This window comes from Pinus tabuliformis, chromosome 8, assembly GCF_031772625.1.
Source record: "Pinus tabuliformis cultivar Carrire ecotype Pingquan chromosome 8, CPIR1, whole genome shotgun sequence".
NCBI lineage: Eukaryota > Viridiplantae > Streptophyta > Pinopsida > Pinales > Pinaceae > Pinus > Pinus tabuliformis.
Window position 1 is genome coordinate 1,713,695,831 of NC_142294.1, and position 72,089 is coordinate 1,713,767,919.

The following is a 72,089-nucleotide window of genomic DNA, read 5'->3' on the forward strand; positions in this document are numbered from 1 at the left end:
GAACTATCAAAATGTCACAATATTGCGTAGTAGACATTAGTAAGTAGGACACTGGCCACCAACAAGAAACCTTGATGTTGGTGATGAGTACCACTAGGCCAACCATTCAACTTAGAGGCTCTAGGAGGTGGTCTTGTATGATGTGCATAGTCTGTGATATCACTAAACCAACCAAAACCACTCGTAGGCCCTGGGATGATAATGGTGTTTCTCCTTAGAGGATGTCTAAGGCCCCAAACAAAGCCATCCTTGTGGGGCAAAATTATCCTCACATTAACACCCATACAACATCTATATACCAATGGTTTATAATGATGGAAAATAGTGCTCCCCATCACCTAATTGTGCAAAAAGGCCCAACTAACCTAGATTCCATGTCAAACATGTCCTCAATATTAGCATATCATCATACATTATCCATTAGCTGATGGAGATAGAGGGTTCAAGGACTCTCACTCCATGGTTGGGGACTATAGTCCATCGAGAGGTCAAATTTCGGGCTAACTGTATGAAGGACACCTCAAGGTCAACCAACACTAATTCAATGTATTAGTTGTTGGTACATCGACCTATCAAAATGTCACAATATTAGGTAGTAGACATTAGTAAGTAGGACACTAGCCACCAACAAGGAACCTTGATGTTGGCGATGAGCACCACTAGGCCAACCATTCACCTTAGATGCACTGGTAGGTGGTGTTGTACCATGTGCATAGTCTGTATTATTACTAAACCAACCAAAACCACTCATATTAGGACCTATGATGATAATGGTGTTTCTCCTTAGATGATGTCCAAGACCCCAAACAAATCCATCCTTGTGGGGCAAAATTATACTCACATTAACACCCATACAAAATCTATATACCTATGGTTTATAATGATGGAAAATAGTGCTCCCCATCACCTAATTGTGAAAAAATCCCCAACTAACCTAGATGCGATGTCAAACATGTCCATGATATTAGCATATCATTCTTCACTATCCACTAGCTCATGGAGATACATGGTTCAAGGACTCTCACTCCATGGTTGGGGACTATAGTTTATCGAGTGGTCAAATTTCAGGCTAACTGTATGAAGGACACCTTAAGATCAAGCAAAACTAATTCAATGTATTAGTTGTTGGTACATCGACATATCAAAATGTCACAATATTGGGTAGTAAACGTTAGTAAGTAGGACACTCACCACCAACAAGAAACCTTGATGTTGGCGATGAGCACCACTAGGCCAGCCAGTCACCTTAGAGGCACTGGAAGGTGGTCTTGTACCATGTAGATTGTCTGTATTATTACTAAACCAACCAAAACCACTCGTATTAGGACCAGGGATGATAATGGTGTTTCTCCTTAGATGATGTCCAAGGCCAGAAATAAAGCCATCCTTGTGGGGCAAAATTATCCTCACATTAACACCCATACAACATCTATATACCTATGGTTTCTAATGATGGCAAATAGCGCTCCCCGTCACCTAATTATGCTAAACGCCCCAACTAACCTAGATACCATGTCAAACATGTCCTCGATATTATCATATCATCCTACATTATCCATTAGCTCATGGAGATAAACGGTTCAAGGACTCTCACTCGATGGTTGGGGACTATAGTCCATCGAGATGTCAAATTTCAAGTTAATTGTATCAAGGACACCTCAAGGTCAACCAACACTAAGGTAATGTATTAGTTGTTGGTACATCGACCTATCAAAATGTGACAATATTGTGTAGTAGACATTAGTAATTAGGACACTAGCCACCAACAAAAAACCTTTATGTTGGTGATGAGCACCATTATGCCAACCATTCACCTTAGAGGCACTGGGAAGTGGTTTTGTACCATGTGCATAGTCTGTATTATTACTATTTCAACCAAAACCACTCGTAGGCCCTGGGATGATAATGGTGTTTCTCCTTAGATGATGTGCAAGGCCCCAAACAAAGCCATACTTGTGGGGAAAAATTATCCTCACATTAACACCCATACAACATCTATAGACGTATGGTTTATAATGATGGAAAATAGTGCTCCCCATCATCTAATTGTGAAAAAAGCCCCAACTAACGTAGATTCCATGGCAAACAAGGCCTCGATATTAGCATATCATCCTACATTATCGATTAGCTCATAGAGATAGAGGGTTCAAGGACTCTCACTCCATGGTTGGGGACTATAGTCCATCGAGAGGTAAAATTTTGAGCTAACTGTATGAAGGATACCTCAAGGTCAACCAACACTAATTCAATGTATTAGTTGTTGGTACGTCGATCTATCAAAATGTCACAATATTGGGTAGTAGACATTAGTAAGTAGGACACTAGCCACCAACAAGAAACCTTGATGTTGGCGATGAACACCACTAGGCCAGCCATTCACCTTAGAGGCACTGGGAGGTGGTTTTGTACCATGTGCATAGTCTGTATTATTACTAAACCAACCAAAACCACTCGTAGGGCCTGGGATGATAATGGTGTTTCTCGTTAGATGATGTCCAAGGCCACAAACAAAACCATCCTTATGGGGCAAAATTATCCTCATATTAACACCCATACAAGATCTTTATACCTACGGTTTATAATGAGGGCAAACAGTGCTCCCCATCACCTAATTGTGAAAAACGCCCAACTAACCTAGACTTCATGTCAAACATGTCCTCGATATTAGCATATTAACTAGATTTATTATTTTTTTCTGACTCAAGTTGAAAAGTGAAAATACAAAATATTTAATAAATGAGAGAAAATATTATTTCAAGGGTGTTACCAAGCCTATTGCTTGAGGTTTTATATGAGACAAGTATATATTGCTAGAAAAATAGAGATAGGGAATAATTAATAAATTCTTAAATTCCTTATTTGAAATAAAGGAAAAACTCTACTTTTAGTTTTTTTAATAATTACTAAATTCTTTATTTGAACTAATTCCTTATTTGAAATAAGGAAAAATCTCTATTTTTTTCTTTTAGTAATTACTAAATTCCTTATTTGACATTAATAAAAAAATAAAAAATTAGATTTTTTATGCATTCATATGGAACTTTTACTTACAATTCCATTCCAAATACCATTTTTTTGCAGAAATAGAAAGTATACATGATTTTTTAAAATTTCAGATTTTTCAATTGATATTATTTTACAAATTCACAAGCAGGATATCTACATGCACTATTTTGTCAGCAAATACATGAACAATTTTGTTAGTAAATATATGTTGGCATTATGGCATAGGTTTGGAGCTATGGAATAGGTGTTGTCCTTGATGGCAACTCTCTTTGGTGACAGATCTCAGTTCAGGCTTTCAGAATAAAGGAAAAGACTTACTTTTGGTCCATGGTAGTTAGTCCTTGGTATTTGAACCTATGTTTTTGGACCATGGTATCTCATCAGAAGTGTTGATCCCAAGTATTGGGTCCATGGTATTGGTTTATTATGGTTTTGGACCGTGTTATTGTGGAAGGCCTAAGACTATAAAAGAGGAAGGACATCATGTGGCAAAGCATCATCTGAATTATTATTGAATATCTGACAAAGTGCTAGATCTGGAATACTGGTAATTGGGTTATGGTGCAGATTTGGATCTGAATGAAGGAGGAACCTTAGTGCAAAATAAGGATAAGTTCTATTGATGGGTCATAATCTTTAAGCTTGAATGATGGTATCTTTGTATGATTTTGATCTGTTATATGGGGCGCTTGCTTGATCTATAAAACTGATAATCTGGGTTAATTAGTGTTTGAATATCTGAAAGAGTGAATTATTCTTTATAGATCTGTATGCAGGTTCAGTAAAGTGAAGGCTCGTATACACGTTGGTTCAGTGAATGAAAACAACGTGTATGCAGGTTGTTCCATACGCAGAAGCGTATGCACGTAGGTTTCAGGCTATTAAAGTAGCGTATATATTTTGAGTTATGATCTTGCTGCTTTTGTTTATTGCTGCAGTGTTCTGGATTTAGAATTTGGTGTGTAGTTTCTGTTACTGTGATTTGGGTACAACAGTCAGAAAAGTGTCTACTTGATTCAGTGCTAATTGGTGAAAAGGAGATTGTTTGATGCAGAAATTCTTGATGTTTGATTGATGTTCATGGATCCAGTCTGAAAATTTATGAAACGTGGTCCCTAGAAGAAAGAGAAGGTTGTAGCCTTCTGTAGGCCAGCACCTACGTACTAGTATCTTGGCTAGTGCAAGATCTAAGGGGGTTGTAGCTCCATTCTAGGAGAAGCTGGAGAACAAGAGAGGGTTGTAGCTCTCTGCAGGTTGTAGCCTGCGTACTGGTAAAGGATTGCACCAGTACTTTGTAAAAAGAAGTTTCTAATGAAAAGAAGATAGAGACGAATTGCAGCAGATGGTTTTCACCCACATTGGGTTTCCACCTTATATCTTGTGTTCTTGTGTGTGATTGTCTTCTACTCTGTTTTACTATTTCTGGTTACTGGTTATTTTATTATGATACATAGATTAACTATCAACATCTGAAAGATAAAGTAAATTATAAGTTTGCATAGTATACACGGGTTTCCTTCTACATAGTTGCGTATATACATGGTTTTAATTAACTGAAGTAGCGTATATCATTTGGATTTGAAAAAGGAATATTTTACTTGATAATATTGATTCACCCCCCTCTCAGTATTATTTCCAACAATTGGTATCAGAGGAGGTCCTTCAGAGGAAGCTTGATCACTTGAAGGAAGATCTTTCATCATGAGCAACGATGAGAGGGAAGCATCAATTAGGCCACCAATTTTTGATGGGACAAACTTTGTATATTGGAAGGTAAGAGTTACTGCCTATTTTCAATCTCTTGGTACAGAAGTATGGGATATCATACATATAGGGTATACTTTTCCATCAACAACTCCTACAGATCCGGCTGAGAAGAAGAAATATGAAACAAATCAAAAGGTGGTCAATACTCTATTAGGATGTTTATCTCAACCAGAATTTGTCAAGGTTATGTAGTATAAATCCGCAAAAGAAATATGGGACAAGATTGTTCTGAGCTATGAAGGAGATGATTAGGTAAAATGAGAAAAACTTCAAACCCTCAGAATTCAGTATGAAAATCTCAGAATGTGAAATGATGAAAGTGTGGCTAACTATTTTGTTCATGTAGATGATATTGTTAATTGTATGAAAAACTTGGGTGAAGAAATAAAAGAGGTTGTTGTGGTTGAAAAAGTTCTAGGATCTTTGTCCCCTAAGTTTGAATCTAAAGTTTCTGCAATAGAAGAAAAAGAGAATCTACGAAACCTTACAATGTCACAGCTGCATGGAATTCTAACTGCTTATGAAATGAGGTAAGGAGAACCATTAGACAGGAGAGAAGCTGCCTTCAAGGCTTCAGGCAAAGGAGACTACTATGAATCAGGACACATGTCAGAAAAAGAAGAAGAATCAAATTTTGTCAAGAACCTTCAACGGGGTGCTGGAAGATTCCGAGGTAAGTTACCTTTCAAATGCTTTGCTTGTGGAAGAGTAGGTCACTATGCTGCCAAATGTCCTCATAAGGATAAGATTGACAAGGGGAAGGAACTTGTTAGATGGAACAAGAAACAGAATAAGAAAAGCTATTACACTCATGAAGATAGTGATGGACTATCAAATAGTGATGAAGATGAACGAGGTAACAATTATAAACTTTTAATGGCATTTGAAGATGATGATTACATGGATGCTATAGATGAAGAAGGTTTTTATGAAGAAATTTCTAAACTCAAAGTCTATTTAGAAGAGAAAAATATGATCATTGATTGTCTGCAATGTCAACTGGCTGAAAGGGAAAAACTTCATGAAAAATTGGAATGTGAAATTGTTGGTCTTAGAAAAGAGATCGAGAAAATAAAAGCTCTTAATCTTAAATTCGTTAAAGGATCTGAAACTCTGGATGAGATTATCAATGCGCAGCGTTCTTCACTAATCAAGACAGGTCTGGGATATAATGGAGAAGCATCACAAGCATCCACTTCCAAAATTTATCTTGATGCAGCAAGGAGGAGCGAGCAAAGGCCTAATAGAAATCATCAGGTAAATCAAAGACAATTTTCCTCAAGAATGAACAAAGAATATCAGGAAAATTGGGGACAATCTACAACCAACCATAGGTAAAAACTTCTCAATTTGCTTCAAGAATGGATGACAATAGAAACTACAATCATTTGGCTGGTAGATTTGATAATCGAAAAAATTTCTACAATGGCCAATGTTTATCTTGCCATAACTTTGGTCACAAAGCCACTCAATGCGTTGCCTATAAGACAATCATGACTAGAGAAGCTCAAAAACAAAGAAGTATGACTGGGATTACGAAAAGGACCTATAACAACTTTTCGGCCCTTGAAAATGAAATTGAATGTTCTATTTGTAATAACTTCGGTCATGAAGATTCTGAATGCAGGAGCAGGTTTTGACAGACAAAGGAACAAGCGTCAAGCACCAGAACATGGAGAATAAAGGAACCACAACCAGAAAGATGTGGGATAAATTTTTATGCAGAAGGATAGGAAAATCTATGGTACATCGACAGTGGATGTTCGAAGCATATGACAGGTGATAAAGGAAAACTTCAATCATATAGTGTTTTAGAAAAGGGAAAGAAAGTTTCTTTTGGAAATGATACCCCTGCAGTCATAAAAGGAAGAGGCACTGCTCAGTTGAAAGAAAAGGTCAAAGCTGGAAATGTTTTGTATGTTGATGGCTTGAAGCATAATCTACTGAGTGTCAGTTAGATGTGCGATCAAGGAACCGAGGTAATATTTTGATCAAATGGATGTAGTGTTCGTGATCTTGATACAGGAAAAACAATGATCAGAGGTAGAAGAACTCCAAATAATTTATACATATTTGAAGAAGGACAACAACAATGCTATTTGAGCAAGGATGATGATCACTAGTTATGGCACCAGAGGTTGGGGTATCTAAGCTTTTCGCAAATAAGGAAACCATGCAAATACCAGGCAGTTCGTGGTCTTCCAGATATCAAAATTCCAGACAACACAATATGCAAATCATGCTAGTTTGGTAAACAAACCAGAACTAACTTCCCTGAGAAGGAAGGATCAGCTAGCAGGCCTCTTGAGCTAGTCCATACAGATGTATGTGGTCCATTTAGGACAAGGTCACCTTGAGGAGAAGAATACTTTATATTATTCATTGACAACTTCTCCAGGATGGTTTGGTTAGGACTTATGAAGCACAAAGACGAAGCATTCAAAAAATTCAAATCCTTCAAAGCCTTGGCTGAAAATGAATCAGATCAGAAAAATGAAGTGCCTCAGGTTTGAAAGAGGTGGGGAGTTTACCTCAAATGAATTTTTTGATTTCTGTGAAGAACATGGAATAAGAAGGGAATTCTCTACAGCTAGGACTCCTTAGCAAAATGGAGTGGTGGAAAGGATGAACAGAACGGTCCAACAAATGGCTGGTGCTATGCTTGATGAGTCTGGAACTCCCACAACCTTCTGGGGTGAAGCTGCATTTGTTCCGGTTGTTATTCTCAAAAAAACAAATGTCTGAGTGAAGAGCACCCAAAATCCTCATGAGCTCTGGTATGGTGAGATTCCTTCGGTAAAGCATTTCAAAATTTTTGGAAGCAAATGCTGTATTAAGAATAATTATGAACAGCTTGGCAAACTTGAACCTAGAGCAGATGAAGGCATTCTCCTTGGTTATTCTCTCCACAGCAAATCATATAAGTTTTACAATAAAAGACTTGGAAGAATTGTTGACAGCATTGATGTAGTGGTTGATGACGAAGGAAACATTCCTAGGCAACTAAATTATAAAAATATCGAAGAAGATGAAGACCATCCTTCATATCAGACTGATGATGAAGAAGAAGAACCTCAAGAGGCACCAGAGGAACAGATAAGGATAGAAGAGAAGACTCCATCTAGGTATGTTCAGAAGAATCATCCAGAATCTCAAATTTTGGGGCAGAAAGAGGCAGGTATACGAATAAGAAGAAAAATTGTAGAAGCCTCAAGCTATTTGGCATTGCTCTCCTCCACTGAACCACAAAATGTAAAATAGGCATGCAAATATGAATGTTGGGTCAAGGCAATGGATGAAGAACTTGAGCAGATCGAAAAGAACAACACTTGGGAGTTAGTCCCTAGACCAAAAGATAAGAATGTCATAGGAACAAAATGGATATTCAAGAGCAAGTTAAATGGAAATGGGGAAGTTATTAGAAACAAGGCCAGACTTGTTTGTAAAGGGTATGCTCAACAAGAAGGAGTAGACTTTGAAGAAACTTTTGGTCCCGTTGCTAGACTTGAGGCCATCTGAATGTTCCTTGCTCTCTTAAGCTTTCAGAAGTTCAAAGTATTTCAAATGGACGTGAAGTCAGCCTTTCTGAATAGAGACTTAGAAGAAGAAGTGTACATCGAGCAACCAGATGGTTTCATTCTTGGGAATGATCCAAATCTTGTATGCAGACTAAAAAACGCTCTCTATGGTCTTAAACAAGCTCCAAGGGCTTGGTACTACCGTTTGGACAAATATCTTCATCAACAAGGTTTTTCAAAAGGATCAGCAGATAGCAATCTTTATATAAAAATTGAAAATGACAAATTGCTAATACTTGTTGTGTATGTAGATGATATTATCTTTGGCAGCAATGAAGAAGCTATGAGTCAAAGCTTTGCCTTGGTGATGCAGAAAGAATTCAAAATGTCTTTGCTTGGAGAACTGACATATTTTCTTGGGTTGCAAATCCAACAAAATGAAGGCAGTATTTTCTTGTCTCAAACCAAGTACCTCAAGCAGATTCTGAAGAAGTATGTCATGGAAGATTCGGAACCAGTATGTACCCCTATGGTTACAGGATGCAGTCTCAGTGCAAATGATGAATCAACAGTAGTGCATCAACCAACCTATAGATCCATGATTGGAAGTCTACTTTATTTGAAAGGTACTCGACCGGGCATCATGCATGCAGTGGGAATAGTTGGAAGATTTCAGGCAAATCCTAAGGAACCCCATCTTCAGGCAGTAAAGAGAATCTTCAAGTATCTTCAAGGAACTCAAAACTATGGCTTATGGTATCCAAGAGATACAAATCTCACTCTTCATGCTTATATAGATGCATATTGGGCTGGAAGCATGGATGACAGAAAAAGCACAAGTGGTGGTGCATTCTTTATGGGTTCCAGATTAGTATCTTGGCTCAACAAGAAACAAAGTTGGATTGCTCTATCTATAGCTGAAGAAAAATATGTGGCTGCTGCATCTTGCTGCACACAGCTCCTTTGGATGTTGCAAACTTTGCAGGACTTTCAAATCACTTGTACTCCACCTATCTCCATCTTATGTGATAATACAAGTGCAATCAGCATTTCAAAGAACCCAGCCATGCATTCAAATACTAAGCACATACCGATCAAGTATCACTTTTTCCGAGAACGAGTGTTGGAAAAAAAGGTCAAATTAGAGTATGTTACCTCTAAGGAACAAGTTGCTGATATTCTCACCAAACCACTACCCAGGGAAACTTTTGAATATCTTAGACAGAAGCTCGGAGTAGTTGATGCATCATCTTGGTGTTAAACTTGTCTGTTTTAGAGAAGAAGTGGTGTACGCGAGTTTCTTGAGGAGTATCCGTGTACATACGCCGGTTTGTGTAGAGACAGTCACGTATATGCAGGTTTGATGGATATCTGGAGGGGCAAACTCTGGTTGAAGTTTGTCTAATTTGGGTCTGACAGAGACCATCTGGCACAGATTCAAGGGGAGCAGATAAAATTATAATGATGCATTGTTGGAATTACCTTAGAAGCTTCTGGTTCTAGTTCATAGCTGTTGCTGGCTTCAGGTGGAACAAATGCAGAGGCATAACATGAGGAAATCATGGTTGCTGATCTGAATGGTGATTGATAGATGCTGCTGCTATTAGTTATTGGTCTTGCCCTAGATATTTTGTCTCTATGTCATGTATCTCTTTTATTGTGTCAAGGTCATGTAATGGCCGATTTTGGTTTCCCCACTGTGCCTGGGATGAAAATGTATTGTACTTGGTTGTCATATGTAAATTTCTGATGTATCCCCACTTGGTTGGGTGATGGATATATGTATTGAGTCTTTTGGTGATAGGAAGGTCTTTCATGATGTATAAGTCATGGTTCTTCTTGAAGAACATTTTTTTTCAGATCCTGCCTACAATAAGGGGGAGCATGGTAAGCACAGCAGCGCAGAGATTTCAGCATGTACTCAGGGGGAGCAAAACCCTTTGCCCTTGATGACAAAGGGGGAGAATGACTTTGAGGATCTTGGGGTTGCCATCAAGTCCAAAGGGGGAGATTGTTGGAATTATGGCACAAGTTTGGAGCTATGGCACAGGTGTTGTCCTTGATGGCAACTCTCTCTGGTGACAGATCTTCGTTCAGGCTTTCAGAATGAAGGAAAAGACATATACGCAGGTTCATCTAGACTAAGGCGCGTATACACGAGGGTTAAACGTTACAAAGGCGTGTATGCATATACACACACTTTCACGCAAGGAAAAGCATGTATATGTTGGAGAACTTACTCTTGGTCCGTGGTAGTTAGTCCTTGGTATTTGAACCTATGGTTTTGGACCATGGTATCTCGTCAGAAGTGTTGATCCCAAGTATTGGGTCCATTGTATTGGTTTATTATGGTTTTGGACCGTGGTATTGTTGAAGGCCTAAGACTATAAAAGAGGAAGGAGATCATGTGGCAAAGCATCATCTGAATTATTTTTGAATATCTGACAAAGTGCTAGATCTGGAATACTGGTAATTGGGTTATGGTGAAGATCTGGATGTGAATGAAGGAGGAACCTTAGCACAAAAGAAGGATAAGTTCTATTGATGGGTCATAATCTTTAAGATTGAATGATAGTATCTTTATATGGTTTTGATCTGTTATATGTGGCACTTGCTTGATCTATAAAACTGATAATCTGGGTTAATTAGTGTTTGAATATTTGAAAGAGCGAATTATTCTTTATAGATCTGTATGCAGGTTTAGTAAAGCGAAGGCGCGTATACACGCTGGTTCAATGAATGCAAACAACGTATATGCAGGTTGTTCCATACGTAGAAGCATATGCACGCAGGTTTCAGGCTATTAAAATAGTGTATATATTTTGAGATATGATCTTGCTGTTGCTGTTTATTGCTGCAGTGCTATGGATTCAGAATTTGGTGTGTAGTTGATGTTACTGTGATTTTGGTATAGCTGTCAGAAAAGTGTCTACTTGATTCAGTGCTAATTGGCGAAAAGGAGATTGTTTGATGCAGAAATTCTTGATGTTTGATTGATGTTCATGGATCCAGTCTAAAAATTTATGAAACGTGGTCCCTGGAAGAAAGAGAAGGTTGTAGCCTTCTGTAGGCAAGCACCTACGTACTAGTATCTTGGCTAGTGCAAGAGCTAAGGGGGTTGTAGCTCCCTTCCAGGAGAAGCTGGAGAACGAGAGAGGGTTGTATCTCTCTGCAGGTTGTAGCCTGGGTATTGGTAAAGGACTCCACCAGTACTTTGTAAAAAGAAGTTTCTAATTAAAAGAAGATAGAGACGAATTGCAGCAAGTGGTTTTCACCCACATTGGGTTTCCACCTTATATCTTGCGTTCTTGTGTGTGATTGTCTTCTGATCTGTTTTACTATTTTTGATTACTGGTTATTCGATTCTGATACATAGATTAACTATCAACATCTGAAAGATAAAGTAAATTATAAGTTTGCATAGTATACACGGGTTTCCTTCTACATAGTTGCGTATATACACAGTTTTAATTAACTGAAGTAGCGTATATCATTTGGATTTGAAAAAGGAATATTTTAGTTGATAATACTGATTCACCCCCCTCTCAGTATTATTTCCAACAATATTGGTTGTTGAAGTAAGTGAAAGTATTTAGTAAGAATAAATTAGCTCATAGTAAACTAAGTGTTGATCCCTCCCCATCATCTGATATGATCTCATCAATCAGTATAAATAGAGTAGTTCTGATCCCAGCATTGATCCCAATACAAATGAGCTGTTAACCTTACTTCCATGCACGATTTTGTCTGATTTCAATAAATCTTCAAAATTTACAAGCAACACAAGTTTTTGGTTCAGATTTCTCTTTTGGAAGCGAGATTTCATGCAAAATACAAGTTTTTTCCCACTTCTCACTGTAATTTTGATTACTTTGTTCACTTTTTTAATCAAAGAACATTTGATATAGCTGATTGTACAATGAATGGCATTTTACAGACGTGATGTCTTAATTTTGGTTGATAAATACTCCTATTTTTGGTATATATATCATCAATTTTTGTAGTACATTTGACAATTTGATTGAAAATTCATTTCACATTGGTTGGTTAGCTGCAAATTTGTTTGCATACAATAAGTTTTTTTTTTAGGAGTGGATTGAAGCAGTCCAAATTTATTTTTTGTTTGACATATATTGATATAGATCATTAGTTCGGGTAGTATCTTTTATAGTTGCATTGAAAATGCATGATTTTCTCATTAATCATCTTGTAACAAGTTTGTTTCCCTACAAAGTAAAGTATTAATATCCATTGAATTCATCCCCTCTAATTCCATAGTGGTGGCATAAAGAATTTTAGTTACTGGCTGCTATTTGGGAATCCATTAAATTCGTATACCTCGGTTGATTACAGTGATGGATCAGACAAGTGGATAATGTGATTTCAAAGATACCTTAGCTCATTTGTAGTGAACAATGATTTAAACAAGTGGGTAATGAGATTTCATGTTGCTTACTCTCCAACTTCGTCTTCAAAGTTTAAACACAATGCTTTCCTTCCATTTTTACCACAACACCTCTAGCATGGCAGAGACTTACACATGTTTCAAGATCATTGGCTTCTTGGGTTGGTTTTACGGAATTCCAGCTATGGAGGCATGCATTCTTTCAGCATGAGGAAGAATGTAAGAATGAGGAAGAGCCTTTAATATAGCATGGTCAAAACATTGGGATATTTTAGCCCAGGGGTTTACAAGGAGCTCACAAAGCACAACCTCGTCTCCTTGAAGGAGAATTCTAGGATTAGAACAAAATAAATCCATCTACATTAAGGGTTAAGGAAGGTATGGTTTTCCTGATGCAAATCTCTCGATGAGATCATATAGCAAGTATGATAAGCATGAGGAATTAACTTCTTCCAAGCCATTGTAATAGATAGGACCTTTGCACAAACTGGCATTAATGGCTTTGTTGTGGTGAGAAGACACTCTAGTGGTTTCAACTGTCTGTTAGCAAACTGTCATGTGCCTTCTTATTTGGTGAGCCAAACTCCTTTTGTTTCCATGTATCACAATTTGGGTAGAGAGTGCCACCTTTCATGCTTCCTCTCCTTGGGACTTTGTATTGATGATGGTATTGAGGTGTAGAGGGATTTTCCTCCCCCTTGATACATACTCAGAGGGTTCCTTTGTCTTCTGAAACTGCTTGCTTATCCATCTGATTGACTTGGGAGTTGAATCTTTTTCTAACCTGAAAATAGTGGACTTATTTAAATGCATTGAGTAGTAGGACCATTTTATGATAGATGCATGCCAGGGCTTAGGAGGAGGGAGCTCTTTCCTACTTCAGTGATCTTGTGATTATGTTGGAGTCCTCAACAATAACCCAGGAGTATGGTTTGCCTAATGCAAATCTCTCGATGAGATCATATAGCAAGTATGATAAGCATGAGGAATTAACTTCTTCCAAGCCATTGTAATAGATAGGACCTTTGCACAAACTAGCATTAATGGCTTTGCTGTGGTGAGAAGACACTCTAGTGGTTTCAACTATCTATAAGCAAACTATCCATGTGCCTTCTTATTTGGTGAGCCAAACTCCTTTTGTTTCCATGTATCACAATTTGGGTAGAGAGTGCTAGCTTTCATTATTTCTCCCCTTCGGACTTTGTATTGATGATGGTATTGAGCTATAGAGGGATTTTCCTCCCCCTCGATACATACTCAGAGGGTTCCTTTGTCTTCTGAAACTACTTGCTTAGCCATCTGATTGAATTGGGAGTTGAATCTTTTTCTAACCTGAAAATAGTGTACTTATTTAAATGCATTGAGTAGCAGGACCATTTTATGATAGATTCATGCCAAGGCTTAGGAGGAGGGAGCTCTTTACTACTTCACTGATCTTGTGATTATGTTTGAGTCCTCAAAAATAACTACATCCCTTTGCACATTGTCCTTGAGGAACCTGACTCCTTGATACATTGTTAGTGCTTCCTCTTGTTATTTGTTTCTTGTCCCTATCTCCAAGAAAATTTTAATTTCTAGGGACCACTTCCACTTAGAAAAACACAACGCAAGGTCTTGATCTCCATTGAGTACATTCCCTGTAGTTCCATTGTGTTGGCTTAAAGAATTTTAGCTACTAGCTACTCTTTGGGTATCCCTACAATTCATATACCATGGCTCATTGCAGTGATGACTCAGACAAGTGTATAATGTGATTTGAAGGACACATTAACCTGTTAGAATTTGAACATTGACACAAGTTTCAACACAAGTGACTTGGCCAATTAAATAAAGCATTAAAATGTCAAAAGTGCCATGATGGCATTCCCACATGCTCTACATGAGCTAGAATTGAACATCGATGAAGATGTTGATACAAGCACAAATGGATTCATCAGATAAATTTTTAATGATAGACACTCACAAAATTCCTTATCAAAGTTGTGGACTTTACCATTTCCACCCATCTTTGTGCTTAAGCATTCAACCATTGAACTTGCAGAGCTCCCTAAACTTTATGAGTTGTTGAACCTTTCCTTTTATAATTTTGTCTTGCTATATTGTCTGAAAGGAAAGGAATTCGAAGAATATTTTAAGATGTTGCAAAGAAGAGCATAGACCTAGGCTGAGGAGACCTTGGTGGAGCCAAGAAAAAAAATTAGATTCGATAAACCTACAACTATAGAGCTTGAGGTTCACCTCAACAATATTTGACAAGCCAAGGTTGAAGAAAAATATGGACAAGCATTGGGCCCTATTTAATAAATAGACATAGGTCGATAAGAAATGATGCATAAAGACAAAGTGACTTTACTTTATGGGAAATCATGATTATTTAGGTGCCCCCTTGGTTGCATACTTTCAGTGAATGAAGGAGGAAGCTGCAAAATTCATTGTCAGTCAGTTTCACAATGGAATGTTGTGGCTAGAAAGTCCTCTAGCCATCATGGCAACCACAATTCATAAAATTACTAGCCTACCACACAAAGGAGACAAATCCCAAGAACAATCGAGTCCAATGCATGGCTAAGGGAGTTTACAAAAGAAATGACTGCAAATAATTCTGAAGGACTCATCATTGGACAAGTCATATACCCATAGATTAGGTGGGCATGCATTATAATTTATTTCTCTCACTCCAGTGAGTTGGGTGTTGGATGTTAAGTTGGGAACACTAGAAGCCATCAGATAAATTGTCAAGTTAGGGAAGTAGTATAATTGGGTAGACCATCTCATGGATATTCAGAAGACAAACTATAAGAAAAGTAAAAACTATGGTAAGCTAATCAACTTCCCCTCCTTACTAATTTGGTTAGATATGTCATAGGAAACTCCTATCAGAGAGACCTCATTCACAAACACAATCATCACAGCAATGAAAAATTCTGAATGTTTCACCAGCAACTAGTTGAGCATGACAAAGTCCTTAACCTCAAAAGAAATGTTTCAAAATTGGCTCATAAACTTGAAAAATGTCACTCATAGATGCTGAGTTCCACAATAGGTCCATTGAGACCTGCTAATTAAATCACATATACAACTCATTTTGGATATGACGAGAGTCTTATACGTCAATTCCAATGATTTCTAGCCAAAGGATCTCTCCTACCAACTATAAGCTCTAGAGACCTTTGATCAAATAAGTTGACAAACTAGCATTGTTTTTCCAATCCCAGAGGCAGTCATACAATTATTGACGAGCATAATTATCCCTTTAAATGATGGGGAGAAAGAAGAATAAGGGGAGGATGAAGTTTATACAGTGCCCTTTAAATTCAACTTGTTGATCCCTATACAATTGGTTGTAAAGAAGATGACAGGGTAATCGAAAAACCCTACATCCGACCAACCATAGTCATTGGGTATAAATTGGAAAGAAGTTCTACAAGACATCACATTAGATGACCCAAAACTTTAGAAAACATTGGATGATATAGCTAAACATGTACTGGAAGAGTTAGTAGTAAAAGGTAAGTTGACCCGATGACATACTAGAGAAAAATACTTTATGGGCTCATATGTTAGACCATAGATTCTAGAAACACATGGGCAGGCCAAGGAAATATTTATTGAAATGGTAAAATAGAAAATTATTTCCGAGCGAGAAAGAGAGAGACAATCTTAGGGCACCACTCAACTGATGGAGCCGATAGTATAATTTACAACAGTTTCTACTATGGGACAATAAAGTGGAATTAAGAAGCCTAGAACGAAGTAGTCACAAGTGCCACTCAACTTGACAACTGACTCTCCACTAGTTCAATCAACATCAGTAGAAGAAGAATTCACTTAGCAACAAATCCCACCATAGGAATGGAAGTGCAAGCCCAAAATGTTTCAATTGAACATACATAGTCAACTAACTTAGGAATAAACATCAAGATTAATGAAGATTTATATGAATTTGATGCACCAAACATCCTACCCAAGCAGCAACAACAATAAGCAAAAAAGGGATAGTTGAATGGTATTCCAAAGCAGTCAAAATACTTAGTATAATTGACCTGAACAACAACACGAACTCCAGTGTCGGGATCATCAAAGAGAGACCATGACCAAACACACAAGGACAAATTAGAAAGGCCAAAGGGTCTTCAACCTAAACCGACTATAACAACACATGACACAAGAAAGGCATTAGATAATTAGGTATTTCGACTACTCCATGATGTTCTTATGGAATCAAATATTAAATGGAAGTGAACAAGGAAGGAAATTGTTAGATTGCAACAAAAGAAGTAAAAGGAAGAAGTCGTATGAATTAATTACATTACATTAACCATGGATAAACAACAATTTCCCTATCCAAGCCAACCATAAGACTGACTGGAGGTTATGCAACAAATGGTCCATCAATGCATTGATGATAATTTGTAGATGAGAGAGTAGGTCAAGTATTTTAGTGAACATTGAAGAATTTTAACTACTAGTTGCTCTTTGGGTATCCCTACAATTCGTATACCGTGGCTCATTGTAGTGATGATTCAGACAAGTGTATAATGTGATTTGAAGGACACCTTATCTAATTTGTAGTGAACATTGATTTAAACTAGTGGGTAATGAGATTTCACTTTTTTAAATAGAGAACATCTGATATAGCTGATTGTACAATGACTGGCATTTTACAGACGTGATGTCTTAATTCTGGTTCATAAATGCTCCTATTTTTGGTATATATATCATCAATTTGTGTAGTACATTTGATAATTTCATTGAAAATTCATTTCACATTGGTTGGTTAGTTGCAAATTTGTTTGCCTACAATAAGTGTTTTTTTAGGAGTGGACTAAAGCGGTCTGATTTTTTTGTTTGTTTGACATATACTAATATAGATCATTAGTTCGAGTAGTATTTTTTATAGTTGCATTGAAAATGCATGATTTTCTCATTAGTCATCTTGTAACAAGTTTGTTTCCCTACAAAGTAAAGTAATGATCTCCATTGAATCCATCCCCTCTAGTTCCATAGTGTTGGCATAAAGAATTTTAGTTACTGGCTGCTATTTGGGAATCCCTTAAATTTGTATACCTTGGCTCATTACAGTGATGAACCAGACAAGCGGATAATGTGATTTCAAAGATACCTTAGCTCATTTGTAGTGAAAATTGATTTAAACAAGTGGGTAATGTCATTTCATGTTGCTTACTCTACAACTTTGTCTTCAAAGTTTAAACACAATGGTTTCCTTCCATTTATACCACAACACCTATAGCTTGGCACAAACTCACACATATTTCAAGATCATTGGCTTCTTAGGTTGGTTTTACGGAATTCCAACTATGGAGGCATGCGTTCCTTCAACATGAGGAAGAATGTAAGAATGAGGAAGAGCCTTTAATATGAGGAAAATCCTTTAATATAGCATGGTCATAACATTGGGATATCTGAGCCCAAGCTTTACAAGGATCTCACAAAGCACAACCTCGTCTCCTTAAAAGAGAATTCTAGGATTAGAACAAAATCAATCCATTTACATTCTAGGTTAAGGAAGGTATGTTTTGCCTGATGCAAATATCTCGATGGGATCATATAGCAAGTATGATAAGCATGAGGAATTAACTTCTTCCAAGCCATTGTAATAGATGGTACCTTTGCTCAAACTAGAATTAATGGCTTTGTTGTGGTGAGAAGACACTCTAGTGGTTTCAACTGTCTATTAGCAAACTGTCCCTGTGCCTTCTTATTTGGTGAACCAAACTCCTTTTGTTTCCATGTAACACAATTGGGGTATAGAGTGCCACCTTTCATGCTTCCTCTCCTTGGGGCTTTGTATTGATGATGGTATTGAGGTGTAGAGGGATTTTCCTCCCCCTCAATACATACTCAGAGGGTTCCTTTGTCTTCTAAAACTGCTTGCTTATCCATCTGATTGACTTGGGAGTTGAATATTCTTTTTACCTAAAAATAGTGGACTTATTTAAATGCATTGAGTAGCATGACCATTTTATGATAGATGCATGCTAGGGCTTAGGAGGAGGGAGCTCTTTCCTGCTTCAGTGATCTTGTGATTATGTTGGAGTCCTCAACAATAACCCAGGAGTATGGTTTTCCTGATGCAAATCTCTTGATGAGATCATATAGCAAGTATGATAAGCATGAGGAATTAACTTCTTCCAAGCCATTGTAATAGATAGGACCTTTGCACAAACTGGAATTAATGGCTTTGCTATGGTGAGAAGACACTCTAGTGGTTTCAACTATTTGTAAGAAAACTGTCCCTGTGCCTTCTTATTTGGTGAGCCAAACTCCTTTTGTTTCCATGTATCAAAATTTGGGTAGAGAGTGCCACCTTTCATGCTTCCTCCCCTTGGGACTTTGTATTGATGATGGTATTGAGTTGTAGAGGGATTTTCCTCCCCCTCGATACATACTTAGAGGGTTCCTTTGTCTTCTGAAACTGCTTGCTTAGCCATCTGATTGACTTGGGAGTTGAATCTTTTTCTAACCTGAAAATAGTGGACTTATTTAAATGCATTGAGTAGTAGGACCATTTTATGATATATTCATGCTAGGGCTTCGGAGGGAGCTCTTTCCTGCTTCACTGATATTTTGATTATGTTGGAGTCCTCAACTGAAACTTCTTTCTTAGCCATTTGATTGACTTGGGAGTTGAATATTTTTCTAACCTAAAAAATGTGGACTTATTTAAGTGCGTTGAGTAGCAGGACCATTTGATCCATGCCAGGGATTAGGAGGAGGGAGCTATTTCCTGCTTTAGTGATCTTGTGATTATGTTGGAGTCCTCAACAATAACTACATCCCTTTCCACAATGTCCTTGAGGAACCTAACTTCTGGATACATTGTTAGTGCTTGTGCTTGTTATTAGCTTCTTGTCCGTATCTCCAGGAAAATTTTAATTTTTAGGGACCTCTTCCACTTAGAAAAACACAATGCAAGGTCTTGACCTCCATTCAATCCATTCCATGTAGTTCCAACATAATGAATTTTAGCTACTGGCTACTATTTGGGTATCCCTACAATTCGTATACCGTGGCTCATCGCAGTGATGATTCAGACAAGTGTATAATGTGATTTGAAGGACACCTTATCTCATTTGCAGTGAACATTGAAGAATTTTAGCTACTGGCTACTCTTTGGGTATCCCTACAATTCGTATATCGTGGCTCATTGTAGTTATGATTCAGACAAGTGTATAATGTGATTTGAAGGACACCTTATCTCATTTGTAGTGAACATTGATTTAAACTAGTGGGTAATGAGATTTCATGTTTCTTACTATACTCTGTCTTCAAATTTAAAAAAATTCCTTCCTTCCACTTATGCCACAACACCTCAATCTTGGCACAAAATCCCACATATTTCAAGACCATTGGCTTCTTAGGTTGGTTTCATTGAATTTCAGCTATGGAGGCATGCATTCTTTCAACATGAGGAAGAATGTAAGAATGACATGTGTTCTTTCAACGTGAGAAAAAATTTAAGAATACCATGCATTCTTTCAGGATGAGGAAGACTGTAAGAATGATAGGGAAATAAACTCTCCAAGAAAATGTATATGTTATGTCTCCCATGCATGAGGATCACATGTCTTCCATTAGTATTTTGAGTTTGTACTTGGAACATATGATCAACAGGGTAGATGAAAGAGCCTTTAATATAGCGTGGTCAAAACATTGGGATATCTGAGCCCAGGTCTTTACAAGGAGCTCGCAAAGAACAACCTCGTCTCCTTGAAAGAGGATTCTAGGATGAGAAATGAAGCAGGGAGAACAAAATCAATCCATCTACATTCTGGGTTAAGGAAGGTATGGTTTTCCTGATGCAAATCTCTCAATGAGATCATATAGAAAGTATGATAAGCATGAGGAATTAACTTCTTCCAAGCCATTGTAATAGATAGGACCTTTGCACAAACTGGCATTAATGGCTTTGCTATGGTGAGAAGACACTCTAGTGGTTTCAACTGTCTGTAAGCAAACTGTCCCTGTGCCTTCTTATTTGGTGAGCCAAACTCCTTTTGTTTCCATGTATCACAATTTGGGTAGAGAGTGCCACCTTTCATGCTTCCTCCCCTTCAGACTTTGTATTGATGATGGTATTGAGCTGTAGAGGGATTTTCCTCCCCCTCGATACATACTCAGAGGGTTCCTCTGTCTTCTAAAACTGCTTGCTTAGCCATCTGATTGACTTGGGAGTTGAATCTTTTTCTAACCTGAAAATAGTGGACTTATTTAAATGCATTGAGTAGTAGGACCATTTTATGATAGATGCATGCCAAGGCTTAGGAGGAGGGAGCTCTTTCCTGCTTCAGTGATCTTGTGATTATGTTGGAGTCCTCAACTGAAACTGCTTGCTTAGCCATCTGATTGACTTGGGAGTTGAATCTTTTTCTAACCTGAAAATAGTGGACTTATTTAAATGCATTGAGTAGCAGGACCATTTGATGCATGCCAGGGCTTAGGAGGAGGGAGCTCTTTCCTGCTTCAGTGATCTTGTGATTATGTTGGAGTCCTCAACAATAACTACATCCCTTTGCACAATGTCCTTGAGGAACTTGACTCCTTGATACATTGTTAGTGCTTCTGCTTGTTATTAGTTGCTTGTCCCTATCTCTAGGAAAATTTTAATTTCTAGGGACCTCTTCCACTTAGAAAAACACAATGCAAGGTCTTGATCTCCATTGAATCCATTCCCTGTAGTTCCAACACAATGAATTTTAGCTACTGGCTTCTCTTTGGGTATCCCTACAATTCATATACCGTGTCTCATCACAATGATGATTCAGAAAAGTGTATAATGTGATTTGAAGGACACCTTATCTCATTCGCGGTGAACATTGAAGAATTTTAGCTACTGGCTACTCTTTGGGTATCCCTACAATTCGTATACCATGGCTCATTGCAGTGATGATTCAGACAAGTGTATAATGTGATTTGAAGGACACCTTATCTCATTTGCAGTGAACATTGATTTAAACTAGTGGGTAATGAGATTTCATGTTTCTTACTATACTCTGTCTTCAAATTTAAAAAAAATTCCTTCCTTCCACTTATGCCACAACACCTCTATCTTGGCACAAAATCTCACATATTTCAAGATCATTGGCTTCTTAGGTTGGTTTTATTGAATTCCAGCTATGGAGGCATGCGTTCTTTCAACATGAGGAAGAATGTAAGAATGACATGCATTCTTTCAGCATGAGGAAGAATGTAAGAATGACATGTGTTCTTTCAGGACGAGGAAGACTATAAGAATGACAGGGAAAGAAACTCCAAGAAAACGTATATGTTATGTCTCCCATGCATGAGGATCACGTGTCTTCCATTAGTATTTTGAGTTTGTACTTCGAACATATGATCAACAGGGTAGATGAAAGAACCTTTAATATAGCGTGGTCAAAACATTGGGATATCTGAGCCTAGGTATTTAGAAGGAGCTTGCAAAGAGCAACCTCGTCTCCTTGAAAGAGGATTCTAGGATGAGAAATGAAGCAGGGAGAACAAAATCAATCCATCTACATTCTGGGTTAAGGAAGGTATGGTTTGTCTGATGCAAATCTCTCGATGAGATCATATAGCAAGTATGATAAGCATGAGGAATTAACTTCTTCCAAGCCATTGTAATAGATAGGACCTTTGCACAAACTGGCATTAATGGCTTTGCTGTGGTGAGAAGACACTCTAGTGGTTTCAATTGTCTGTTAGCAAACTGTTCCTGTGCCTTCTTATTTGGTGAGCCAAACTCCTTTTGTTTCCATGTATCACAATTTGGGTAGAGAGTGCCACCTTTCATGCTTCCTTTCCTTGGGACTTTGTATTGATGATGGTATTGAGCTGTCTCTGTTTTTCTGTTGAACATTCATTCTCTTTATAGTTATTCTTGGGTTATTGTTTCCTCTAAGGTTGCACCCCTTTCAATCCTCTTTCTTTTGTGAATATCACGAGTATAAACATCATTTGTCTTTGCATTTCCTTTGCTCATTTGATTTCCATGACCTTATGTCGTTAAAGCATTTTTTCCCCAAAAATAGCAACCTTGGTCAAATTCAATAATATCTGAGAATGAGAAATTTCTTATATTTCCTTAAATGTTAAGGAAAATTTAATTATTCTTTAAATTTATTTTAAGTTTTTATATACTAATTGATCTTGATTTGGATTCACACTAGGTTACTCATTTTCTAAAGAGTTAGGAGAAAATAAAAAATTGTAACCATTTTCCCCAACTGTAGAATTATCAACCTAATCAATTTGATATTCCTTATAATATTTGAGAATAAGATTACATATTATTTAAAAAAAATATGCTTTCAATTAATTCTATGTTTTGAATTTTTTTAATTAGAAATGTAAAATCATAAATTTAATTAATTATATGTTTTAATTTTATTTTTATTTTTAAATTAAAAATATAAAATCATAAATTTAAATGGTTCAAATTACATATAATGCACTTAATATTTATAATATGATAGCTATTTCCAAATTTATACTTTCCATTATATATTAAATATTATCCATTAAAATGAAAATAAATATCTACCAATTTTAATAATAATAAAGAATTTGGTATGTTAATATTTTTTTATTAGTAATTTTAAAATTATAAATTACAATTTTTGAAATTATATTACATTTTTCATGTATTATTGTATATAATATTTATAAAATTAAATAAAATAACCATATATTTAATATTTATTTTATTATTATCATTTTTTTGTTATGAAAATTTTCTAAAATAAAAATATAAAATTATAATTTTAAATGGTTAAAATTTCATTGTAATTCACTTGATATTTATAATATTTATGGGCTTTTCCAAGTTTATGTTTTCTACTTTATATATATATATATATATATATATATATATATTACGAAAATGGTTATAATGTGTATTAAAAGATTGGCAAGACCAGCTGGCAGATTACATTCAGATAGGCCAAGGACCGGCTGTCCTCAACAGATAAATAAACTATCACCATAGTCCTAATGTTCTGGATCTTCTTAATACCATCAGATGAGTCGATTTCCCTAATTTTCCCAAGCTTGTGGATACAGAAAAATTGTTGAAGTAAAAGACAGTGGAACATGAGAAACAAAATTAAGGGATCAGATCCCAATATTCAACCCCGTCTCTTATCTAAGTGCCAACAGGGAGGAGGATAGATTTATTAACTTCTGCATCCGCTTCCTTGATATTCTATCATAGAACGTGAAAAAAGTTCACCTGAAGGAAGAAGCCTACTAGCTTTCTTATTTTGGTAACCACTCTTGCTAGCTGGAAATCACGAGGGGACATGTTATCCACGATGATTCTAATCAAGGATTGGGAGTCACCAAGAATAATTACTTTCTCAATACCAAGATCCTGTAAGTGCCTAAGGCCTTGCAATAGGGCCATAGCCTCTGCTCGCATGTTGGTACGATGACCCAAGCCCCATGCATACTTGTGATCAATGCTACCATCCACATTCCTAATGGCACCACCAGCCCCAACAATCCTTGGATTGCCTTTGGCAGCCCCGTCAAAAAATAAAGAGGAGCTAGCATGCTTTTGGAGCCACATGTGGAATTCTTCCTCAGTAAGCATAATCTGCCAGTCTTTCCAAGTGTTGTTTTTTCTCTCACCATCAGAATACTGGAGACTAAGCACACTCCCCCACACCAAGTCTTGTGGACTTAGATTTTTATTCTCCAGCTTCCCGAACTTCTCACCAAGAGACTCCTCAAGCAGGTTGTTGGCTTTTGTCAATACTAGCTTATAACTCTGTGCTTTCTCTTGAACAATTTTGTGATTGTGCTCAATCCAGATGTGCTAGAAGATGAATTTTGGATAGGCTAGCCAAGCTACCTTGAACCATTTGTTCTTGGGGAACTTCCTGGGATAGAGGTGAGACTAATCGACAAAGAAGCCAAAAATAGTGTTGGGCAGAGTAACTGTAGATCCCCATGGGGAAATTACCTCTTCCCATATACTTTTGGTGAACCTACATTCGATCAATAAGTGAGAGGCATTTTCCTCATTTTCCAAGCAAAGGGTGCATCTGGAAGGGCCAAGGAATCCTTTCTTCTTAAGTCTGTCATTTGTGAGAATGTTTCTGTGACATAATAACCAATTGAAGAAGTCAATTTTCAACAAACACTTCTAGCTCCAAAGACCTCTCCAAATCGCAGAGCAACTGTGTAAAAACTAGTCTGAGAGCCCCAACCTTTCTCATTTTTTTTCCTGGTATTAATCGGGCCCATTCCTTTCATCTTAGTTAGTAGGAAGGACCACGCTCGATCAAGAGCGATCAGAATTTGAGGCTTGTTCCAACCTGCCCACACATTGCCCTTCCAAATAGAAATATCCTACAAAGTTTTAATGTCATTAATCAACATCCAGTTTCGGAGCTCAGTGAGCTCTTGGACACCACCTAATGGTTCTTCATTCATAATTTTGTCATTCGAGATATTGATGAGCTTGCCATTACCTGGGATCCAAAAGGAATGCTTTTGTATCAAAGGTAAGGCCTGCATGCATAACCTGTGAATTTGAGATCCTTTAATGGTGAGGGTAGGATCATCCAAGCTCTGTAACCTATGAACCCTGAAATATTTCTTCCATAGCTCCTTTTGAGCCTAACTATGTTTTGGGTCTATTTGTCTCCACAAAAGCTTAGCGCCCATAGCGATATTATGAGTCCACGAGTCCTTGAAGTTCATACCTCCTTCTAGTAGAGGTTTAGAAACTTTGTCCCAAATGACTAGGGGGATCTTCCTGTCATTCTAGATGCCACCCTTCCAGAAAAATATACGAATCCACTCCTCCATCTTCTTGTGAATGCTGATGGGTGCCAACATGATTAGAATTGGGAAATAGGCAGGCTAGTCAGGACAAATTTAATAAGCACTGTCTTCCCAGCAACATTTAGCGACAAGAAACCCCAAGACTAGATTTTATTCTTGAATTTATCAACCATCGGGAGCGAATCTTTGCTAGAGGGACTGCTTATGAAGATAGGAAGGCTCAAATAGTTGAAAGAATTCCAATTAGCAGATCCAGTCAAGTGTAAACATTTGGATACTGAGGAGAGATAGTTGTTGGAGATATTCCAGCCATAGAAGTGGCATTTCCCCTAGTTTAATTAACTACCCTAATTCCAATAGAAGTCATCCAAAACTTTTATGAACTTGGAGGCAGAGTGAACAGAGGGAGCACGCAATTGAAGAGAGTCATCGACAAACAATCCATGATTAATAACCTTGACACCTATAGCAATCCTAAGGCCCATAATCTCTTGATCCACGTGACATTTTTCTAAATAAAATCTCAGAGCTGAAGCTTGTAAAACAAAAAGGAGAGGGGAAAGAGGGCAGCCCTGGCGCAGCCCTCTAGAGGCTTTAAAAAACTCCATTGCTCTTCCATTTGCCTGACGGGCAATCCAGGGCTCAGAAATGCAAGCCCGAATCCATCTAATAAACTCCTGACCAAAACCAAACTTATGCATCAAATCAAAGAGGAAATTGTGATGAACACGATCAAACGCGTCAGCTAGGTCCAGCTTGATCACCATACCTTTTTCTCTGTGCTGCAAACTAGAATGAATGGCCTCTTGCATGAGGATTATATCCTCCACAATCTGCCTATCCTTACTTTATATTAAATATTATTGATTAAAATAGAAATAAATATCTACAAATTTAAATAATTACATGGAGAGACTTTAGTCCAACATGAATTATTACATGGGAGAGTTCATCCCAAAGTGAATGAGATGTTCTAAGGTTATGTAATGCTATTTAAACTTGTTAATTTAGAAAAATTACATAAATATAAAATAAAATAAAATAAAATAAGAATTATAATTATTAATAATTAATCCATTTTACATTCATCTTAACTCTAGATTTAGATAGCCTACAAATGGATCAAATTTCTCAAGGTGCAAGCTTTTCCTTTAGATCCATCTTAAGTCTATATTTAGTCAGTATAGACAGGAAATTTTTTTCTTGATGATAATGTTAGAATATGTTCTCTTTTCAAAGTTTGGGAAATCATACAAAGACCCATGATTTCACATGAGTGAGAGAAACAATTTACTTAATGTGGTCTATAAACATGTATATGCATCTCCTAGATGGGGAGGAGCAAGTGGAGGGATATGGAGGTGAGTATGAGATTTTTTTGTGTGATAAATCCATCACAAATTGTTAGATTTATCACTCTACAATGTTTCTATGTGCTTGAGTTTGTACTAAAAGGAAATCTAACACATGTTAGATTTTCTTTTACATTGCAATGTTGTTAATATAGGACAGATTAGACTTATTTAGTCCTAAATTGTTGTTAGGTTCTTGTGTTTGTGATATAAGGAAATATAGCATGTGGTAGATTTCTTTCAAATTTAAATATGCTTGTGTTTGTGTTGGCATAAAATTTAACACAAGCTAGATTTCTTATACTCCAGAATGTTGTTGTTGGCAACATGTGTGTATTCGTGGTAGAAATAAATCGAGCACTTGCTATATTTCTCACTCTACAATGTTTCTATGTGCTCGAGTTTGCGGTAAAGGGAAATCTAACAGATGTTAGATTTTCTTTTACATTGAAATGTTGTTAATCTAGCACACATTAGACTTATTTAGTCCTACACAATGTTGTTATGTTCTTTTGTTTGTTCTTGAAGGAAATATAACATGTGTTAGATTTCTTTCAAATTAAAATCTGCCGATGTTTGTGTTGGAAGAAAATTTAACACAATCTAGAATTCTTATACTCTACAATGTTGTTGTTGGCAATGTGCTTGTATTTTTGGTAGACATAAATCTAGCACTTGTTAGATTTCTCACTCTACAATGTTTCTATGTGCTTGAGTTTACACTAAAAAGAAATCTAACACATGTTAGATTTTCTCTTACATTGCAATGTTGTTAATCTATCAAACATTAGAATTATTTAGTCCTAAAATGTTGTTATGTTCGTGTTTTTGCTAGAAGGAAATATAGCATGTGTTAGATTTCTTTCAAATCTAAATGTGCTTGTGTTTTTGTTGGATGAAAATTTAACACAAGCAAGATTTCTTATACTCTACAATGTTGTTGTTGGAAACATGCTTGTATTTGTGGTAGACATAAATCTAGCACGTGCTACATTTCTCACTCTACAATGTTTCTATGTGCTCAAGTTTTCACTCAAAGGAAGTCTAGAAAATGTTAGATTTTATTTTACATTGCAATGTTGTTAATCTAGCACATAGTAGACCTATTTAGTCCTACAATGTTGTTATGTTGTTGTGTGTGTGCTCGAAGGAAATATAAAATGTATTAAATTTATTTCAAGTTAAAATATGCTTTTGTTTGTGATGGAAGAAAATTTAACAAAATCTAGAATTCTTATACTCTACAATGTTGTTGTTGGCGACGTGCTTGTATTTGTGGTTGACATAAATCTAGCACTTGCTAGACTTATCACTCTACAATGTCTCTATGTGATCGAATTTGCGCTAAAAGGAAATCTAACACATGTTATATTTCCTTTTACATTGCAATGTTGTTAATATAGCACATATTATACATATTTACTCCTGCAATGTTGTTATGTTTTTGTGTTTGTGCTTGAAGGAAATATAACATGTGTTAGATTTCTTTCAAATTAAATTGCGTTTCTGTTTGTGTTGGAAGAAAATATAACACAATCTAGAATTCTTATACTCTACAATGTTGTTTTTGGAAACACACTTGTATTTGTGGTAGACATAAATGTAGTACTTGTTAGATTTCTCACTCTACAATGTCGTTGATGGAAACGTGCTTGTATTTGTGTTAGACATAAATCTAGCAGTTTCTAGATTTTTCACTCAATTTTTCTGTGCTTGAGTTTGCACTAAAAGGAAATCTAACACATGTTAGATTTTCTTATACATTGCAGTGTTGTTAATGTAGCACACATTAGACTTATTTAGTCCTAAAATGTTCTTATGTTCTTGTGTTTGTGCTAGAAGGAAATATAACATGTCTTATATTTCTTTCAAATTTAAATTTGCTTGTGTTTGTGTTGGAAGAAAATTCAACACAAGCTAGATTCTTATACTCTACAATGTTGTTGTTGGCAACATGCTTTTATTTGTGGTAGACATAAATCTAGCACTTGCTATATTTCTCTCTCTACAATGTTTCTATGTGCCTGAGTTTGTGCTAAAAGGAAATCTAACACATGTTAGATTTTCTTTTACATTGCAATGTTGTTAATCTAGCACACATTAGATTTATTTAGTCCTAAAATGTTGTTATCTTCTTGTGTTTGTGCTAGAAGGAAATATAGCATGTGTTAGAATTCTTTCAAATTTAAATGTGCTTGTGTTTGTGTTGGAAGAAAATTTAACTCAAGCTAGATTTCTTATACTCTACATTGTTGTTGTTGGCAACGTGTTTGTATTTGTGCCAGACATAAATCTCGCACTTGCTATATTTCTCACTCTACAATGTTTCTATGTGCTCGAGTTTGTGCTAAAAGGAAATCTTACACATGTTAGTTTTTCTTTTACATTTCAAAGTTGTTAATCTAGCACAAATTAGACTTATTTAGTCCTAAAATGTTGTTATGTTCTTGTGTTTGTGCTAGAAATATAGCATGTGTTAGAATTCTTTCAAATTTAAATGTGCTTGTGTTTCTGTTGGAAGAAAATTTAGCACAAGCTAGATTTATTATACAATACAATGTTGTTGTCGGCAACATGCTTGCATTTGTGCTAGATGTAAATCTATCACTCGCAAGATTTCTCACTCTACAATGTTTCTATGTGCTTGAGTTTGTGCTAAAAGGAAATCTAACACATGTTAGATTTTATTTTACATTGCAATGTTGTTAATATAGCACACATTAGACTTATTTAGTCCTAAACTGTTGTTATGTTCTTGTGTTTGTGCTAGAAGGAAATATAGCATGTGTTAGTATTCTTTCAAATTTAAATGTGATTGTGTTTGTGTTGGAAGAAAATTTAACACAAGCTAGATTTCTTATACTCTACAATGTTGTTGTTGGCGACGTGCTTGTATTTGTGCTAGACATAAATCTAGCACTTGCTAGATTTCTCACTCTACAATGTTTTTATGTTCTTGAGTTTGTGCTAAAAGGAAATCTAACACATGTTAGATTTTATTTTATGTTGTAATGTTGTTAATCCAGCACACATTAGACTTATTTAGTCCTACAATGTTGTTATGTTCTTGTGTTTGTGCTTGAAGGAAATATAACATGTGTTAGATTTCTTTCAAATTAAATTGTGCTTGTGTTTGTGTTGGAAGAAAATTTAACACAATCTAGTATTCTTATACTATACAATGTTGTTATTGGCAACGTGCTTGTATTTGTGGTAGACATAAATCTAGCACTTGTTAAATTTCTCACTCTACAATGTTTCTATGTGCTCAAGTTTGTGCTAAAAGGAAATCTAACACATGTTAGATTTTATTTTACATTGCAATGTTGTTAATCTAGCACACATTAGACTTATTTAGTCCTAAAATTTTGTTACGTTATTGTGTTTGTGCTAGAAGGAAATATAGCATGTGTTAGATTCTTTCAAATTAAAATGTGCTTGTGTTTGTGTTGGAAGAAAATTTAACACAAGCTAGATTTCTTATACTCTACAATGTTGTTGTTGGCAACGTGCTTATATTTGTGGTAGACATAAATCTAGCACTTGCTAGATTTCTCACTATACAATGTTTCTGTGTGCTCGCGTTTGTGCTGAAAGGAAATCTAACACATGTTAGATTTTATTTTACATTTCAATGTTGTTAAACTAGCAAACATTAGACTTATTTAGTCCTAAAATGTTGTTATGTGCTTGTGTTTGTGCTAGAAGGAAATATAGCATGTGTTAGATTTATTTCAAATTGAAATGTGCTTGTTATTGTGTTGGAAGAAGATTTAACACAAGTTAGATTTATTATACTCTACAATGTCGTTGTTGGCAACGTGTTGTATTTGTAGTAGACATAAATCTAGAACTTGCTAGAATTCTCAATCTACAATGTTTCTATGTGCTTGACTTTGTGCTAAAAGGAAATCTAACACATGTTAGATTTTCTTTTACTTTGCAATGTTGTTAATATAGCACACATTAGACTTATTTAGTCCTACAATGTTGTTATGTTCTTGTGTTTGTGCTAGAAGGAAATATAGCATGTGTTAGATTTCTTTCAAATTAAAATGTGCTTGTGTTTGTGTTGGAAGAAAATTTAACACAATCTAGAATTCTTATATTGTACAATGTTGTTGTTGGCAACGTGCTTGTATTTGTGGTAGACATCAATCTAGCAGTTGCTAGATTTCTCACTATTGAATGTTTCTATGTGCTTGAGTTTGTGCTAAAAGGAAATCTAACACATGTTAGATTTTATTTTACATTGCAATGTTGTTAATCTAGCACACATTAGACTTATTTAGTCCTAAAATGTTGTTATGTTCTTGTGTTTGTGCTACAAGGAAATATAACATGTGTTATATTTCTTTCAAATTTAATTTTTCTTGTGTTTGTGTTAGAAGAAAATTTAACACAAGCCAGATTTCTTATACTCTACAATGTTGTTGTTGGCAACGTGCTTGTATTTGTGGTAGACATAAATCTAGCACTTGCTAGATTTCTCACTTTACAATGTTTCTATGTTCTTGAGTTTGCGCTAAAAGTAAATCTAACGCATGTTAGAATTTCTTTTACATTGCAATGTTGTTAATCTAGCACACATTAGAGTTATTTAGTCCTAAAATGTTGTTATGTTCTTCTATTTGTGCTAGAAAGAAATATAGCATGTGTTATATTTCTTTCATATTTAAATGTGCTTGTGTTTGTGTGGGAAGTAAATTTAACACAAGCTAAATTCCTTATACTCTACAATGTTGTTGTTGGCAACATGCTTGTATTTTTGGTAGACATAAATCTAGCACTTGCTAGATTTCTCACTCTACAATGTTTCTATGTGCTTGAGTTTGCACTAAAAGGAAATATAACACATGTTAGATTTTATTTTCAGATACCATGGACTATGAAGCTAGTGAGAATTGAAAGGAAGCATTCAAGGAAAAAGGAAGTTCAAGAAACACAATACCAAATTCTTTAAATGGTATGGCAATTTTAGTTTTTACGTTGTTAAAATTGTTAGACATTGTGTTAATCACTCATTTCTGATTACAAAAACCCATGGAAATAGCCTTAGCATTGGGGTTTTAAGGAGGACAACCTGTTAGAGTCGGTCTTTTCATCCCCTTGTCAGAGATCAAAATCTCGTTTATTTCATTTCATCTAAGGTGTCTCATTCAGCCCTGTCAGCTACATTCTGCTAGGAGCATCAATCATCTAATGGCGGAGGATTTTCAATCATGTTCCTCATGTCTTGTACCTGCTGGTCTAATTTAGTTCATCAAAATTATTTTCAAGTTAGTTGCAGTCATGCTTGGTTTTCTATTCACCAAAGAGTCATTTTAAGGTTTTAGGGTTCATTAGGTCTAGAGTTTCGCTTAATTCAGTCTGCAAAATGCCTAACAATTCCAACAAGCACATGAGGGAGTTTCAAATAATATTTCATTGTAAAAATTTCATCGTAATAATGCTTGATCATGACTTTTCTTCAAAACTCTATTTTGAAGAAAAATCATCAATTTCGTCTTTTGTAATAAATGCCATGTAAAACTCAAAAAAAATTTAGCTGTCAAATTCTTTAGGCGCAGCCCTAGTCACCTTTGCCAAATTCCATGTCAGCTATCCTTACAAAAAATAGACAAGAATTTCATCATTCAACTCAAAAAATCTAGTGGAAACAAAATCAGAGTTTGTACTAAAAGTGAAAGTGCTAAAGTCTGCAAACATTACTAGGTGGGTTAATTGCAATTAAAAAAAAAATTCATTGGGCATATAAGATATTTTTGGTGTTTGAACAATCCATTGGTATGCCAAAGACATCATTAAGACGAGCCAAATTGTGGAGGAATGAAAACAGGGTTTTGAAGAACCGACTGTGGGTGAAATTCAGTTGCAGTGCATAGAAAGAAGGTCGCGGCGCATTGGCAAGTCGTGGCACATAGAGCCACACATCACTGTGTAAATTACAACGTGTGTGGTGCACTGGGTTGTGCGCATGGCGCACAGAGTCAACAAGCAGTTTTGTCATTGCCTTCAAAGAAATTTCAAATCTTTCGCTCCCATTTGCCCCGAGTAAGTCCGAATGATCTTGCAATTATTACTGAATAGTGTTTGGTGTGGTTTTGAAGTTTGATTTGGAGAAAATGAATGTTGAAATTTAAACCCTATCCCCTCATGAAAACGGCTTTCAGGGTTTGAATTTGAGTGTTAAAATTTGACTTGGGTGCCAAAAGAGTCCAACCCATGTTTCCCTTTCCCATCACTGTAATCATATCATCATTTTCAATCCCCTATTCCCTTATAATCCAAAGTGAATCATTCCCATTATTCCCTATCCCTAAACCCTACGATTCCCATCACTATCACTTTTCCATATCGTTTACAAAATCCTAAATATAGTCAAGTGACTGTTATTACATTTGACTGTAATTAAATTTTAATCTCACTTGACAAAGCTCCAATACACCTGCTGTCCATATTTCCCACAGTATTTTCCTATTTGGCACACATTTGGAAATTGGAAACAAAGCACCAAACTCTCATTTTCAACAAGTCAAACATTCACTTGGCATAGACTTGTAACACCTTGACATACATTGAGTCATCATATGAATAAGACAGTGATTCTACCAGAGAGCTTCATGCATCGAGGAGGCCTCCAAAGGGTGCCAAACATGTCAAAGAACAACCCACCTCATTGACTCAATTGCAAGCCTGCCCACTTGCCATGGCATGTTTCCAACAATAGTCATGCTTTCAGTATTGTGAAATGATTGTTGAGATTCAGCATCATCAGGAGTTGGCTCGGTTGTTTGTTTTACATTTGCATGATGGTCAGGTAACTCTTGCTGGTGTAAATTTCACCTTGACACTAGAGAGCATTTCTCAAGGAATAGGAATACCGAATGTATGTGAGGAGTGGAACAAAAGACAACAGGTAGAAAGAGCACATTATGAACCATACATCAAGCCCAACTATGTGAAACAGCTCAACAGGGTGTTCCCTTTCTGGTTTTTGAAAGAATCCTATGCGTCGTTGATGAGACTCATTGTCAGATACTTCAGTTGTGAGGGTCGCTTCCGATGCCTCTATACATACCATATCAGATTATTGATGCATTTCACGAGAGTAAAGATGATGAACATTCCATATTTCATGTGCTGAAACATTGAGAGGATGACTACTCTTGTACAGAAGAAGACTCCTGAACATCAGTACAACAACATTTACCATTATGCGCTCATCAAGATCATTGTTGTACATCAGCTTGGCTTGCAGGGTATCACATGGGCAGACTTCATTTCCCGTGAGTTCTTTATAGATTTAGCAGCTCATCAGGAGGTTGTCCATGATGCAGGTGAACCTTCACATTACTATGTAGGTCAGGAGGCAGAGACTACTAGTGTGTCGACATATGTCACATATCAGAGAGGCATGAGAGGATTGTTTGTAGCAGCTCGATGATTACTATCTCCACCTGGGGTCGAAGGGGTCCCGTTGTCGTCATCAGCAACACAGGTACATGTACGGGACAGAGGCAAGAAGCCTATATAGGATGAGGGCCCTTTAGGAGGCCAAGGCACTGATTTCATACTCATCGATGATGATATGAGCTCTCCTAGCTCAAAGTTGAGGGTGATTATTCAGGAGCAGAAGGCTGAGATAGATGCATTGACCAACAAGTTGCAGAGAGATCAATGGGTAATAGACTATTTGGAGCAGAAAAACAAACAATTGGAGGATCAACATACAGTCATGGAGTTACAAAACATTCGGCAAAACTACCAAGCTGCCCGAAGGAGGAGGACAGAGTTCACTACCTTGGAGAAAGAGATCAATGCTGATAGGGAGTCATGGCTCGAAAGAGTCAATATCCAGTTGGAGTGGAAGTAGGAGAAGGTGATAAATGAGAAGAATATGCTTAGAAATTTTTCATATCATTACTTATCCTCAAACTTGGTGTGCAAAGCGAGAATCAGGAGTTTGAAAGCAAAGGTTAAAAGAGAATGAAGGAGGTAAAAAGAGGATGAAGGACTCCAAATATTGGCTGAAGCTTCCTTGGCTGAGCATGATATTTGATGATGGACCTTTAGTCCAAATTTCAGCAAATTTGGAGAAAAGTTTGTCAATTTTGAATTTTTTGGCTTCGAAATAGATTTTCCTACCCAACGCATAGTGCCACTTGGCGCGCGCTTATAATTGGGAGATCCTCTGGAGGAAAACTTTGTATTTCTATATTTTTTATGGAAAGTTATATATGCTCATGAATTACCTAAGGATTTCATCAAGTTCTAGGTTTCCTAAAGGGTCAAAAACACACAAAAAATGACCTCTTTGCCACCTTTTGCACCCACAGGAAGTGGTGTTGGGAGATTGGATTTTTGGAGGGGAAAATGGACACCAAATCTAGAAATTCTACTTGGGTTGGAAACTAGACGGGCAGGGATATCCAACGAGCTATCTTGAGCTCAATTTGGAATTCGGGAAGGACCTCAAAATTAGCCTTAAAGTTGTGCTATGCATACAGGTTTCAGGCGCATAGGGAAATTTGGCCTATTTTTCACTCAGTAGTTCAGAATTTCACCGAGTTTTGACTAGTTTCAATTTTTCATGTAACTCTTGATTTATCTTGATGTAAATTCATGACTTTGATGTAATTTTGGCACATTGTTACTCATCCATGTAGATTCATTCACTAAAGAGTGAAAATATAGTGAATACATCAGTTTCCTTTTATACAGAGACAAGTTGTTTCATTGCCTATTTTTTAGTTCCTTGTTTAGAAATGGTTGAAGCAACTCCTAGAATGATGAGCTCGACCCGCAGAGGCATGGGAAGGAGTTAGGATTGTCTATATCATGTAATTTCTTAGTCATTTTCAGGGTTGGACACTTGGGATTGCTTGGCCCTCCATTGTACATTTGATTTCTGCATTTTTGGCAAAGGAAAGACCAGGGTTTGCAGCACTTTTTGGGATCCCTGTGGCTCTGTGTTTTGACAGTGTTCTTCTCTATGCAATTTTTAAGTTCACTGATATTTGTATGTACTATTTCCTTTCTCTTTTTCTTCTGAAATTAAACAAATGAGTGACAAAGGTAGAATTCTTTAGTTTGTTGTGCTCTTCCTTTTAGTTTTGTTTAATTTTCAATGTTTTCTTCAGTTTGAAGAGGATTCTTGATACCCTCTTGCCCTCTTCAGCTTCTCACCAGTCTGAACCTCCATCTTTACAAATCAAAGCATCAAAATGATTGCCTTTCTTGCCCGAATTAGAACTCTACAAAACTGGCCTTCATCCCTGGACGCAAATTTGCCTTTCCCTTGATTCCAACAAAACCCCCAAAAAATCAAATCAAATCCTTGCGCTTCATACCTAGCCTAAAATCAGAAGATATTTCAGTCATCTGAAGTCCCAATCAATTATTTTTTGCTGAGATTGACCCAGAGAGAGTCCTCTCCTGTCCTCGTAGGGCTAGCTACGAGGCTGAGCATGGTTTGATGTTGGTCCTAGATCCTACCTTCTCAGCCTGAGGTAAATCTAGGCACTAAGACAACTCATACTAACATGGGTATTTTTTTTTCCAAGAAATTTTAACTATGTGATAACTTTTGGTGTCATATACTAAGCTTGCATAACATGTATGTACTCATTTATTATTGTGCGTGTAAAAGGAAATCATGTATTATAAGGTTGTTTAATACTATTTGTTATTTCATGTCTTCCATAATATTTTTCTTTCTGAAACCATGTAAACTGGTGGTCGTGAAATTCGAAGTAAAGTACCAAAGACAAAAAGAAAAACAAGTGATATACAAATGATTCCCCCTTCAACTGGTATGGTGGTTTTATATTTTATGTACTCTTTTAGAAATGGTTGGATTAGGTGGTTTCTTTTCTTAGCAGTTTTACCCAGGTGATTACTTTTGGTGTCATATAATAAACTTGCATAGCATATGTACTCATTTATTATTTTTCATGTAAATGAAAATCATGTATTATAAGATTGTTTAATAATATTTGGTATTCCATGTATTCCATAATTTTTTTTTCTAGAAACTGTGGAATTTGGTGTGCCTGAAATTCGAAGTAAAGTAGTGAAGAAAAGACAGAAAAAAAGTGATATATAAACATTTCCTCCTTCAACTGGTATGGTGGTTTTATATTTTATTTACACTCTCTTAGAAATGGTTGGATTAGGTGGGTTTTTCAATATTTATAAGAACATTATGCGACAATATTTGAAATTATATTTTCATTTTGATTAATGCAAATATATTTTTTGTTGTTATTTGCAGAATTAGTTGGCCTAAAAGCAAATGAAATGTTACAACCATCACCTAAGAAAATGAAAAGTTATTCAACTCAAAAGGCATTATCAATAACACCTTCTACTTCTTCTTTTATAATGATTAAAAAATACAATACATATAATAAGTATGAGTTCGTGCAAGATTGGTACATCCAAATAGAAGCTCCCATGAATATGTTTCCTGATATGTACTTATTTGGATCAATAGATGGAAATGAACCTGAGATATTAGGAATAATAATTAATTGCTATGCTTACAATGAAAATGACATTGACTTTCAAGTGGAAATGATTAAAGAAAATGAGGTAAAATTAATTTCATGTCAAGTGGAGTATACAAATTTTAGACCAGATTTGATTGAAGCTTCAATTACTGATTCAACAAATACGATAAAAAATTCAATGTTCAAGTTGGATAACTTTGAGAGATTCTCTAAATCTGGACTAAATATTTGTGCAGATCTTTTAAAACACATCGCCACCATTCTGAGATATCTCTATGTAAGAAGTAAAAAAACATCATCTGTACTTCTTCTTTTACAACAAAAAGGTAAATTTCTTGATAAAATACCAGATGATAAAATTGTTTCTCAATTACTTTCTTTGAGAATAGTATATTTATCTGAATTGGAGGAGAACATAAAAGAAAGTGATTTCAAGCCCACTGTAGAATTTCAAAAAACTAGAAAGTTGAATTTGAGACAACTAACCTTGCAAATCAATGTGATGAGATTCATGAAGCCTTGAAGCATTGCTATCTATTTTCAAACTCCTTTAATAGAAAAGTGGCCATTGAAAGATGTAAAGAAGCCCTGAAAGTGTTCAAATTAAGATCACGAGATGATTTAAATGTTCAAGTATTAGTGAAATCATTCCTTGAAAAATTTCAAACTTCATTACCCGATGCTCTTATGATTCCATTTGACATCAATGGGCCTGATCCATTGGTAAACTCTATCAAAATTATAAATGAGATAGATCTAAATTCTAAGAATATCAATTTTTGGATAGTTGATGGTCAACATACCAGTCAAGCAACGAAAGAAATTTTAACAAATCCTAAAGATAATGTATCGACAGAAGTGATCAAAAATATAAAAAATGTAATGCTCGATTCTTGCATCCATCAGTTGAACCCACTGAGGTGATCCACATTTGTTGTCAATTAAATTATGCAAATAAGGTATTCTTCAAAACTCCATTTATTGATTGTGTGCGCTCGACAAGGCATTTCTTAATTGCCAATGACAAATTAAAGAAAAGGAGGATTGGATGTTCTAAGATGGCTGAAGACAAGGTATGTAATTTTAATTATTTTTACATTTAACATATTATTATTGTATCTACTTTTATTGTAGATAAATGACTAAATCCGATAATATAAGTCATATTTTCTGATATTTATAATGGTTTCTCATTAGATTATAACACCTTATTTAGTTTCATTTTTACATCAAATTCTTATTAGTTTATATTTATTATTTTATCAGGTTGATGATGAAATGTTGTGCTCATTTTTCGACTGTCCAATTACAAATTTTGCTAATAAAAAAGTTCTCTTATATCTTGATGAACCTATTTGGGATAAATGGGACACTGTTTTAAATTGTTACCAACTAGGCACATTAAAGTGTTCTCGAAGCCAACCTGATTTTGAGAACTACAAGAGAAATAGTCTACATAGTTTGACAGTAGCTACTCTTCGGCATCTTCAGGGATTAACCATGGAAGAAATTTCTTTAGTAGCAGATAAGCTATTGGATGGAACCATTTGGTTTTCTATTCCAATTAATCATCCAGCAAATGCCATAAAATTAAAAGATTATTGTTCTAAATTGAAAACCAACAAAATAATATTGGATGCAATGGTTACATATTGTCAAAGTCATGATTAGAACTTGAATGAGATGGCTCTTACCATATTTAGCCTTCTTGAGCATTATGAAATTAATGATATCATATTTACCAATTTTTGCAACATGGTGGAGCGGTCTACTTATGTCAAAGGAACACGTAATACAAAGATAGAGTCCCTTTCTCAGCAAGCATGTGGAGTCCTTGACAGAATGATAAATGAATCAACAAGTGTTCAACAGGTTGATAAAAATTTCGAATTTGGTTGTCATTTTGGGGGGCTTGATCTTTTGTCAACATTTTTTCACTCTTTTCCATGTTAGTTGCAACCAGTTTTACATACGGACTTTGTTGTTTTGGATACACTGGCTTTGAAAAAAGAACAATTCCACAAGGGATATTACATTGAATTTTTTCGATTTCTTATTGAAAAAAATGAGTTGAATGACTTTACTACAGTTCTCTTAGTAGAACTTTGGTTTTGTAATGATGTACGCAATTATTTGGAAATTTCCACAAAGAACTCCAAGTTCAACTATAAAATGACTACTGTCATTTATGAATATAAATCCCGAAACAATTATTGTTATGATATAGTTCTTACTATACAGTTCTATACTTCAGAATTAAAATTTTGCAGGCTATAAAATACTCTCACACATTTGAAGACACATTTGATGAAAATGAGAGAGATTATGATTTATGGATGGATTTAGTGTAAAAACACCAACAATGTAGTGATGCAAAAGTGGTTATTTCTCTTTATGCGAGGAAAAATTTAATGAATTCCTCTTGTACATATGGAAGAATAATTTCATGTGTTGTGAAAACAGAGTCACAAAGGACAATCATGTTAAATAATTACAAATCTTTTCAACTATCGAATCCAGTATCCATTAACTTCTTGGAAAATTTAGGTACTACAAATTTTTTTTTTCTTATAATACTTTGGATATTTTTTTTTCATATTTCTTAATTGTCAAAGTGTTTACTAAAATGACTAATGATGGAGATTCTAGAATAGATAATGATGAAAGTGGGAAGAAAAAAATTAATCAACATAGTGCTTATGTTGTTGAAAAAGGTATGGAGATGGAAACAGGAGGAGAAGGAGGAGAGGAAGAAGTTATCATACCAAGTACATAATTTGTTTGTTTTTTTCTCTTGATAATTTTTCAATTTATTTAATTTCCATATTCATAACATTTTTGGATGACTATTATAGGGAATTGTGAGATGAATGAAATTAATCAAGACAATGACCATGGAACGATGGAGATAGAAATGGGTACTAATCATTGTAACTCTATCTTTTTTTATTTTTTTATTATTCTAATTTTTTTTTATTGTTATTCATATCCATTTCATATGTTGATTATAGTTGGAAATAAAGAAAATGAATATAATGACCAGGGTGCTGTCCCACAAAACTATAATCAAGACCAAAATATTATTATGGACGATAATAGATGATTCTTTTTTTGTATATTTGTTTAATGAATTTTGTTCATTGTCACAATTTATAACATTTTTTTATGTTTATTATATTGACAAGAAAGGAGAACCAAAACATTGATCAAATGAAAGTTAATCAAAACATTAATCAAGAACAAAATATAACATCAGGTACTTATAATTTGTCCACTTGTTTTCCTTGTTATTTAATGATTCTATTCATTTTCATAATTCAAAATATTTTATATGTTTAATTTGGAAACAAATAAAGGTAACCAAGATGATGATGAGGTGTAACGTTACAAATATGAAGATAATGTCATATCAGATACTTATAACTTGTCTTCTTGTTTATCTTATTATTCTTCAAACTCAAATGCTTGTAACTACCATAACGTTGTATATTTTTATTATAGGAACAAATAAAAAGGATAAAATTAAAAATCAAAATAATGTTAAAGGTGTGTGTGTGTGTGTTTGTTTCTTTTTAAAGGTTGCATTACTAATGTTTTTCTTGGTATTGGTATTTGGTTGAAGGTTTAATAAGAAGTACAATTGGTATCTGATTGAAGGTTTAATATGTTTACTCCAGGTCCTATCAAGATGATAAAAGAACTTATTGTTTCATATGTAAATACTACAAAGCCACTCAAGGTAAGTGTATCGTTTCAATAATTTTTTTAGTAATTTTTGTAACATGAATAAATTTTTTGACTATATTATTTTCCATTGTGTTGCAGCGAAAATAATTGAAAAGAAACTAGTTATTTTTGAACTAAAGGAAATTTTTTATCATAGCATCGATGATGAAGCAACAAACAAAGGGCATATTGAGAAAACGGGAGCTGATGCTGATTACACAATAGAGAAAAAATTATTTTGGATTCATCCACATTCAAAATCATGTTTTGAAATGTGTTTCAAAAATGAATCTCTTGACATTGCAATTTGTACGACAACTTTGAAACAAAGCACAACAAGATTTCTAAAAAATTTGGTTTCAGAAACATTACAAGATAAACTTGTGTTTAAGTGGATTGCTTCATACTGTAAGCCAAAAAAGGGACATAGGGTCATTGACAATCCAATGAAAGTTATACACACTAAATCATTGAAAAAGGTGTGGGAAATGCATACCCAATATGATGCAACCAATACTATTATAATTGATTGTTTAATTGAGAGAGTGAAAGAGAATCCAAAAGAAAATGTGATTCTTGCCCCTCCATTCATTCGAACAAATCAAGGGGATAATTGGTTGATCAATGAGCTATGGAGAATATTGCATAAACTCAACAAGGCTACGGATGTGCGAGCTTTTTTGAAGGATGTTCAATTACATTTAGAAGTACCTTAAGATTACAGATGTCTATATCATGCTATTATATATATGACATCATGAATTATTACTCTTATTTCGTAACACTAATAAAAGAATTGTTGATTTTGTTTGTCATTACTAAAAATAAAGTATTTTTTCTTTATTTTTGGTGAGATGAATGATAATTTAATGTTTTCATATCAAAATTTCCCATGCTATATCTTTTGTTTTACTATGGATTACATGGTATGTAAAATTAACAGATAACTGGTCTATTTGTTTTAATTAGATCATTACAATTATTTTCTTTAAATGTGGCTTAAGTCATCGTTGTACCTCTTAGAAATTAGTAATGTGAAGGGTTGCCCATTGCATTCTTATAACCATTTTATTCCATATAAGTTGATAATCTATATTAAGTTGTATGTAGCACCAAAAATAAACATACAATTTGTACTAAAATAAGCATAAAAAATACTAAGGTAGAAACTCTATAAATTAACATATAATTAATTAGGTTTGAAATTTAAAAATTGTATTATATTGTATGTGAAAATTAATATAAAATTAGTTTGTTTACTTGCACTATACCATTGTAATTATATTTTTCAATTGCAATTACATAAATCATTATAAGTCTTAAAATCAATGATTTAAATGGTGGGTCAATGCATTCTTATAATACTTTTATTCCATACAAATTAAATAAAGGTATTAGGTTGTATGTATAAAGTAAACATATTATTTGTTTGTTCATTTTAATGGGGCAATTGTATTTGTATTTTGTGATACTTTGAACTCATTGTAAAATTAACTTTGCATACAAATGGAAATAGTTCATAATAAATATTAACATCATTTTTAAAATGATAGGTTTTTATGTCCTTAAGCAATGAAGTGTTGAAGTGGAGATATGTTAATATCATACATGTGGTTGCAGTGCAGATGCAGATGGGAATTACTACAAGTCAAAAGATGTTGTTGGTATTTGAAATGGAAGGAGTATTTTTCCAATCATACACCAAAGATGAACAAGATTTTCATATTCAAAGAGAACAATGTTGGCAGTTTGGTGATAGGTCCTATTTTTTAAGGCCTTTTCAGTTAGAAGTATTAAAATGTTGCCTAAGAAATTCTGATGTCGCAATATGGACATTAAATGCCACTCACAAGTACATCTGAAAAGTACTTGAAAAATCAAATATTGATATAAATGACTTTAAATTTGCATGGGACAGGTCTCGTTTTCATTTGCAAACAAAATTGGAAGCAAGGGGAACAAGATAATTTTATGAAAAAAAGTTGATTGATGTGTGGTCCCAATATGGAGATAATTATGAAGAGTCAAATGTATTGCTAATAGATACATAAAAGCATATTTCTCAATTCATGGGATATCAATAAAACCACATCTTGATAAAATCATATACAAGAAAAGAGCAAGATATGTGGCTTATGCAAGTTTTATTCCCCTTTCTTAAGACACTTCATCGTATCAAACAAAAACATGAGTACATTTCAATGTTCAATAGAACATGTACTTCATTGTAGTTCTTGGAGATAATTTCTTTTATAAATTTGTTGAAAAGTACATTCCTATTTTTCAATACATTTTGGATATAGTAAATTGTTGAATCAATTTGTATGATTTTATATTTTTTGAAATATATGGGAATTGACAATTATATTAATATGTATATTTCTTATAATTTATAAATGTTTTTGCAATGACTTTGTTGTATCGATTGTTTTCTAAGATTTGTGTGGGCGCACGAGTGTGTTCTTAAATGAATTGTTTGTTATTCAAGTTATCTTACATGAACCATCGAGGCATGTTATTTTTAATGACTTATATTTAATTATATGTATCAATAATCATATATAAATGTGAAATATAAGTTTTGAAATAGAACTCCTTGCAAACAAAGGTGCTATTCTTACTAAATAAATTATAATAATTTACTTGATAAATTTTATGTGCATTATTCACTATTGAGGCTAATGCGAAATGTGTCATACGTAAATGATTTGATCTTTTTGAAGCATAAGGTATGTCATTTCTCAATTGATAGTTTTCATAAATTTATAAGCTTAAATCAATTAATGGTTGTAACTGCAATCATATCATATTGAAAATAAACAAGGCACAAAGTCAGTTATTCATTGTTTACATATAAAATGCACTAATATGAGTGCATAAATGTGATACGTAATTTTTTAGATAAAAATATATTGTAAATAATTTTGCATTTCTTAAAAAAACATATATATGAGGATAATGATTGATAAGTGGATTATCAAGGCTTGATTAGATACTATCATGGATGAATTATGTCATTGAACTTTTTGTACAGTAAGGCACACAATTTCATTATTTAAAGTCATTTTTTTTGTAAATTTGTCTTTTAATTAAATTAAAATCATATCCCTTGAGTTGTAATTATATTATTGACTTGTACTTAGTTATGTCCATTAATATGAGTGTATAAATTTTATTTATAATAGCCATATACTATGATGCATTTTTTCGAAAAATAATTCTTTTAATTTCTTGATAATAAGTATTAAGTGGATTATTTAGGCTAACAGGTTATGACTCATAAGTGAATACTACTCGTTAAATTGTAGGGCATTAGATTTTTGACCCATATTTTATTTTTTTCATATATTCCTGAGTCAACTATTTGTATATGCAATCATCTCATCTCATTTAATTTAATAAGGAATCCATTTATTGACTTTTATTTGTCTATCACGTAATCTATTAAGACTGTATTACTATCATATTGTATAGTTTTGAAACAAAACTCTATGAAAAACAAAATTCTCTTCTTACTGAAAAATGGAATAATTAATTAACAATGTGTTAAGTGGGCCATCTAGACACATTAAACCGATGGGTAAAAAATGGTTGTATTTAAACTTTTTGCACCATAAGACATTGATTTTCCAATCCATATTAACATTTTGTCATTTTCAATTCCTAATATTTTTGGTTTAAATAATTTCATAGAATCCAATATGACTTATTTGGCTATATGCATTGATAGAAGTTCATGAATGTGATTCAATTTTTAAATGTAACTCTAAATGTAAGTAAATATATATATATATTTTACAAAACAAATTATAATTAATTGATTATGAGTTTTAAGTGATCTATATAAAGCCATTTATCGAATTTTATTTTCATATCATGAGGTTTAATCTAAGTGTGTAAATGTGGCACTTTTTTCTTTTTAAATAAAACTCCATGTAATATGAAATGTTTTTCCTAACAACACATGGAATAATTAATTGGTAATGAATGTTAAGTAGATTGTTAAAGTTATTTCAAGGTATGGGACATAAATAAATGTATTTAAACTTTATGCAACATATGGCATTTGATTTTCCCATCTTTATTAACATTTGGTAAATTTCAATTCTTAAATAAATTATTTGTAATTGAAATAATATCATAGAAACCAAAAAGACAAGTATGTATTAAATTATATTTAGAATATACGCATGTATAAATGGAATTAATTTTTGAAATAAAGATCTCAATGTAAGTAAAAAATATATTTTTTATAAAATTAATAATTTATAACCAATTATTTATGAGTTCTAACTGTTTTTTCTATTTTGAATTGACAACTTTTTCTAACTATGCATTATTAAATCAATTATTCCTATGTAATCATGTCATATAAGTCAATAAGTCAATGAAGAATTAATTGATTTTTATTTAACTATAATGTGGTTTAATATGAATGTATAAATGTGAAATCGCTATTTCTAGAATAAAAAACCATGTAAAGAAAATGATTTTTCTAATAAAACATGGATTAATGAATTCACCATGAGCATTAAGTAGACTATTTAAGCTCATTCAAGAGACGGGCCATAAATGGATGCCTTTAAACTTTTTACACCGTATGACATGCTTTTCCTATCAATATTAACATTTTGTAAATTTCAAATCTTAAATAAACTATTTGTACATAAAATAATCTCATAGAATCCAACAAGACTCGGAAGTTATTTATTGAATTTTATTTAGTTATATGTATTCATATAAGTTTATAAATGTAATTTATTTTTGAAATAAAGCTATTAATGCAAGTAAAGATATATCTTATACAAAACTATTTAGGATTAATTGATAAGTAGCATTAAGTGGTTTATTCAAGCTACATGAAAAATCAAGTGTCATAGATGAATGCCTTTTAATACATATTTAATCTTCAAAATCAATATCTTAATGATAATTTAAAAGTATTTACATTAAGTATTTAATAATTAAAGAACATGGGGACTTATATAAATTTCAACTAAAATACATGAGTTATGTTTCACATTTATTTCTTCCACATTAAAAATGCTTATCATTTTCTCTTCTTAGTGAAAGTAATGGTCAATCACAGTTTTCCATACAATTGGTTGACACCAAATTTACATTCAGACTATTATTAGTTTTGACAATGTTTACAAGGAGAGATCAATATCCACACTACCATCAACTATGCTAATATTTGAAAACCCTTGCCTCCACCACTTACACGAAGTCATCACTAAAGTTTCTTGTTTACTTCAATTTGTGACACTGTCCACATTAATGGAATGACTAGAATACCCATTTAAGAACTTTCATTTGATGTACTTGGATTTGAGTGGAGATAGATCAATGGTTCCTAATCTTCTTGAAATACCTAGATCAACAATGTATAACGTTTATAGTGGATGTCTGCATCCTATGAAGATGAATGTTGACCCCCACATTAGTGCTTCATAAAGGCACAAAGGGACCGTAGGAAATTGAGCACAAGAACATCTTACTAAGGTTTTACTAGACTGGTTTCAATGCAATGCAAGGGACACCTATCCTTGTCATTTACAATAAGATCCTCATATCACCATCATTCAATCAACAAATTGTTCGTAGGTTGGGAGAAAGGGGGTTAGAGTTGCCAAGCATAAAATTTAAACATCGAGGAATCTAGCATGTTATCCATAACTATAGTATCTTTATTGGATGTTTGACATACTAATATGATTTAGCTTAAATCAATTTCTTCTAAGAGTTTGATTTCACACTCCTATTGTGTATTGATACTATTATACATAACAACCCCATGTTTGACCTATTCATGATCTCTAATTGGTTTGAAGTTACTTGCAAATTATTTTAATATTGAATCAAGTTAATCTGGCGATTTACAAAAAAATGAATGTTGTTGAAGGCCTTGTAATAAAATACTTCCAAATTTAATGGAATATGTGTTACTGGGTAGATCCTTATAGATGAATTAATGAGTAGGGAAAATTTTAAGGATGGAAAATTATCTTAACGTTCAGAAACATTAGCGAATCTCACTAATTCATGAAATTCCATCTATAAAATGTTTGGTGGTATTTCTGGAAAAATATTCAAATTAATAATAATTTTATATAGTCTTTATATAAAAATTTAATGATTTTTAAAGTAAAATAATTTTAAACTATAAAATTTGGGTGAAACATTTTTAGAAAAACATGGAAATTACCGAATCTTTTTTCTGGAAAAGGCATGGAAAATTAGCCCACTTGCGAATATTAGCTCCTAAAATTTTACTTCTTAATAAGTGGTCTCTCTTTTTACAATTTCGAGGATTCTACACGTAAAGACATATGATCAAGAGAACTAGAGAATCTTAGCAGAAGAAGGAAGTGATTAAATATAAGTCTAAGATTATCAATATCCTCTTAGGAGATAGTGTGAAGTTAAATGAAATAATAGAGCTTGAAAATATTCATTGACTAAGTTTGCATAGATATATATATATATATATATATATATATATATATATATCTATATATATATATATATATATATATATATATATATATATATATATATATATATATATATCTCAAAAAATGGAAAAAAAGTAAAAGAAGGAAATACGGGATACATTATATTGCAAAGTTTTCATCTATCTGCTATAAGTTTAAATCTACAGGCTTAAAAGTATATATATATATATATATATATATATATATATATATATATATATATATATATATGAAAGGTGGTCAACCCCACATAAAGACATTATGACGAAGAAGTTAAAAAGAGAATAAGTTATAGGTACATTGCCACATTTTCTAAACAAACCGTGCTTAAAACAAAACCCGACGACATAAAACAATCGAGAGATATGTTGGGGAGTACCCTCAAGGGGAAGTTCATAAAAATAGTTGTTGGTGAGATCTATCCTACCACCACTCTAACAAAAATTGTTTACCATCTTGGGAACACTCAAGGGTGGTAAATTAGCAATCACACATGCTTCACTGAACTCTAACTCCTCCAACTCGAATTTACTTTGTAAACTGGGTGACACAAGCCATGTCGAACAAGGTAACTGCATCCAAGTTGTCTACTAATGTGGGAATTCAAATTTTCTCAATTTAATCATGGCAAAATCAAATTGAGAATTTCTTGCTACATTTTTCAAGACTCCCTCTAAGAAAGAAATGGATAATCAACAACTCCTATCCTACACCTATGAAACTTGAACTTCCCTCTTGACAAAGCCTTTGTGAAAATGTCAACATGTTGTTCGTCTGTTGGAATGTAATGTAACAACAGTATTCACCTTCGCACATAGTGCCGTAAATGGTGATACCGGATATATATGTGCTTGGATCGATGTGAAAATACTACATTATTAGGAATCTTAATCAAACTTTGATTATCAATGTAGATGATAAGTAGATCCATCATCTGACTAAACAGTCCTACAAGTATCTCTCTCATCTAGAATATCTCACATTTTGTTTTACTTGCAAGCATGTATTCTGCTTCTACCGAGATGAGCGCCACATATGTTTTCTTTTTTCTATAGAAAGAAAATGTTGCAGATCCAACACTGAAATTTCCACCTAATGTACTCTTTCAGTCAGATGGACTCCTTGCCCAATCTTTATTTGTGAAGCCACACAACTTCGCTCCCTCTAGCTGTTTGTACCATAGTCCCTTTGTACCATAGTTCCTTTGAGGTACCGTAAAATATCCTTAGCCTCCTTCCAAAATAACTTGGTTGGCCTAACCATATGTTGGCTTAGTCGGTTGACTACATTGCACATATCTAGCTCTCTCTTCACAACATACATTAGTGAAACCACTAGCCGTGGATAAATGATAGCATCCACTTCTTTACCTGAAGTAACATCCTCCTTCCTCCAGTTGGTCACTAGAGGTGTCTCTATTGGTTTGCAACTTTCCATGTAGAATCTCTATAATATATCATTTGCATACTTTCCTTTAGAGACAAACAATTCCCCATCTCCTTGTCATACTTCCAACTCGAGAAAGTAGTGCATGAGACCCATGTCCTTCATTTCAAATTCCCTTGAAAGGTCCTCCTTGCAAGATTTTATCAAATATTAATCAATAGTTAAAATAAAATCATTAACCTATAAGACAATAATAAGTAATTTACCTTCTAGCAATATGTGATATAGGTTTGCATCAATTTCACTTTTGGTGAAGCCCAAGCCAGTGAGATAGCTATTGATCTTGGTGTACAAAGAACATGGTTTTATTTGAGACTGTACAATTCTCGCTTGAGTCTTCACACATGAGACTCTTGATCGAATGTCTCAAAATGGGTTTCTTGATGGTTCAACGAGATTTCAGCTGAAATGGGTTTTATTTTTAGCTTATAAAACAAAATAGAGAAAAAAATTATAGTGAAAATTCCATGATGACCTGTTTGGATCAGCGAAACCCTAGAATCCAAAGCTCTGATACCAAATGCTATGAAACCAGCTCACAGAAAGATAGAAAATATAGATCAATGCCTTCAAAATCAGTCTCTTCGAGGGGGAAACCTCCTTTATATTGAACAAATGAATAATTCTTGGATGATACAAATGACAAGACCCTGTTTCTATATATAGGAGTCTAAGGGGTCATAATATAATCATAGCCGACATAACAATAATAATGTAAGGGAACAATAATAACAATAATGGGATTCTATGAGGCACACTAATAACAATATGGGGACTACATGGGCATAACAATATAATAAGGGGGTTGCACTAATAACATTAAGGGGTTACAGTAGTATAGGGAAATAACACTCGATGTACACCTCGTCCTCAATAACTCCTTTGAGAAATGTTGTATTTACATCCATCTCATGGATCTTCCACCCCATCTCCACAGCCAATTTAAGAATTGATCTAATGGATGAGTACCTTGCTATACGAAAAAAGGTATCCTCATAGCCAACTACCTCAACTTGAGAGTATCTCTTCGCCACAAATCTGGCCTTATACTTCTCTATGATTCTGTGTATTGCTTGCTTAACCTTGAAGATCCATGTCTAACCCACAACTAATTTATATGCTAGCCTTGGGACCACTTCCCGGACATTTTTCTTTACAATGGATTCATATTCCTCCACCATTGCATCGACGAATACAAGGTGCTCTACTTCTTCCTCAAAAGATAATGGCTAAGTTTCTACAAGCTCAATCATTAGAGCCATGTATAAAGTGTACCGATCAGGGGACCTTCTCCGCATGTGAAAATTTGAAGGAGCTCCCACATTCACCCTCACATCCTACACAAGTCTATCAGTTTTCCTCATCCTTTTCCTACCTTCTCTGGATGGTTCTACTTGAGTGGATACCTCCAATCTCTAGTACTCTACTTGTGGCTACTCCACAACTTCTTGAGGCTCCTCTTTTGGATCTAAAATATCCTCTTCTGGTGGGATCCGAAGCTCCCTCTCAAGAGAGCACCAAATTTCTTTCTCCTCATCAAAATTTGCATCCCTTCACACAACTATCATTATGAGGGAAGGTAAGTACACACGGTAATTATGACAAGTTTTTTTGTAATTGAAAAACACCCCCAACTCTATTGTTGGCTTAATATTCTTGTTTGATTCTTTGGAGGCTATAGAGACTCCAAAAATATTGAAGTGAGACACATTCGAATTCCTCCCCAAGAAGGCCTCTTTCGGTGTAATCATACAAAGAAGACGATGATGAATTTGGTTATGAAATTATATTGTTGTGTTGTATGCCTTAGACAACAAATGAAAAGGTAGGACTTGGTCATCTAACATAGCTCTTGCAGCTCCCATACTGCTACGGTTATTTGTTTAAGATACCCCATTATGGTGTGGGTTGTGGTGTGTTGACAACTCTCTTCGAATGCCTTCTTTTTCACATAAATTTTTGAATTCATTTGAAACAAGCTCACCTCCATTATTTCTCCCCAGAGCCCTCACATTCTTGTCCATTTCTTTCTCAACCAATGCCTTGATTTCTACAAACTTGGAGAATGTTTCATATTTCTTCTGCATGAAGAAGATCCAACACTTCCTTTAGAAGTAATCAATAAAAATGAGAAAATGTTTGTGTTTGGAAATGGAGGCTGTCAAGAAAGGTCCAAAGACATCAGAGTGGATCCTTTCGAAGACTCCATGTGCATTTCTTTCCTAATCATGAATTGTGTATTTTGTGTACTTCCCTAAGGTACATCTTTTACATACATCCTGCTGCTCAATTTCTCCCTTGGGGAGGCTAGTGGTTATTTGTTGCATAAACTTCAATTCTCATGATGAAAATGGCCAAGTATTATTTACCAAAGCTCACTGACATCACACGTCTTCACTTTCTCCTCCTTAATACTTAATGCAACACAATCTTATACATATACCTTATACAAGTTATTCACACGAACCCTGATCTATTTTACCTATCTTGTGGCTATGTGTCTTATGAATGTTTTTCATTTGTTGAAGATCACATCATAACCACGGTCTTCCAAAACTACAATAGCGATGAGATTTTTCTTTAAGCTAGGAATAAACATGAAATCCTTGATCCTAAGAGGGGATCTTGACTCCCTTTGAAATGAAATTGTACTAATCATGGTCATGTTGTACCTTTCGTCATCCCCTACCTCAATGTGCATCTGGACATATTTCTCCCCCAGGTCATTGAAAAAATATCTACACAGTGTCGTGTGGAATGAGGCACCTGAGTCCAAGTACCACATTCTCCCCATCACTTTGTTGGAAATGCATGTGATAAGGGTAAAGTCAAGCTCAAATTATGAAGCTGAGGTTTCACCTACTACTCCTCCTAAGGTCTTCTTTCTTTCCTTTTTGCATGGACACTTCATGGCATAATGCTTGAATTCATGACATGGAAACATTTGATTTTGGAAAAATATTTATTCTTTCGCACTTGGCATGATTCGTGTTTGGTTTGAGATTTCTTCTCTATTCCTTTCTTTCCCTTTTCAACAAATGCAATTTTTTCTTCATCCCAACCGTTGGATGAAGTCATGTCTCTGGTATTCTGCCTTATTTCCTCTTGTACCAAATGGGACCATAAGCATTCCAAATCCGGTAATTTCTCCCTCCCGTTCACTTAAGCTTGGTAGTTATGTCAAATCTTATGAAGGTCTATAAGGGCTAAGCATACCAAATAATCATATGAAATAGAAACACCAACTACTTAAAGCTCATCATGAACTTGTGTGAAGATTTTCTGATACTATTTAACAATGTCATTCTTCTGCATATTGATATTTTGAATTTTATCCTTGAGTTCGAGTTTCCTATGGTCACTTCTATTCTGGAATAGACCTGTCAATTCCTGCTACATTACATAAGGAGTTTCTTTCCCATATATATTGGTGACAATGTGGTCTTGTACTCCCTCCAATATTATTCTCCTTACCTTGGCTACATATTTCTTCCACTAAGAAAGGTTATAGACATCAGATTTTGTTGGTTTTGCAACATCTCTCTTGATGTATTCGAGCAATCCTTTGTCATACAATACTGCCTCCATGTGATTGTTACATGCAATAAAATTATAGTTGCCTTCCAAGGCATGCTATAGTCTCAGTCGGTTGAAGGTCATCTTCTCAACTTTGAAGATATCCTGCTACAATGAACTGAAAATTTGAATCTCTTGAGAAAAACCTTCAAAATTCCTACTCTAATGTGAATCCAGTTATGACACCATTTAGAAATTATGGTGTATATTTGAAACTTATTATGAAATTTTAATCAAAATCACAAGACACAAACCTACTCTATTCGTCTGTAGAACTCAATCCAAAATTTGGAACATCAATTAGAAACATACAATGAGAAATAACACACACACAATACTTTTTAGAGGAAAGAAATATGCTTAAAAATGATCTAAGTGGATATTGGTGGCCACCCACCTATTCCACTTGGACCCCACCAATGTTTATTTCAATTTTTAGGTTTCCTTATTTATAGCACAATTTACTATTTTTGGTATCTTTTGATGTCCTAATCTTCTGGAGCTGTTTCAAGGCCCTAAACGACATTTATTTGGGAAAACTAAGAGAAACATGGGTTATAGACCGATGTTCCTCACTCAAAAGTTGTAGTGATCAGATGATATTTCTAATGAGGTATTTTGTGTGTCAAACGAAGATCCTATGCCAAAGTTACGACCCCAATAATTTGATGTACCAATTTACCCAAACGAGGCCCATAGTTTGGCGCTTCATCTCCTAAGGTTAGGTTTTTGGATGTTTAGGGTTTTCCGTTGTTTCTCAATAATATATGTGGATTGGAGCCTCATTTTAAAATAGTATAGATGCATCTAGGCACCACGTCTCTTCCTAGAGATAAGTTACCATCACTTGAGCTAGTCTTATTTCCATTCTGTTTGTCAGCATATTTCAGTATTTGATATTAATGAAATGAAGTGTTATTTCTACTAAATCTTTGTATTTATGGTTATATTTGTAATTTTTTGCAATCTTGTTTAAATTTGGATCAGTGGTATTAGATCGTTCTTCTCTTTCTCTGTTTTTCTTTGCATGTCCCCAATGAGGTCAGGATATAAGCAGTTATGGCTTGAACTGGTCGAACATTTGCAAGACCAACCTCGCAAATCCTGATGACTTCTCATGGCAGATGAAATGAAAGACGAGGGGGTAGGAGACCGTATCAAAATCTTGCTTGAAGGAGCCCTCGAGCGATAAATGAACGTGATGATGGAGAAATTTTCACATATCCTTCAGTGGCTACCCAGGGGTCAGGAATCTACTTCAAACAGCTACTTTGGAAGTGCCACACCCTTTAGGTACAAATTAACTTTGACATTCCCATATTTTAGGGACAGATAGATGAATATGCTATATATAAATGGCTAAATATGTTAGAAGGGTATTTTTCTGTTCATGACTATTCCAGCCAGGAAAAGATCACTTTTACACTTCTCAAAGCTACCTCCCACATCAAGGACCGGTGGGAAACCTACTGCGAGTAGACAGATGAAAGTAAAACCTCACTCTTTTCAGCTACACTCACTTGGAATTCATTCCAGGATGCCATCAAAGAGCACTATTACCCTGTCAGAAGCTATGAGTATAAATACATAAAGTGGTTCACACTGTGATAGGGAAGGGACCAAGACTTGCAAGAGTTTACCAATATTTTTCATACATTTCACACAAAGTTTGGTATCAAGGATTCTGAGTGACATTTGGTAAACAAATACTGTGGTTTCCTACATAGATACATCTTTGACAATATGGAGTTTCTGGACATCTCCTTCCTCGGCACTGTGTATCGATACGCTATCAAGATTAAGCAAAAGTTTAAACAAAGGAAGCGAGACTTTGGATCCAAAAATCTAAAGCAAGGGAAAGGCTTCCCCAAATCGCAGAACCAAGGACAAAGACAAGACAATGTGACCGAAGATAACCCATCAAAGTCGCAAGAAAAGAGAAACACCATGAAGTCAAAGAAGGACATAGGAAAGTGGTGTGAGTTCCATAAGAGCCCCACTCATAACACAAGTGAATGTCATACCAAGCAGTCACTAGTGGTTGACTTGAAGGCTTCAGAATTAGATGCATGTTCCAACCCTGAGTCAGAACCCAACAAGAGGAATGACAACGGGAGGCAAATCATTGATGCAGAGCCCAGCGCAACTGTTGCCACCACCAAGATCAAGAAGAATGAGCCCGAAGATCCAGAGGAGGGGGAGTTTATTTTCCACTCAAAAATGTGGGTGAAGGGTTTGTCGCTGCAATTCATTGTCGACAGTGGTAGCCAAAAGAACCTCATTTCAATATATGTCATGAAGCAGCTGGGCCTACTGACCATACCACACCCGCAACCATACAACATCAGATGGCTTCACCAAGGAAGAGATCTCTGATTCCACTAGTAGTTTCGCCTTCCCTACAACATCAATGTTTTCACAGATGAGGTATTGTTTGATATTACACCTCGATGTTTGTGATGTATTATTAGGACAACCAAACTTATGGAAGTGAAATGTTGTGTATGAGTCAAGGCCTCGCGTTGTTATTATTTCTTTGGGTAATACATTATACATGATACTAGAGGTAGCCCCACCTACCACCACTTCTTTGATCTTTTCTAAGAAAGGCAGTAAGATCATCTCCCAGACTAGGAAATTTGTTTTCTTTCTTGTTCACTCTTAAAGTAAGGGGAAGATCGTAGCCACATCCATGGCCCCTAGGAAGGGTTCCTTCGTACAACGGAAGTAGTTGGATATGAACATGAAAGAATACAGGGACATCTCATTAACCATAGGGGTACCATTGCATTGTCAAGTCAAGCGTTTGCCCAATCTGACTCTTGGAGCACCTCTACCCAAGTCGCTGATATATTGCCATTCCATTATGAAAAATTCCTAGTACAAGGAGCGACATGATCAACATTGGGTGCCACACAAGTTTCAAGTGGATGACAAAGTATAGTTGCATATGTATAAAGAATGCCTTACAAGATCCCATTGGAAGCTCAGACCACTCTGATATGGTCCTTACACCATTACTAAGGCTATGGGAAACAATGCTTTGGAGCACATCATTTCCCCATTCCTTTTCTTTCATCAAGTGTTCAATTTGGATCGCCCTCAACCATGCTTCCCATCATTACTAGACACTTTAGAGATTGCAAAACAACTCACCAAGGACCAAGTTCAGCAGAAGTTTCCTCATATCATGAAGGAACTCAACGCAATAGGGACCATTTCTTCCTAAGGGGGGAGGAATGATCCAGGTGGATATTGGTGGCTACCAACCTATTCAACTTGGATGCCCAACATTGTTTCTTTCAATTTTTTAGTTTCCTTATTTGTATCACAATTTACTATTTTTGGTAGTTTTTCAGGTTTTGAACTTCTCGAGCCATTTTGAGGCCCTTAACGATGTTTATTTGGGAAAACTAGGAGCATCATGGGTTGATTCAAGTTTCTCACTCAAAATTTGTAGTCCTTGGAATGATATTTCTAATGAGGTATTGTGCGCGTCAAACGAAGATCGTATGCCAAAGTTATGACCCAGGGAAGTTGATGTACCAATTTACCCAAACGGGGCCCATAGTTTGGTGCTTTATCTCCTAGGGTTAGGTTTGTAGATTTTTATGGTTTTCCATTGTTTATCAATAATAAATAGGCCTTGGAGCCTCATTGTAACATAGTTGAGAGGCATGTAGTCACCGAGCTAGTCTTATTTCCATTTTGTTTGTACGCATATTTCAGTATTTGATATTAATGAAATGAAGTGTTGTTTCTTTTGTATCTTTGTATTTATGGTTATATATATATAATTTTTTGCATTTCTCTATAAATCCGTATAAGTGGTATTAGAGCGCTATGCTCTTTCTCTGTTTTTCTTTGCATGTCCACAATGAGGTCGGGATATAAAGAGTTAGGGTTTGAACTGGTCGATCGTTTACAAGAATAGCCTTGCAAATCCCAATGGCCTCCCATTACGGATGAAAATAAAGACGAGGGAGTAGGAGATCCTATCAAAATCGTGCCCGAAGAAGCCCTCGAATGACAAAGGAACGCGATGATGGAGAACTTTGCCCAGATCCTTTAGTGGCTACCCAGGGGCAAGGCATCTACTTCCAACAGTTACTCTGGAAGTGCCACACCCTTTAAGGTACAAATTAATTTTGACATTCCCGTATTTGAGGGATAGATAGATGCAGATGCCGTAGATAAATGGTTAAATCTGCTAGAAGGGTATTTTTTTGTTCATGATTTTTCTAGCTGGGAAAAGGTCACTTTTGGACTTCCCAAAGCTACCCCCCACATCAAGGACTGGTGGGAAACCTACTGCGATCAGAAGGATGAAAGTACGGCCTCACTATTTTTAGCCGCACCCACCTGGAATTCATTCCGGGATGCCATCAAGGAGCACTACTACCCAATCGGAAGCTATGAGGATAACTACATAAATTGGACCACACTATGGCAAGGAAGGGACCAAGACATGCCAAAGTTTACCAATATTTTTTATACTCTTCACACAAAGTTGGGTATCAAGGATTCTTAGATGCATTTGGTACTGAAATACTGTGACTTCTTACATATTTACATCCAAGAAAAGATGGAGTTCATGGACATCTCCTCGCTCGGCACAACGTATTGATACATTATCAAGATCGAGCAGGATTTTTGAACAGAAGAAGCGAGAATTTGGATCCATGAATTCGAAGCAAGGGAAAGGCTTCCCCAAACCATAGAACCAATGACAAAGCCAAGACGGTGTGACCCAAGACAACCCATCGAAGCCACAAGAAAAGAGCAACACCATGAAGTCAGAGAAGGACACACGAAAGTGGTGTGAGTTCCACAAGAGCCCCACTCATAACACAAGTGAGTGTCAGACCAAGGAGTCGTTGGTGGCTGAGTTGAAGGCTTTCGAAATAGATGCATTTTCAAACCTTAGATAGAACCCGACAAGGGGAATGATAAAGGGAATCAAATCATTGATTTGAAGCGCAGTGCCACTGTTGCCACTGCCAAGATCCAAAAGAAAGACCCCGAAGATCTAGAGGAGAGGGAGCGTCTTTTCCACTCACAAATGTGGGTGAAGGTTTCGCTGTTCCAATTCATTGTCGCCAGTGGTAGCCAAAAGAACTTCATTTCATCAGAGGTCATGAAGTGGATGGGCCTGCTAACCATACCACACCTGCAGACATACAGTATCGGGTGGCTCCACCAAGGACGAGATGTCTGAGTCCGCCAACAATGTTGCCTTCCCTACAACATCAAGCCCTTCACATATGATCTCTGCTACGAAAGGCAGTAAGATCATCTCCTAGAATAGGAAATTTGTTTTATTTCTGGTTTGTTCTCAAAGTAAGGGGAAGACCGTAGCCACATTGATGGCCCCTGTGAAGGGTTCCTCCATTTAGTAGAAGTAGGTGGATATGGACATGAAAGAATATAGGGACATCTTCTCCTCACCCATAGGGGTACCATTGCACTATCAGGTCACGCATTCGTTTGATTTGACTCTTGGAGAACCTCTACCCAAGAGGCTGATATATCTCCAGTCCATTATGAAAAATGCCAAGTAAAAGCATCAACATGATTAACATCGGGTGCCACAGAAGTTTCAAGTGGAAGACAAGGTCTGGTTACATCTATAGAAAGAACGCCTTAAAAGAGCCCATTGGAAGATCAAACCACTCCGATACGGTCCTTACATCATTACCAAGGTTGTGGGAAACCATGATTTCGAGCACATCACTCCCCCATTCCTTGGCTTGCACCAAGTGTTCAATACACACTTCCCTCGACCATGCTTCCCACCATTACTGGACACATTAGAGATTGCAAAATAACTCTCCAGGGACCAAGTTCAGCAGAAGTTTCCTCATCTCATGGAGGAACTCAACGGAATGGGGACCATTTCTTCCTAATGGGGGAGGAATGATTGAGGTGGGTATTGGTGGCCACCCACCTATTCCACTTGGACCCCCACCATTATTTCTTTCAGTTTTTCAGTTTCCTTATTTGTAGCACAATTTACTATTTTTGGCAATATTTTGGATCCTGAACTTCTAGAGCTGTTCTGAGGTCCTAAACAACGTTTTTTAGGGAAAAATGGGAGCAAGATGGGTTAAAATCCAACCCATGTTGCTCACCAAAAAGTTGTAGTCCTCAGATATATATTTCTAGCGAGGTATTGTGTGCATCAAACAAAGATCGTATGCCAAAGTTACGACCCCGGGAAGTTGATGTACCAATTTACCCAAACAGGGCCCATAGTTTGGCACTTCATCTCCTAGGGATATTTTTTTGGATGTTTAGGGTTTTCCATCATTTCTCAATAATAAATAGGCCTTGAAGCCTCATTGTAACACAGTTGAGAGGCATGTAGCTGCCAAATCTCTTCTCAGAGATAAGCTACCATTGCCAAAGCTAGTCTTATTTCCATTATGTTTGTAAGAATGTTTCAGTATTTGATATTAATGAAATGAAGTGTTGTTTATACTGCATCTCTGTATTTATGGTTATATATGTAATTGGTTGCATTCCTATTTAAATCTGGATCAAAAACCCCAATGTATGCTTGCCTTAATATTATGAATAGAGATCTATTACATTTAATTTTCTCAATTGAGCATATCCTGCAAGTGAATAACCTATCTCTCTCCTCACTAAGAAGCTCTAACCCAAACTTAGCCAATTTATGCCTCTACTTGAGCCCTTATTTCCTTGTGCAATTCCTTAATAAATTAAGTCCCTATTCTTAAGGAATCTCTCCAAAACGAATTTCGTGATTCCCAAGGTTGATCATCTAACTGCATGCAACACCTGTACACTCAAGACTAGTCTAGAACTGATTTTATAGTACCTTGGAATATCCACCACATCTAGGGAACTCAAATTCTTTGCATGCACTAGCTATTTTGAGCTAATTAACCAGTTAATTGGATTATCACTGATTTAGACTGAACTCCCAATGCACAACTAACATTCCACTAGTTCCTCCAATAGTTGGAACTAGTTTAAATCAAAACAATTTGAGATCTCCTTCAAATCAAATTTATTGAGTAAACTGGGTGACACAATTCATTTCACATAAGTTAATTGCATCCAAGTTGTTTGCTGATATGGAAATTCAAATTTTCTCAATTTAGTCAAGGAAAAATCAAATTGAGAATTTCTTACTGAATTTTTCAACATAGTAAAATTCGGTCTTGCCATTTCTATTATTCCCCATACATTTCCTTTCTTGGAATTTATTAGATGGATTACTTCATCCCTATATCCTTGATGAAATTTAATCATGAAATCAATGGGGGAAACTTTTTTCAAGTTTCTACTCAGGTAATATCTCAAGCTTTAGATTGCTAGAACCTGATAGTTATACGGAATTCACTGATGATTCCCTTTTATCGGTATATCAAATCCTCTACAAATAAGATAAGAATAAGTTTTTTAGCCTAATTTTAACTTCCAGTTCTGTGCTCTCCGCAGAGGCTACTAAGTTTCCCATAACTTCATTTTCTAAGGATATCAAGCCAATTGTCTATTATCATGGGTTTATTGGGAAAAGATGATACTAGAGTCATCAACTGCCAAGCTCTATGGTTTTTTCCATTTGATGATCTAGCCCAATATTGCGTTAGACATTCCTACTTATTGGAGAATTTCATTAAATTTCAACTTTGAATTTTAACATTTTTGGATGATTCATATTCCCATATTTATTGGTATATCCCTTTTTATATATACATGTAGATCAATTTATGGATTTTGGAATGAACATTATTGATTCAAATAAGTAGAAGAAAACTATTATAAATTGGATTGATGTTGTCAGATGGAAAGAGAATGATGATGGCTTTTCCTACTATACAAATTATTTTATGTCACTAGTGTACAAAGTCATAAAAAACCTATCTGCCCCCAGAATTTTACCCCAAGATAAATCCTTATTGGAGCTAACTAAAGACATTAATGTTGGCAATTAGAATATATTTGAGGATCATTAAGGGATAAGGTTGTATGGTACAAAAATTCCACCGCACAAGATCCCTAGTGATCCAAGTGGATATTGGTGGCCACCCACATATTCCTCTTAGACCCCCAACACTATCTCTTTTACTTTTTTGGTTTCCTTAATTGTAGCACAATTTACTATTTTTGGTAGTTTTTCGGGTCCTGAACTTCTAGAGCCGTTTTGAGGCCCAAAACAACATTTTTAGGGAAAACAGAGAGATTGAAAATGTTCCTAACTAACTTGTGAGTTTTCTTTCGGCCTTCTTTTTGAGATCTTCTAAACGAGGTATTATGATAGCCAAGAGAAGCTCGTCTGCCAAATTTATGACCCCTAGAAGTTGATGTACCAATTTACGCGAATGGGGCCCACAGTTTTGGTGCTTCATCTCCTAGGTTTAGGTTTTTGGATGTTTAGGTTTTTCCATTGTTTCTCAACAATAAATAGGCCTTTGAGCCTCATTGTAACACATTTCAGAGATATGTAGTCATCACATATTTTCTTAGAGATAAGCTACCATCGCCCAATCTATCTTATTTCCATTCTGATTGTAAGCATAGTTTAGTCTTTTTCTATTAATGAAATGAAGTGTTTTTCTGTTGCATCTCTATATTTATGATTATATTTTTAAGTTGTTTCGTTTCTACTTAAGTTCAGATCAATGGTATCAGAGCGGTTTTCTCTTTTTCTATTTTTCTTTGCATCTCCCCAATGAGGTCAGGGTATAAGGAGTTAGGGTTCGATCTAGTTGAACCATTACAAGATGAACATCGCAAAACCCAATGATCTTCCATGGTAGAAGAAAAGAAAGACAAGGGGACAAGATATCCTTTCAAAATATTTCTCAAGGAATACCTCAAGTGACAGAGGGACACGATGATTGATAACTCTACTCAGATCCTTCGACTACTACCCACATGCGATGCATCTTCATCCAGCAGCCACTCTGGAGGTGCCACTCCTTTTAAGGTGAAAGTTAACTTTGATATTACCATATTTTAAGGCCTGATAGATGCAGATGCCGTAGATAAATAGTTAAATATGTTGGAATGATATTTTTCAGTTCATGACTTTTCCAATCAGTAAAAGATTACTTTTTCACTTCTCAAAGTCACCCCACATGTCAACAACTGGTGGAAAAACCTACTGTCAACAAAAGGACGAGAGTGAACTATCGCTGCGTTCAGCCGCAACCACTTGGGATTCTTTTTGAGACGCCATCAAGGAACAATATTACCCTGTCAGGAGCTATGAAGATAACTACATAAAGTGGACCATGCTACGATAGGGAAAGGACCAATATGTGTCGGAGTTCACAAATATTTTCCATACCCTTCACACGAAGTTGGGTATCCAGGATTCCAAGTGGCATTTGGTGCTCAAGTACTGCGACTGTATACAAAAGTACATCCAAGATGTGATGGAGTTCCTGGATATTTCCTCGCTCGGCACAGTGTACCCGGACACTATTAAGATTGAACATAAGTTTAAGCAAAATAAGCGAGACTTTGGATTTGCGAATCTAATGCAAGGAAAAGATGCCCCCAAACCACAGAAAAAAGTACCAAGCCAAGGCAGGGCTACCCAGGACAACTTGCCGAAGCCACAAGCAAATAAAATCACCATGAAGATAAAGTACATGGGAAAATGGTGTGAGTTCCATAAGAGGTCCACACATATTACAAGTGAGTGTTGGGCCAAGAAGTCACTGGTGGCTGAGCTGAAAGCTTCTGAATCAGACACATGTTCCGACTTTGAATTAGAACTAGATAAGGAAACTAACAAAGGGAAGCATATCATTGATGTGGAGCCCAGTGCCACTATGACCACCACCAAGATCCAGAATATTGAGCCTAAAGATCCAGAGGAGGGTGAACGCCTCTTCCACTCAGAGATGTGGGTGAAGGGTTCTTCGCTGCAGTTTATTGTCAACAATGGGAGCAAAGAAAACCTCATTTCAGTAGAGGTCGTGAAGTGGCTTCACCAAGGACGAGATCTTCACATTCGTTAGCAGTGTCGCCTTCTGTACAACTTCAAGCCCTTCACAGATGAGGTACTGTGTGATGTTACTCCTCTTGAAGTTTGTGATGTATTGTTAGGACAACCATACTTGTCGAAGCAACATGATGTACTTGAGTCTAGATTGAGATTTGTGATTATTACCTTGGCCAACAAGTTGTATAGGATACCAGAGGTAGCCATGCTTACCACTTTCTCTTTGATCACTACAAAGAAATGCATTAAGATCATTTCACAGACCAAGATTTTTTTTTTCATTATGATTCTCCCTCAGGGAAGGAAGAAGGTTGTGGCCACAGTTTCCAAGAAGGGCTCCTTTGCACAACAACAACAGATGGACAAGGTTATGGAGGAGTACAGGGATATTTTCACCTCACCTACAGGGGTACCTTTGCATTGTTAGGTCAAGCATTCCATTAATGCTCTTTTCTAGAGAACGATGAGATCAGGAGGAAGATTCAGGAACTATTGCAGAAACGACACATCAAGACAAGCTCATCACCCTATGGGAGCTCTATTATATTGGTACAGAAGAAGGATGGGACTTGGAGGCTTTGTATTAACTATTGGACATTGAACAAAATCAATTTCTAGAATAGGTACCCAATCTCACGGATTGATGACCTTCTTGACCAACTCAAGGGGCCCAACTATTTCAACAAGATTGAATTGAAGTCACTTTATCACTAGGTTCCTATCAAACCCTCTGATGTGTGGAAGACTACCTTCAAATCCAAGGAGGTCCTTTTCGAGTGGTTGGTCATGCCGTTTAGATTTACGAACACCCCTACAACCTTCATGAGACTGATGGATGACATCTTGCGACCTTTCACCAATGCATTCGTGGTGGTGTGTTTAGATGACATCTTGATCTTCAACCAGAGTTGGGATGAGCACCTCCAACATATTTTACAAGTCCTTCAAACCCTGCGACAACACAAGCTGTGTGCTAACTTGGATAAATGCACCTTTGGCTTCACACAAGTTCAATATCTGGTGTACATAATTGATTAGCAGGGTGTACATGTGGACTCATCCAAGATACAAGTCATTTTGGATTGGCTTGCCTCAACCACTCTAATAGAGCTCCATAGCTTTTTGGGTCTTGCCAACATCTACCATATGTTTGTGTTGGGGTTCTATCATATCACTTGGCCTTTAAGTAAAGTCACCAAGGGCGAAGCAAAAGAAAAAAAAAACTGTTTGAAAACCAACAACAAGCGTTGAATTTCGAGTTGAATAATCACCTATGCTCTACACCAGTGGTCACATCACCAAACCTGCAACAACCGTTTGAGATTAAGATAGATGCCTTTGACTATGCTATTGGTGCGGTTCTTACTCAGCATGGGCATCTAGAGGGTTACCATAGTGAGACACTTTCAGGCACAGTCTGAAAGTACCCACTTATGACAAAGAAATGTATTCCATTATGCAGGTATGTCGTCAAAGGAAGCATTACATTTTGGGAAAGGAAACGGCCATCCACACAGACCACTGACCTCTATAGTTCCACAGGGTATTCACCTAGTGAACCTCTGACATATCACGTGTGTTCGTGGCATATTAAACAATACCCTTAATTTGACTATATATTGGAAAATCCCTCTAAAAATCACATTATTTAACCACCTATCAATATGAACCCAATACAACTTCCCAATTTAAAAAACCCCTACTTTCACTAGATATTGTAGGTATCCATTTTTCATTAACATTTTTATACCCCTTTATATTTTTTCATTAACTTTAAAATCCATTTTTTTATATTTTCCAGTATAAAAATTCTTTACCCCCTATATATCCGCCACTATATTATGTCATTTTTTCCTCAATATATATCCCCCAATATGAACCCACGTGGTATGATATTGCTCCCCAAATGAAGCCCCTGTGTATAGTTCATACAGACATAAGGGAAGTTGCAGAATGATCACCATAAAAAATGGTCCACCTACCTGCAACAGTTCCATTTGAACATCAAGTATAAGAATGTAAACGCCAATAATTTTGTTGATTGCCTCAACCGACTACCTATCATGGCACTGATCACTATGCTTGACTCTTGTGGGCATGAGACATCGACGTGGCCACATCTTTACAAGAGCGATCCAGAATTTGGTAGCACATACTAGACACTCCTGAAAGGGAAGCAAGTTCTAAAATTTCACTTTCAGGATGCACTATTGTGCCACCTGGGATGTATATGTGTTACTTCAAGTGAATGTGCCAAGATGACTTGGGAGGCACAATATAGTTGGGTCACTCACGATTTTGAAGTATAGAAAACAATGGCGATATTGCAAAAGTATTTGTATTGGCTAAAACTTTGTCAGGATTTTGGGAAGTACATTAGATCCTCCACTGCCTATGCCATTGCCAAACCAACCATCAAGAAGCAAGGCATGTATACTACTCTATCTACTCCTAGTCAGCATTGTGAATCTATCTCCATGGATTACATGTCGGGCCTCCCTTCTACTAAGCATGGCAATGATTGTGTTTTCATGGTCGTCGACAAATTCTCTAAGATGGCCATCATGGTGGTCTAGAGGAAGAGTATCATAGCAGAGGCCACTGCTAAGCTTATCTTTGAGCGAGTGTGGGTACACTTTGGGATCCTATAGTCCATTGTGAAAGATGGAGACAACAGATTCCTAAATGCATTTTGGTCAAATCTTTGGTCAATGTTGGATACAATACTTACTAAGTCCACAACTTTCTATCCCCAAACTGATGGCCAGACAGAGGTTGTCAACAAGATGATCATACACATTCTACACGTGTACAACTCGAAGCATCAATGCACATGGGATGAAGCCTTCAATGTCAGTCACATTTACTCTGCAAAGTTTCTGGACAATCCATTCTTTGTTAGACTGTAAAAATGCTTCCAAATCAGCTTCGCAATAATTCTTCTCTGTACTCCCCCGCTTCATAAAATGGTGTGTTCTAGGAGCTTAAAGGGATACTACCCAAGAAGGAAGTGGAGCAGAATATTTAACTACCATTGGAATACCCATTCCCAAATAATAAGTTACCCAGATACCCCATTATAAAGTCTATGTTTTAAACTTGTATAAATAATACTTACAAAAATATAAAAGATACAAAGGTGATCACAAAAGATATACATAAATATTTTTCTCTTAGAACCGAAAACGGGAAAAATAGATTTATTTTTCATTATGTTCCTTTCAATGTTACAATACATTATATACATGTCAAAGACTTCATAAATCCCCAATCCATTAACCACATATTAGAATAAACTATAGTTATAACTATAGTTCCTTTGACTTGATCTACAAAATCGTGGGAAAAACCTCTAATTTGTTTTTCGAAATGCTTGGGCTACCACCCCCTACAAACCCCCTAGTAATTGGTTGGGGAGTGAGATGGATTTTGTGCCCCTGCATGATGGAAGTGAACTCAACACAACACTCCAACCACAATCAAAAAATGCACACAAAAACTCAAATTCTCATGGCACATATTTCATTCTTGAACAATAATTTTACATCTATGTTGCACAACTTCTAAAAATGAGCTACATACCTCTATATATTTGGAGAAGAAGACTCTAGAGGTCATGAGAGAACCCGTAAGGAAATTAAGAGGGAGCTTCTCTATGTCCAAAATTTATTGACTATAGATGGAATTCAAGATTTTTTTAGAGAAAATATTTTTCTCTTTTTTTCATTTACATAAATATAAGATTTTCAAGGAATCTAGAAATCCTAGATTTTTCTACAGACTTCTATTAGACTTATAAATTGCAAGGAAAATGATCCTAGTGGTCATGTATCTTTAATTCATTGAAGTCTACCCTAATATTATATTTGATGTTGGTTTTTTCCACATGTTCTATTAAACTGTTTCCTTGCAACTGTCATCAATATTCCAAGATGCCACACATGGTTTGCTTGTTTTCCATTTGGTTTTCTATATTGTTGCTTCATTTCTACATTTCCATTTTTACTTGCATCTTGCATAGCCCATTTTAAGATTCCATTTACTTCATCGATAATTTTGGACACTATGTTGTGACAACCCTGGTTGTTTCTCCACTTATAAATGCATTGTAAATATTTGACCAGAAAAAGGGGGCTCAGTTAAGGTATACAAATTTCAGATGCTAAGAAGGTTAATTTCTTGGGATGTTTTTAGTTGTCTTTGCTCCAAGAAAACATCTATATTATTTTTCTCATAGCCATTGAAGGTTAGTTGGTATCCTTTTAATGGACTGTTTTTCTTAAATTTATGGAGCTGAAAAGGAAGGAAAAGAAGCCATGTTACCTTGGAAAAATAGACAAGGTGAAAGGAAGAAAAAATTATAAGGTATTTCTATGTGGCCAACTAGAAAAATAATAGGCAAGTCAATTGAGAAGAAAAGAAAGAGAGAGGAGACACTCGAACAAGAAAAGTACAAGAAGCATAGGAAAAAAAGTAGAGAAGAAATAACACACACGCATGATCACTTAACATAGTACATAGTGGTTCAGAGGTGAAAGGTGAATGGAGGAGGAAGACTAGAGAAATAGAGAAACATTGTCCAGTAGGGAGCAGCATGGAGGGGTCTGCGGATTTACAACTCTTAGAGACAATATATGTATGTGTCAGTTGAGAAACAAGAGTACATGAAAAACTATGTTCAGATGAGGATAACTATGTGGATGCCTTGGGGGTTGAAGAGTGGAGATGGCCTTCTCTAGATTCCCTAAATAGCCTAGGCTGGAGAATTAATTATTGGATTTCTGGTACAAGAAAATTCTTAAGTATCCTTTGTTTATTCACCTATCTTTTGGAAGTGGGTTCTAGATTCCTTTCATTAGCTGTAATCATTGTGTTACATGTCTTCAAGGTGGAGGTGAAGCCTTTGGTTCCTCGATAAATAATTGATTGTTGAAAAGCTGAAGGCTGAAAGCAACGTACCTGTAGACTCCCAATGCATTTTTTTGACTGGTAAATAGTTGTTTGGTAGAGGTGGAAGAACCTCTCGAGTCATTGTTTCAACTAGTAGTTGGTGTTTGATCCCTTGAGAAAAACCACCTTAGTCTCTGGAATCTGTCTTAGAAGTGACAACTAAAAGTGAGAATTGGTTGTAATTTTTTTATGGTATGGTAGAGAACTATTATACTAGTTGCCCAAATTCAATTTTAAAATCAAGATAAGATTCGTCATATGTAACATGTGCGATGAATTTTATGTTATACCGTTATGTTATTTTTCATGGTTGCATGAAGGGTGCATGAATTTCATGCAATTAAAGGAATGGGCAATTGATAATTTCTTTATGGTTCTATTGTAGTGGTTACAACCACCGTCTAAAATTTTTCCTTAGCTTCATTTTGGAGTCTCCCTAGCCACCATCATTAGCAGCATGTCTTTCACTGTCAAGTACATAGGCTTCAACTAAGTTTCAAAGGCTTGTGAAACTGTGCATGTCAACTTGCTTGTCTCCCATCACAGGTTTCCATTCTAGACTTAGGTGATTTTTTGGCTGAGACGTTCACTCAGAAAATTGCACAATTATGGAGGGTAACCAACCTTCACTCCAGAAATTACGCAATCCCGCTGGGTTGCCTACTGAGCTCCAGAATTGTGTAATCCAGACATGAAACCCTCCCTTAGAAAACTATTAAATCCAGCTAGTCACTGGGATTTAGCCTAGAAATTACACGATTCTGGGAGGCAGTGACCTGCTGACCCCAGAAATTGTGTAATGGGTGAGGGATATCTAGCCCCACTCAGCCCAAAAACTATGAAAATCTATTTCCCAGGCTTGCAGATTGTTGCATGTGGATTAGGTTGACCCTTTCCCTCCGGGATTGCGTAATCCTGATTTGCATGCATGGGTTGCTTTTTCCTGAAATAGCAAAAAGAAACATATAAAAAGCATCCCTAAATTTTAGGGATCTATTTTTAGCAGCTGGAGGTCACATGCAAAGGTCATTTTAGAAACTTCCCTCCAAGTGTCACTTTTTCCTATATTTGTGGCATGCGCGTCATAAGCCTCAAAATTATTTATTCAACGGTGCAAAGATCATTCCTCACACCAATCTTGGAGCTCTGACATCCCACAGGACATGTAGGAGTCTTCTGCACATTCAGCTCAACTTTTTATGGGTAAGTCTGCTTTTCATGTCATTTGCTGCCTTTCTGTCACTTTTCGTATTTCGCTTTCTACGAATGTTGTTTTCATGGTTTTGTTGAACACATCTTGTCATTTTAATATATAGTAGCTTGTAGAAGCACCATTTCAGTTTTTATTTGCATCTCATTGTTGTCGCATGCATGACATTATTTTGCATTAATGGTTACCATTGTGACAACTCGTTTCACACACATGCATGCATTCCCATTTTCTGAATCCTGCATTCACTGTTTGCATGCATGATCATTCACTCTTGCTTACACTCAGTCTCACCATGAATTCAATCCTTTTTATGTTTTTAGTCACCTGTTGGTAGGTTTGGGCTACCTTTGCTCACACCTTTCCTTGCTCGAAAAGATGTGCCTTTCTAGAAGTGAAGGCTCTGCCTTCCCTCCAGAAATTAGACAAGTCTGGCTTGACACTGGCCTCTAGGCTTGCATTACACAATTCTGGGAGGTAGTGCCCTACATACCCATAAAATTGCGCAATGTAGTATCTAACCATGCATGTCCTTGTTGAATGAAATTTTGCATTGCGTAGTTTCAGCCCTCAGTAGGCAGACTCGACTGTGCATTGCGTAGTTATAGTAGTTAGTCAACCTCCCGATAACCTAGACTGTGCTCTGCATATTTTTGGCAGTCAGTGTCCCAGCCTCCCTGTAAAAATTGCACAATCTTTACTGCCAGTCACCCAGGTGTGTTGCATGTCAATCCTTAGATTTGTTTTTTTTTCAACTGACAGATTACTTGCCATGAGTGTTTCTATGTCTCCAGGAATAACAGGTGTTCGTTCGCCTCTCACCAGTATAGGTACAATGGCCTCCAAGAGAGCAGGGTCAAAGGACACCGTTGGAAGTGAAACTGGAGATGCAGTTGAATAAGTGTCTATGGGCTTTCCTATTTATGAAGACACCAAGTTGGTCATAAAAAACGAAATCAAGGTGAAATGTCAAGACATCAATGAAACATTCTTAGGAACATTTGAGGAAGATTTAGAAGACCACAGGGTCTATGTCAACATCGACAAATCTGGCTTGTACCAGATTGCATGAATGTATCCCGCATTTCCATGCGCGAACACAATACATCGAATTGTCTCACACATTGATCTTGAGATGATGATGTTGAGTAGCTTCTATGGGACAAAGCTTTCTACCTTCAGAGTGAAGGACTATCAGGATATGTATTACTTTCCACAACTGGTGATCATGATGGAGAAACCCTTCATGGCACACAAGAATGCAAACTCTTGGGATATCTTGAAGAGTTGGGTGAAAGAGCCAGCGAAGTTCAGGACAACACCCAATATGGTTTACAATATGAAGATAATACAGAAGGCATATCAGTATTTGGTCATATTTTCATTCTACTTATACGACCAAAAGAGCACAAAGACCTTCCTGCAGAGCTAGGTGATTGCATTGGACCAACTAGCCAGCGAAGGAAGGCCATGCAAATGGTCTGAAATGTTGGCTCTCGGGTTAAAGGAACAAGTGACAGGAGCCCGACATCTGCCCAAAGCTCAGCAAGTAGAGATATACATATCCGCGTACATTCTGGATGCAATCTGTGCCCGTTAGTAGTTCCTAGGTTTGAAGTTGGCATAGACACCTTCAGAAACCTCTGTGCACACTTATTGCAGATTGTTCTCCAAGTGCAGCTTCCATGGAGTCATCACACAATTGTTAGACTACTTTTTCACCCTAGTGTACAAAATGATATTTGAGCAGTATACACTTTGCATGTCGCAAGCAACGATGGAGGTATTTATCTAAATAGTAGATTGATATGCCTCACCCCTTGGCGTCTTCATACGAATGTACAACATGGGGAAGACTCCGCATGTGTTTACCGAAGTTTGCCATGGACAAGCTCGTCATGCAAGAAGTGTCATATCACATCTCGACAGGGCTCTCAGCTAGACTACATAGGAAGAAGAAGGCACCTTGGCCCGCTCTTCCTTTATTGATCCGGTTTTACGAGATACAAAATCTCAAACATGTTGATGTCGAATTTTATGTTTGTGGAAAAACCTATGAACAGTTTATGAAACCAACGTTTCGGACTAGCTTGGTGAGTCCATCATCAGGGCAATGTGATTTGTATTTTGAGAAGAGAGAGCGTGAAATTATGGGGCTATTAATAGTTATTTGAAAAAATATTTGATGTTTGTTTGTTTTTTTTAATGTCGGCCTAACTGATTCATAATTATTAATTAATTAATTTATATATATATATACTTAATTATTTAATTAATTAATTAATTTTATTTATTTATTTATTATTATTATTATTATTTTTAAGTAATAGGTTTAATTAATGATTGATTATATTTAAATGTATTTATTTGATTTATATTTATTTATTTTAATTAATTAATTAATTATCATTATTAGTTATTTATTTATTTATTATTATTATGATTTATTATTATTATTATTATTATTTTATATTCTATGCTATATAAATAAGTTCTTTGCTATCTATTAAATGCTTTTGAGGTAATAGTTTGAATTTAATTTAATTAATTAATTAATTTATTGACTTATTAAATTATATTAAAAGGGAGTTAGATAGATTTATTTATTTATTATTTTATTATTTTGTATTTACTGCTTTTTTATTTTATTTAATAAGGGTTTCCAGGTGCTACTTAATTTTAGTCTGTCATCTCTATTCATGTTGTTTGAGGATTTCTCAATTTCAATTGCCTCTTTCACCCTTCTTTTTAAATAATGGTCTTCCTTGTGAATTAATTTTGCTTGTTCCATGCACATATAGTGTGAGGAAGAACATGCGTGCTCTGTCAGACCTGATTTTTCGGACCTGCTTCTTGTAATATCACTAATGTGTTCTTTTAATCTTATGCCAAAGGATCTTCCCGTTTCACCTATATAAACTTTTCCGCATGGGCAGGGAATTGAGTATACTCCTTTGTGGTTTTTTGGGTCTATTAAGTCCTTAGCAGAATCAAGCATGCTTTTTAGGGTGTTAGGGGGCGTAAAGGCAACCATGATGTTATGCTTGGTGAGAATTCTGGCAATTTTATCTGTGGTTCCTTTAATATAGGGTAAGGAGATTCTAGGGTTTTCAAGAGTTTTTCTTTTTTGGTTATTGGTTATGGATTCTTTAATTATTTTTTGGATAATGTGTTTCTGATAGCCATTGTTTATGAAGACCTTATGGAGATGGTTAAGTTCTTCCTCTAGATGTTTAGGGTCAGAGATTCTGGAAGCTCTGGTGGCTAGGGTTTTGATGACACCAACTTTTTGTTTCGAATGGTGGTGGGAATTTGAATGAAGATATTTTTCAGTGTGAGTCT